Source organism: Lolium rigidum, chromosome 5 (assembly GCF_022539505.1).
Source record: "Lolium rigidum isolate FL_2022 chromosome 5, APGP_CSIRO_Lrig_0.1, whole genome shotgun sequence".
Lineage (NCBI taxonomy): Eukaryota > Viridiplantae > Streptophyta > Magnoliopsida > Poales > Poaceae > Lolium > Lolium rigidum.
In genome coordinates this window covers 21,124,714-21,196,802 of record NC_061512.1, presented here as the reverse complement: position 1 = coordinate 21,196,802, position 72,089 = coordinate 21,124,714, and the positions used below count along the sequence as shown (strand labels likewise).

The 72,089-nt window shown below is 45.2% G+C and overlaps 1 protein-coding gene and 1 pseudogene across 1 annotated transcript; one reads left to right on the top strand and one right to left on the bottom strand.

The window, feature by feature from the left end:
• The first annotated feature begins 25,707 nt into the window (after nucleotides 1-25,707).
• LOC124652416 (homocysteine S-methyltransferase 3) lies at nucleotides 25,708-29,689 on the top strand. The gene is made up of 7 exons (XM_047191426.1): nucleotides 25,708-25,923; nucleotides 27,802-27,858; nucleotides 27,938-28,143; nucleotides 28,216-28,345; nucleotides 28,447-28,650; nucleotides 28,747-28,818; nucleotides 29,221-29,689. Exons 1-7 carry the CDS (start codon nucleotides 25,723-25,725, stop codon nucleotides 29,371-29,373), a joined length of 1,023 nt encoding a protein of 340 aa, XP_047047382.1. The 5' UTR covers nucleotides 25,708-25,722; the 3' UTR covers nucleotides 29,374-29,689.
• A 355-nt stretch (nucleotides 29,690-30,044) lies between these two features.
• On the bottom strand, nucleotides 30,045-31,429 carry LOC124658112 (annotated as a pseudogene).
• Nucleotides 31,430-72,089: the final 40,660 nt, after the last annotated feature.

Genomic DNA, 72,089 nt, shown 5'->3' with positions numbered 1-72,089 from the left:
TATTTGTCATGTTAAGCTCCTTTAATATTTATTTTTGGCCTCATAATATTTATTTTTCTTGTTGAACTGCTGGAAGGCCTCATTGAAAAAGTGCCAATGTTGGTCCCTCGCCAATTTTGCACTGCTGAGTTGGAATAACATGCGGCTTGTTCCAGTTCAGAGCCGTCACGTTGATACATTTAAGTCTGCTCATAGCCTACTCAGCATTTGGCACGAGGTTCATTAATCCTTATTCAGATCATCATGCATTGATATGATACCATTGGACGCCACCTAGGCGGTGCTTGGAATCGAGAAGCCACATTTCTGAAACGGCGACAATGAGGCCACATTGATCTCAGCATCGGTGATCCAATGTTAGCACTACGTAGATCACAGATGTATTAACCAAACCAACTACCTGAGTCACTATCTAGGCATGTGTATACACAATTGCATCCAACAAGTCCACTTCACATGCTACAGTATATATATACAGAATATACAAGAATATACACTACTACATAGATTGTGAACTTCAGCATCACCGCATGCGCCACATGGCCCAGGACTTCCTTGTTAGGAATAAATTAGCTTTAGATTTAGGCTAATCAAGCAGTTAGCAGATTCCTTAGAATATTCTCTATAGCAGTTAGCATATTAGTGATTTTTCCATTCGCTGTGCAAAGCGAACAGTTGTGTCCTTTGCCAAGAGACACCAACATGTAATAACCGACATTGTAAGCGACGGTTCGGGTAGTATATAAACCTGACCAAAGTATCAATAAAGCAGTCATTCACATCCATTCGTTCTCTCTCTATCTCTGTATCTCTTCACGTCATCAGCACTTGCTTTGACCCTAGCGAATAGGCTAAGGAGAAAGTACACAGAGAAATAAATTTTACGGGAAAAAGTAAATCGATGGAAGAAGAATTATGTTTAGTGGATAGTGCTACCACTAACATAATTTTAAGGGAAACTAAATACTTTCAAACTCTCACTAAGAGAAAGGAAGATGTTATGACTATAACTGGGAGTAACAAAGCAATAATTGGTTCAGGAAGAGCCACATTCACACTCCCTATGGGTATTGTAATTCAGAATGCACTCTTGTATCCTGAATCAACACGTACCCTTATAAGTTTCAAAGATATCCGATCAAATGATTTCCATCTTAAAACTGTTAAGATGGATAAGAAAGAATATTTGCTTTCAACAAAAAGCGACGGATATGAGGAACAAACTCTTGAAAAATTCCCTTCATTATCATCTGGATTATACTTTACATACATCAAACCCATACCTTATGTTGCGTACAATTTTTTTTTCAAAATCTTGATAAATTCAAGACTTGGCATGATCGCCTTGGTCATCCTGGAATAGGTATGATGAGAAAAATTATAAGCAATTCTATTGGTCATAATTTACCAATTAAAAGATTTCCAAGTCATCAGATTTTGTATGCACCCCATGTGCTATCCTACCTCAAAGTTAAAAACGAGTCACTTAATTTTCTTGAAATAATTCAATGAGATATATGTGGTCCAATACAACCTTTATCTGGACGTACTTCATGGTGCTAATTGATGCATCTACTAGATGGTCACATGTGTGTTTATTATCAACACGTAATCATGCCTTTGCCAAATTAATAGCTCAAATTATCAAATTAAGAGCAAATCATCCTGAACACATGATTAAACAATAAGAATGGATAATGCGGCTGAATTCAGTTCACGCGCATTCAATGATTATTGTATGGCCTTAGGCATTCATCTAGAACATTCTGTACCTTATGTTCATACTCAAAATGGATTGGCTGAATCTTTAATCAAAAGAGTAAAATTAATTGCTAGACCATTATTGCAGAATTGCAATTTACCAACCTCTTGTTGGGGACATGCGGTTTTACACGCCGCAGATCTGATACAAGTCTGCATATCATAAAACTTCCCCATTTCAAATAGTACGAGGCAATCAGCCAAGTATTTCCCACCTGCGAAAATTCGGTTGCGCTGTATACGTACCGATATCACCACCGCAACATACCTCCATGGGACCCCATAGGAAAATTGGAATCTATGTGGGATATAAATCTCCGTCAATTATAAAATATTTAGAACCCCTAACAGGGAACCTGTTTACAGCCCGGTACGCTGATTCAATTTTTGATGAGGATCATTTCCCGGCATTAGGGGGATAAACAAACCACAAAGAATGCCAGGAAATAGTTTGGAATGTAACAGACATCCAGTCCTTAGATCCACGTACTAAAGAATCTGAATCTGAAGTTCAGAGAATAATAGATTTGCAACACTTTGTAAATAACTTGCCAGACGCATTTACTGATCACAAAGGTGTCACTAAATCATATATCCGTGCGGTCAATGCACCAGAACGAGTAGAGGTACCAAATAAAACTACTCAACTCCCAATTGCAAATAAAAGGGGGAGAAATCTGGTCTCAAGGAAAAAGGCTTCTCCAAAGCCACCGCGGAAACAAAGGAAATCTATGACTTTAAATGCAAATCAACCTGAAGTTGGTAGACACCAAGATGATGTTCAACATCAAGAACCAAGCATAAATATGCACACAAATCCTAATGCTGGGACATCGAAACAACCAGACGCCGTTGTTATGGGAAATCACACGGTGCCTGAAGAAATCAATGAAATTTTCATAAACTATATCGATTCGGGAGAATCATACAATAGAAAGACTACACTTGTCGACACATATTTCTCCTCTAAAATTGCTAAAAACCTTCAACTGGATCCAGAGCCAAAATCTATGAAAGAATGACTGAAGCGCTCGGATTGGCCTAAATCGAAGGAGGAAATTGAGGCAGAACTACACTCGCTTAATAAAAGAGAGGTATTCTCTAAACTAATACCTACTCCTCAAAAAGTCTTCCCTGTGGGAGCTAAATGGGTTTTCGTTCGAAAAAGGAACGAAAATAATGAGGTGGTGAGATATAAAGTGAGACTAGTAGCACAAGGGTTTACACAGAGACCTGGTATCGACTACAACGATACATATTCTCCTGTAATGAGTGGAATTACATTTCGATACTTAATATCATTGACAGTAGAAATGAATTTATCAATGCAGTTAATGGATGTAGTGACTGCATATCTATATGGGTCACTCGATGCGGATATTTATATGAAAGTCCCTGATGGACTTAAAATCCCTAATCCAAACACAAATCGCAACATGTATTGTGTAAAATTATAAAAGTCACTCTATGGCTTAAATCAGTCGGGTAAAATGTGGTATAACCGGCTTAGTGAGTTCCTTCTTCAGAAAGGATACTCAAATAATGATGATTGCCCATGCGTTTTCATAAAGAAATCCTCAAAAGGATTTTGCATCATCTCAGTTTATGTTGATGACCTCAACATCATTGGTAACGTGGTAGATATATCTGTAGCACGCAATCATTTAATGACGGAGTTTGAGATGAAGGATTTGGGAAAAACCAAATTCTGCTTAGGTTTACAACTTGAGCATCTTCCCTCAGGAATACTCGTTTATCAGCCCGCATATATTCAGAAAGTTTTGGAAAAATTCAATATGGATAAATTATATCCATCCAAAACACCCATGGTCGTTAGATCCCTTGATATGGAAAGGATCCTTTTAGACCTAGGGATGATAACGAAGATGTATTGGGACCTGAGTTTCCATACCTTAGTGCGATAGGAGCACTAATGTACCTTGCTAATTGTACTAGGCTAGATATTGCCTTCGCAGTAAATTTACTGGCTAGACACAGCGCAGCTCCAACAAAATGCCATTGGGCTGGAGTGAAGAATATCTTCAGGTATTTACAAGGCACCAAAGATATTGGTTTATTCTATAAGAAGATTCAAGATATGACTTTGACTGGCTATACTGATGCCGGCTATCTTTCTGATCCCCATAATGCTAGATCACAAACTGGATTTGTATTTTTATTCGGTGAACTGCTATCTCATGAAAGTCAACTAAACAGACTCTAGTAGCAACTTTCACTAATCACTCTGAAATAATTGCATTATATGAAGCTTCACGTGAGTGTGTATGGCGTCGCAGAGTGATTAATCACATCCAGACCTCATGCGGCATAGGTTCATTAGAATCACCAACTATTATCTATGAAGATAATGCCGCATGTGTTGCTCAAATGCATATGGGATATATTAAAAGTAATATCACAAAACATATTGCTCCAAAACTGTTCTTTCCTCATGAATTACATAAAAATGGAGAAATTAATATTTTGCAAACAAAATCTTGTGACAATCTTGCAGATTTTTTCACTAAGTCTTTACCAGCAGCTGCATTTCAAAAATGCATTCATGGTATTGGTATGAGACGACTTAGAAATTTGCAAAGTTCAGGGGGAGAAATTTCCCAGGACTGAACTTAGTATTGATCATCTGATAACAATATATTGTACTTTTCCTTATGAGTTCTCCAATGGATTTCTCATATAGGTTTTAAGTGATACAATTATTATACCAACAGTTTATCGGATTCCTATATTTTCTCCTTATAATTTTACAGGTTTCGTTGGAGGATATCAACTCAAGAAGGTCACGAAAAGTCTGTTATTCAAGATTGAAAATTATCAGGATCTTACTAAGATTTTCCATCACTCGGAGATATATAAAGATTATCAAGACAATGAAGATTAGAATACAGCGTTGTCCAAGGGGGAGTGTTAGGAATAAATTAGCTTTAGATTTAGGCTAATCAAGCAGTTAGCATATTCCTTAGAATATTCCCTATAGCAGTTAGCATATTAGTGATTTGTCCAATCGCTGTGCAAAGCGAACAGTTGTGTTCTTTGCCAAGAGACACCAACATGTAATAACCGACATTGTAAGCGACGGTTCGGGTAGTATATAAACCTGACCAAAGTATCAATAAAGCAGTCATTTACATCCATTCGTTCTCTCTCTATCTTTGTATCTCTTCATTCCTGAAGGAGGTCTTGGGCCTCCAGCCGGCAGCCGGGGCACCGTTGTCAGCGAGGAACGGCGGCGCCTCATCTGATTTAGGCTGTACTGGGTCTGTGGAAATGTGGAGTCTCCTCCGTCAGAACAGGTGTAGTCCTTGATCGAGAAGCTTTGCTTCCCACGTTGTCTTGTTTGTTTTCGCGAATTTCATCCACGCTCACTGAGGTGATCCAGTCGGAAACTCTGCACTATGCTTCACATTGGATCACTACTATGAGGCGTCTTGCTTGTTTTCGCGAATTTCATCCCACGTCGCGAATTTCATAGGAATATATATATGAGTGATGTTTTGCCTCTTGGGTGATACTACTTCCTCCATTCTCTATTAATTAACTTCAATTTAATATTTTGTATTTATACTAAATTAGAGTTAATTAATAAAAAACGGAGGAAGTAGTAGCGAATTTTTATTCCCGGTTGCTGGTTGGGAAATGATTTGGAGGGACCAGCTTTGCTGACTACTCTGGCACCGCATTTCGCTTTGAGTGGAAAAAAGACACACGCTTAGCTTAGGAATAATAAGGCCTTGCTTGGTGAATTTTCCTACCCCTTTCAATCCAAATTAGTTGCAATTACTATAGATGTATCTAGATACTAGTGTCAAGTAATATGAATCGAAGGGAGTAGAATTAGTGAGGATAATCTCTAGTAAATTTTAATTTTTTACTTATTTGTGAAAGTATGTTTGGTACTAGAGTATTGAGTTTAATCTCTGCTTATCGATCCTTACTTTTTCTAAACTTCAGTGTATTTTTCTCAACTTCTAATACTTTATTTCTACCTAGTGGATTGAAGATAGATTTTATGGAGGATTGGATGAACATACGGTTCTATCTAGTACTATAGGAGATTATCTGCACTAATTCCTAAAAAAAACTCTAGTCTTAGTTTTTGTTCTCTTCACTCGTTCGATGCGATCTCTTTTCTCTATCATGATGCCTGTAACTGAGAAGAGATGCGTACTGTAACCCATCCATTAAAATGCGGCATCAAGATCGTGGATGCAGGATCACCTGACGATGAGCGCATAAACAAAGCAGAGACCCAATAGGAGCCGCAGGTTGGATTTAAAATTGTTGAGTAAGATGCCAGATGCTGCCTAGGATATGATTAACAGAGACCCTGTAGCTTGCAACGCATTTTCCAGAGGCGACAGACATATGCTTATCTTCGGTGATGAGGTTTTCAATTATCAGGTAAAGCGAGTTAACTGATGCGTGTGGCAAGCTGATAGCGAGCATGCGGAAAATCTATATTTTTCCCCTTTGTGACCAACACATTTTTTCTGATTATTGCTTTCTTAAAGAGGCAAAGAGACCATTTTCACCAATTAAGAATAAAATTGACCGATTAGCTAGAGAAGACCAGGTGAAAACTGAGATGGACGTCAAAGAACAGAGACCATCATGAAAATACCCCCTCTTCCTAAAATATAAGACGACTTCTAGTACAGTAGCAAAAGAGAAACAAAAAGGAAGAAGTACAGGCAGTTTCTTAATTCATACGTAAAACTGCAGAGCATATAAGACGGCACCAAACTAAAATCCGTCGCCATTAATCCCGATAAGTGCTGATGGCAGACAAGATAAGGCTCGATCCCAAGATTACAGAGGAGAAGAGGTTGTTGCCAATCACCCACTCTAACTCGTACGTGCACGTTTAGTACAGACGGCGCGAATCTGATGCTAAGCAAAGCCCGCGCCTGAAAATTCGGCAACTTGTGCAGTAGTACTGCCGTCTCTCCCAAAACAAGCAATCTCCTCTCGCCGGAAATAATCACTTGGGTTTCCGTGCTTCTCAGCTGCGCTTCCAAATTCTTGAAAATTACAGGTTGAGCGAACTCACTGCCTGCTTATATTTTCGGCTAGCAGATAACCTAACCTTTATATCGATCATGTCGAATGCGACCACACCGATCGGACACCACCCACCAACTGACCATGAGCTCGACCTGAAGTTAAGTCAGAGAGATTATCACACACTTCCGTCGTTTTCGTCCTCATCGTCTCTATCCGTGTTCCACTCACGGCGGGCGGGCCAGCGATTTACAGTGCTTTGGAAGGCATTGCATTTGGCACGGCGACACCGACCGAGAGTGATGTTTTATCTACCTCACAACGATACAATATAGGGACGTGTCAGCGTCGTTGAAATTTGTTTGGATCCCTCAGCCCTCCGGGTTTGTGAATCTTTCGTGAATATGATCTTGGGTAGTTTTGGGATAATAGTTCCCAAACCCCGAATAACCCGTAGATGTATCGTAAATTAGGGTTTATGGCATTTAGCTCATACAAACAGAAGTAAAATAGTTTATATTTCGTAAATATTATACAACACAATTATTAGAAAATAATAGTCTCACAATCAAACATGCATAACATAAGAAGTATCAATTTAAAACATGTCCAAAACAAAGCTGTCAACACCCGGATTTTTAAGTCCTGGTGCCTATTATATCATACATCGCAATCCCAGGAAGATTGTTGTTGCGAGATATAACAGTTGAATATCATAGAGTCATCATTTATTACAACACGTAGAGTCTTACATCCATAGATCACATGATCCAAAATTACACAAATAGTTGATCTAATGATCAACGAACATAACAAATAGCGGAAGCGTAGTAGTAGTGGACTATCTGTTCCACAGGCAACGCTTGACGTTAGAAGACGATCCTAGTTATCGTAGACGTCCTGTTGTCCGTCATCCTGATACTGTTGCTCCTCTTCAAAGTCTGGCATTTGAATAGCCAGGGCAAAGCCATGAGTACTTTAAGGTACTCGCAAACTAATGCTAAGGTAAAAGCATGTCTAGTGTAGTAAGGGGTGCTAAGCTCTAGGTTTATTTGCATAAAGCCAAGTTTTAGTTTGATAAACATTTATTAAAGACTCATCCTTTGCTAGAATAGCTCAAGTGGGAACATTAGTGTCATTCCCACAAATCACTTGGGATCCAAGTCAAATTCACCTTTCAATTCATCATTCCTTTTTAACATCAAAAATTCTGATAACGGAACAGTATGGCCTTTCCAATTGTCCATAACCGCGGACACGGCTATTCGAATAGGTTTTAACACTCTGCAGAGGCTGTACTCTTGTGCCACAACTTTTGATTACATCCGTCGAGGATAACCCCAAATCATCGTAACTCAGTACGCGGATCATCAACCTTAACCTTTCACTTATATGTCCTAGTATAGGCACCTCTCCCCATGAGCTTGGCCTCCCGGTGAGAACCAACTCGTTAACCCGGGAACCGCACGGGGCTTGGGTCGTACATTCACCCCATATTCACATCATTTCTCATATACGGAGGCAGCCTCGGCGTAACCCCTATGATGCTTGTTTAGAGGGAACCCATACTAAAATACACAAGTTTCTAGTCAAGCCCTACCCATAATCAGGTATTGTGGGGGTACTTGTATAATTGGAAAGGTATCGCATTCAAACCCATATCAGTTTTATATCAAAAATCACCATCTTCTCTTGGTCATATTCACCTTCAAAACCATTCAATGGAATGAGTCACCATTCCAAGGTTTCAACTTCATTTCAAAGTCACATGTTCCCATCTAGAGTAGTCCCATTTTACTTGATTAGCACTAGCAACTATTTCATGAGGGGTGCTATCTAGCTTTGAGTGTTTCTAAGATAACCTTTGATCTTGTTCTACTCTATACCAAGTGAAATCATAAACCAAAAAGTACTTTGAAGTAAATAAGCAAAAGTAATTGCAAAGTAAAAACATGGGATAGGTAAAACATAAATTTAAAAGGGGTGATGGTGCCTTGCTCTTGTAGAGCTTTGCATCATGATGGTTAGCAAGATTATTAGCTTGCCTTGAGCAGAGTAGTGATCGAAGTTCTCCTCTTCTTCTTGGGAGTAGGCTTCCTCCTCTTGATACTCCTCGTTACTAGTGTCTATATACGAATGCGAGGTATAAATACTAAACCAAGCTCACATACTAAACTAAAAACACCCAAAAGAGTTCACACACTAATTCTATCATCAATCAAACATGGCATGGTGGATTACTTTGATTGATTCTTACTTAAGAGATAAATAATTTCCTCTCATTAAGTATTTATGGGGTTTGCTATTTAATTCCTTGGGGAAAATAATTTCCTCACATTAAATCCTATCAAGATTTAATCTCCACAAATAATAATAAGGTATGAAATATAGGTTGACCAAGGTCAACATTTCATATCTATTATGAGGGAGTAACAATTTAAATGAGGTGCTCTACCTCATGCATTTTAATACCTAGCATGGTAATGATTTAATGTCTCTAAGTATCCAAGCATGAGGCTTATTAGACCAGGGTCATTACCTCCATTTGAACTACTTAGGATCACAATTTAAGTGAGAGAGGAGCTCTCATACTATTTTCTTAAATTTAGGTGTAAGTGTGAAATGGGCTAGAAATGGCTCCATAACCATTATTTGAATCTAGTCCATAATCATGCAAAACAACCATGCTATATTTTTGCATAAACAATTAGATTATGTCAAAAGTGATTTATTATAGTTGGAATTAACTTAAAATCAGTTATAAATAATTTTTAATATTTACTTGAAGTTAGAAAAGGCCCTGCCTTGTTATTTTTATCATTTAAAATTAAATATGAATTTGGGTATGAGGCCAGTGGCATTATTTAGATAATTTTATGAGCTTTCTGAATATATAAAATTTGTTAAATTTGGTGTAGTAGATTTTAAGCTATTCAATTTTAAAGTGGGCAGCAGAATTGAATTTGAACTAAATGAATTTATTCATTTTTGAAATATTGGGCCACGCGGGAAAACCTAACGGGCCGAAACAGACTAAACCCTCACTGCGCGGCCCAGCACGCATCTGGTGAGCGTGGGCTGCCTGACGAGCGGGGGCCACCCGTCAGGGGCTCATAAACCCGCGAAACGTTACGCGCGAGGTGAACCGTTAGATTAGAGAGGAGATCCACGGCTCACAGAGGCCGTCGTCTCCGGCGGGATTCCGACGAGTTCACGGCGGCAGTAGGGGGTCGGAGAGCATACCAGGGTTCCCGCGGTGTTCTACTGGTGGCGAGGCGACGTTGTCGAGGGTGCTGAGGCGGCTGGTAGCAGTGGCGAAGCTCGGGGTGGCGTCTATCGTCGACGGTGAGCTGCGTTCCCCGGCGGCTCCGATCTTGAAATTGAGGCACCTCCGGCAGTAATCGGACGAACTACGGTGGTGAAGAGGATCAGTGGTGAGAGGGGAGTCGAGTGGTGTGAAGAGAGCGTGCTGGGAGTGGCTCTATTTATAGGGTCGAGGTGTGCCGCGAGGTGCTGTGGAGGAGCGGCCATGGGGCGGCGCTTCTGGCGATCGAAGGGGCAAGTGAAGGACGGAATCGTGTAGGCTTTGTCCTGGCGATGCTCTAGGTGTAGCGAGCGCAGCGAGAGGACGACGGAATCGTTCGGGCGCGTGCGGTGATCATGGCAGTACCCGCGGTACTTCGCCGGCGAGGACGACTGTGACAAGGCCGCCGCAGCTCCTCGAGTGTGTCTAGGCGGTAGAGGGTGTGGAGTGGATGCTCGATGCAGTGGTAGGGATGCAGGGGGAGGACGATGTCGCTCGAGCGCACGGCGTCCTGGCGCGTCCGGAGCGTGATCACCACGCCGGCTGGCATGTACTGGCCGGTTTTGGGCGTGCTAGTTCCGGCCAATGTCGTGGCTTGGCGCGCTGGGGCTGTGTACCGTTGGTGTCCTTGAGCTACAGAGATGCTCCAGGACAAGGAGAAGAGTTGAGAGGGAGGCCAGAGAAGGTTTTGGCCAAAGGTGGCCATGCTGTGCTTTGGCATGGGCATTTCTCTCACTTTTCCACTTTCTCCAACCCTAGCAAGTACCAAGCTCGATGCAGGGATCATAGATGTAGCTAATGATCACAAGTTTAAAGTGGTTTAGGCAAGAAACCATTGGATAATAGGGTGTAACACAAATCTGGAACTATGCCTGCCAAGTGTTCGACACAATGCCCGCATGAACATTTTTGTCAAATTTTGGAAATCTTTTTGGTACATCTCAATTATATATTTAAAGTGAAAGATTGGTGGTGGTGGTGTTCATTTTGGAAGTGATTTGCAACATTTCAAATTTTAGGTCATCTTCACATTGATTTAAAGTCCTCTCTTGCCAAATCTCTACTGGTCAACCTGGTCAACTTTAACCATGATGGTCAACATGAAAGTTGTAGACCTTGACATGGTCTTGGATGACATGGCATTGGTTTACTAAGTTTGGTTTAGGAAAGCAATAAACCAGAGGGGTAAAGAGGGGATCATGTTAAAAATCTCCCAAGTGACCATCATCATATGTGAGATGGCTTTGGGTTAAATTTCGATTTAATTTTGGTTTCTTTGATGCATTTGGGTTTGTTTGAGTTATATAAACATTTTAGAATCCAAGGATCAAGCCATGGTGGCCTTTGGTGAAGATTTGCATTTTTGGCCTAAGTGTATGTGAGAGATAAATGGGTTTCTTCTCATTTTCCTTTATGCTTCTCAAATTAGGGTTAGTTGATCTTAGTTTAGGGTTTAACAACAATGGATAATCATACTAACACTCATCATGGCAATTGCACAAAAGTAAATCACTCATATGCATAAAACTATATGTGACACTATATGCATATAAAAAGTTTTTGTTTGTTGCAAAAATTTGAGTAATTGAAACTCTCTCTTTATTTTATTATTGTTGAAACTTGGGATGTTACAAACCCTTCCCCCTTACAAAAGATCTCGTCCCGAGATCTTAAATAAAACTAGGTACTAAAGAGATCTGGGTACTCAGTCTTCATAAAGTCTTCTCTCTCCCAAGTGGCTTCTTCTTCGGTGTGATTACTCCATTGGATTTTCAGAAACTTGATACTCCTGGTGCGAGTGGTTCTGAAGGCTTCTTCCAGGATGCGAATAGGTACTTCGCGATATGTCAAATCTGAGTTGATATCGATAGCTCGATGATCGATGTTCTTGAAAACTTCGGTCTTCTCAGGTACCTCTAAGCATTTCCGGAGCAACGAGATGTGAAACACATTGTGCACCGCTGACATCTCTTCTGGTAACTCCAGTTGATAGGACACCTCTCCTCGGCGACTCAGGACTTTGAATGGTCCGACATATCGAGGTGCAAGCTTTCCTCTAAGCTGGAATCTCTGCATTCCTTTAAGGGGGGACACTTTGAGATACACGAAATCTCCGATCTCGAAGGTCATCTCTCGGCGTCTCTTGTCGGCGTAGCTCTTCTGTCTTGATTGAGCGGTCTTGAGGTACTGGCGGATCTTGTGAACCTTCTCTTCTGCTTCCCGGAGGATATCTGGTCCAAAGACTTGACTCTCTCCAACTTCCGACCAGTTCAGAGGGGTACGGCACTTCCTTCCGTACAGGGCTTCAAAGGGGGCCATTTGCAAACTGGCTTGATAGCTGTTGTTGTACGAGAATTCTGCGTATGTCAAGCAGTCTTCCCACTTGGATCCATACTCTAACACACATGCTCTCAGCATATCTTCCAATATCTGGTTGACTCGTTCAGTCTGTCCATCCGTCTGTGGGTGATAGGCTGTGCTGAAGTTCAGCCGGGTTCCGAGTCCTTCATGTACCTTCTGCCAAAATCTGGAGGTGAATTGGGATCCTCTATTGGATACTATTGACTTCGGGGTTCCGTGCAGGCTGACTATCCGTGAGATATACAACTCTGCCAGTCTTGGTCCTTGATAGGTGGTCTTGACGGGGATGAAGTGGGCGACTTTGGTCAATCTGTCGACCACTACCCAGATAGAATCATTTCCTTTACTAGATTTGGGCAATCCGGTGATGAAGTCCATTCCTACCGAATCCCACTTCCATTCCGGAATCTGCAGGGGCTGTAGCAGTCCTGCAGGTCGTTGATGTTCTGTCTTGACTCTCTGACAGATGTCACACTTGGCGATGTCGCTCCCGATTTCTCGCTTCATTCCATGCCACCAGAACTGTTCCTTCAGGTCCTGGTACATCTTGGTACCTCCGGGATGAATAGAATACAAGGTGTCATGGGCTTCCTTCAGAATAACTTGTTTCAACTCCGAATCTGATGGCACGCACAAGCGTCCGTTGTACCAAAGCACTCCTTCTTCATCTACGATGAATCCTGGTGCCTTTCCCGCAGCGATTTGGCTTTTGATTCCGTCAAGGCTAGCATTTCCCTTCTGGGCTTCTTTGATTTGACTAATCAAGGTGGGTTGGAGTTCAATGCTGGCGAGAAAACCTTCGCTAACTATCTCCATCCTGAACTGTTCAAACTCTTGGTGCAGGCTGGGTTGCTCTTCGGCGATCATGGAGTTCAACTGACACGGCAGTCTACTCAAAGCATCTGCTACCACATTGGCCTTGCCCGGGTGATAGTGAATTTCCATGTCATAATCCTTGATTAACTCTAACCATCTCCTTTGCCTCATATTTAGTTCCTTCTGGGTGAAGATATATTTCAAGCTCTTGTGATCCGAATAGATCTCGCATCGATTACCCATGAGGTAATGACGCCATACTTTCAAGGCTAACACGACGGATGCAAGTTCTAAATCATGGGTAGGATAGTTCTGCTCATGCTGCTTCAGTTGCCTGGACAGATACGAGGTCACTTTGCCTTCTTGCATCAACACACATCCAAGACCAACCTTGGAGGCGTCACAGTATACGTCAAACGGCTTGGTGACGTCAGGCATGATCAAGATTTAGGCTGTGGTCAACTTGGCCTTGAGCATCTGGAAACTCTCTTCACATTTGTCCGTCCATTCGAACTTTTTGTCCTTCTTCAACAGTTGTGTCATGGGTCTGGCTATGCTTGAGAATCCTTCAACAAATCTGCGGTAGTATCCCGCTAACCCGAGAAATGCACGGACTTCAGTCTGAGTGGTTGGGGCTGTCCATTCTGCAACGGTCTTTATTTTGGCGGGGTCAACGGCAATTCCTCCTGCTGACAAGATGTGTCCCGTGAATCCTACTTCCTTCAACCAAAACTCGCACTTGCTAAACTTGGCGTACAGCTGGTGTTCCCGAAGGGTATCTAAGACCACTTCCAGGTGTTGCTCATGTTCTTCTTCGGATTTGGAGTAGATAAGGATGTCGTCGATGAAGACAACGACGAACTTATCCAGGAAGTTCATGAAGATCTTATTCATGAGATTCATGAAATAAGCGGGGGCGTTGGTCAATCCAAATGACATGACATTGTACTCATACAATCCATATCTGGTGGTGAAGGCAGTTTTGGGGATGTCCGTTGCACGGATCTTCAGCTGATGATAACCTGTCCTAAGATCAATTTTAGAGAACACGGTGGCACCGGTCAACTGGTCAAACAGGTCTTCTATCTTGGGCAAAGGATACTTGTTCTTTATGGTGACATCATTAAGCTTGCGGTAATCCGTGCATAAACGGTTCGCACCATCCTTTTTATCCACAAACAAAACTGGTGACCTCCAGGGCGATGCACTTGGTCGAATCAGACCTTTGGCTAACATATCATCCAGTTGTTTCTTCAATTCTACTAACTCGGCTGGGTTCATACTGTAAGCTCTCTGGGCTATAGGTCCTGTTCCAGGGATTAACTCAATGATAAACTCGATATCCCGGTCCGGGGGCATACCGGGTAGGTCATCCGGAAACACATCAGAGTATCTACAGACGACTCTGATTTGGTCCAAGGTGGGTTTGGCTAAACTCTGGTTGCAGGTAAACTTTCTGGGCAGCTTTTCTGAGATGTGCTCTACTAACACTCCGGTGTTACTAGTCATGGTGATGGCCTTCTTGGCACAGTCTATCAGTCCATGATGTTTGGACATCCAGTCCATACCCAGTACTACTTCCAAACCTTTTGTTCCCAGAACAATCAAATTTGCATAAAATTCTATTTCATGAATTCTGATAGGAACATCTTTGCAAATTTTTCTAGCTTTAGTGGTTGATCCGGTATTTGCACTACCATGACATGCTTCAAACCGATGGGTTGAATCTTACTAGTGCATGCAAAATCTTCCGTAACAAATGAATGTGATGCTCCGTAATCAAACAACACTCTTGCAGGTATTGAGTTAACAGAGAACATACCCAGCACGACATCTGGGGCTTCCTGAGCTTCTTCCGCACTCATGTGGAAGAGGCGGCCGCTACGGTTGTTCGGGTTGTTGGGGGTGAACTTCTTGCCGTTGGCGACACGGCGTTGCTGCTGAGCAGGGCCAGAGGTGTTGGCGGCAATCTTGGCGAGTCTCTTGGGACACTCGTTGGAGTAGTGCCCCACCACGCCACACTCATAGCAGTTGATGGTGGACTTGTCCTTGGTGGCGACAGGGACAACATTGCTCCCAGTCCTCGGAGCAGTGTTGGTGTTGGTGTTGACAGGGGCTCTTGTCGGAGCGCGGTTGAAATTGTTGTTGTGGTGGACGAAGTTGTTGCTGTTGTGGTGGTGTCCTCCTGTCCTGGGGTTTCCTCCACTCCGATTCTGATAACCGGGGCGCGACATCTGTGCCGGTGGCCTGTTGTTTCTGGGGGTGAATCCTCCGCTTGAGCTAGGGCGGAACTTGGGGGTATTGCTGGGCCCACTCTGATGCATCATGCGGCGCTTGCGGTTTTCATTGGCCTGGTTCAACTTGCCCTCCATCTGGATGGCGGAGTCAACAAGGGCTTCGAGGTCAGCAAAAGGGATGTTGACCAACACGATCCGCATCTCATCGTGCAGTCCGTTCAGGAACCTCTCCTTCCTCTTCTCGGTGGTATCGGTCCTCATCCGGGCGTACCTTGACAGAGTGAGGAATCCAGTCGCGGTATTCTACCACAGTTAGACGGCCTTGCTTCAGCTTGCGGAACTCATCCCGCATCTTCTTGATGAGACCCGGTGGCACATGATACTTGCTAAACTTGAGCTTGAAATCTGCCCAAGTCATCATTTGCCCCGCATTCAATGCGCGAGCACTTGTCCACCAGGCACGTGCAGGTCCTGTCAGATAGTGGGTGGCAAACAGCACCTTGTCATTATCTTCCACTCCGGCAACCTCAAGATTGTTCTCCATTGTTTGGAGCCAATTATCAGCATCAAGGGGTTCCTCCGTCTTGCTAAACACCGGTGGGTTAGTGTTCTGAAAGTTCTTCAGCTTGGAGCCCGGATGGTCATGGTTCCCGTGGCCTTGGTTGTTCTGTGCCAGCTGCTGCGTGAAGCGATGATATTGGCCTGCCTTTCAGCGCGTTCAGCCTCTCTGTCCTCCATCATGAGCTGCAGCATCTGCATCAGCGCATCCTGATTTGCGTTGCGAGTTGGAGGTGCCATCTGAACAGGGGTATGGATCATGAGATGAGAGGGAAATTTCTATGGCTCATTTTGGGATAAAATCACACAATTTAAAACTTGATTCATAAGATAATAATATTACACACACAAACATAGTCATGAAGGTAGCAAATATTACAAGCCAACAATCCGGAGGGTTTGAAGAACCCTTTCAACAATCTACGATACATGGGGCGGATACAAAGGACCGATACATCTCATACTACGCAAGTGCTCAGAGGGGGATGGAAACTATCCATCGATACGGAGCGGGAAGGTGGTGTCCATCCCGGCGAGCGGGTGCTGGTGGAAGTCCAGGTCTCCCTCTTCCTCCTCCTCGTAGTCATTGTCGTTGCTGACATAGGAGTAGCCATCCCCTTGGATGTCTTCCCCCTCGCCTTCTCCTTCCAGTATCTGGAGCTGCTCCGCCTGAGTGGCGACGGTCTCCTTCAGGACGGCGAGCTTGGCCTTGAGGCGGTGGATGGTGGAGTCCCTCTTCGCGACCAGCTGGCGGAGAGTTCTACGCTCCTTTGCGATGACCTTGATGGTCTCCGCATACTGATTCAGCTGTTGCTGAGTGTGGTTGGCGGCGGCGCGGGAGTTATCCAGCTCAGCACGAGTCTCGAACAACATGAAGTCGAGATGATCCACGTGGTGCCTCAGCACGGGGTGGAATGGCAGGCGGAGGGGCAGCCCAACAGAGGAGTGCCTTGCAAAGTGTGCAAAGCGTTCCCCTTCAATGGCCACCGAGTTTTGCCCGCACAGACGAGCGAGAGCCTCCTGTAGAGCGCGGGCGAGTCCATCCACCCAGTTGTTGTCTCGGAGAGAGAACTGAATCTGGCGGAACATGGGTGACTCCGGCTTCCCGGGGAGGTTAGCCATGATGAGCCATTGGAGTTGGCCATCGGCTTGGTCAGTGATCTGGCCTCCGTAAAACACGGGAGGCGAGCGTCTGAGGAACTCTGAGAGGGCAAACAGATCCCTCTCAAAGATCAGATCCCCACCGTTCGCCAGGTCGTACACTTGGGTTTGGATGAAGGGCTCCATCGGGATGATAGGCTCCATCTGTAGAGGGATTGATAAGCAAGTTAGAAGGTGCAAGTCTTCAAAATTTTAAGTAACTTGTAAATAAGAACATGAGTTGGTTATTTTGAAAAGATCTCAAAGGTAAGGGTATGATTGTATTTTTCATAACTATTTCATTCATTATATTTGAAACTAAGTTTGCCGAACGTCCATTCTAACTAGGGCCTCCTAGGTCAAACAATGGCTCTGATACCAACTTGTCAACACCCAGATTTTTAAGTCCTGGTGCCTATTATATCATACATCGCAATCCCAGGAAGATTGTTGTTGCGAGATATAACAGTTGAATATCATAGAGTCATCATTTATTACAACACGTAGAGTCTTACATCCATAGATCACATGATCCAAAATTACACAAATAGTTGATCTAATGATCAACGAACATAACAAATAGCGGAAGCGTAGTAGTAGTGGACTATCTGTTCCACAGTGCAACGCTTGACGTTAGAAGACGATCCTAGTTATCGTAGACGTCCTGTTGTCCGTCATCCTGATACTGTTGCTCCTCTTCAAAGTCTGGCATTTGAATAGCCAGGGCAAAGCCATGAGTACTTTAAGGTACTCGCAAACTAATGCTAAGGTAAAAGCATGTCTAGTGTAGTAAGGGGTGCTAAGCTCTAGGTTTATTTGCATAAAGCCAAGTTTTAGTTTGATAAACATTTATTAAAGACTCATCCTTTGGTAGACTAGCTCAAGTGGGAACATTAGTGTCATTCCCACAAATCACTTGGGATCCAAGTCAAATTCACCTTTCAATTCATCATTCCTTTTTAACATCAAAAATTCTGATAACGGAACAGTATGGCCTTTCCAATTGTCCATAACCGCGGACACGGCTATTCGAATAGGTTTTAACACTCTGCAGAGGCTGTACTCTTGTGCCACAACTTTTGATTACATCCGTCGAGGATAACTCCAAATCATCGTAACTCAGTACGCGGATCATCAACCTTAACCTTTCACTTATATGTCCTAGTATAGGCACCTCTCCCCATGAGCTTGGCCTCCCGGTGAGAACCAACTGTTAACCCGGGAACTGCACAGGGCTTGGGTCGTACATTCACCCCATATTCACATCATTTCTCATATACGGAGGCAGCCTCGGCGTATGATGCTTGTTTAGAGGGAACCCATACTAAAATACATAAGTTTCTAGTCAAGCCCTACCCATAATCAGGTATTGTGGGGGTACTTGTATAATTGGAAAGGTATCGCATTCAAACCCATATCAGTTTTATATCAAAAATCACCATCTTCTCTTGGTCATATTCACCTTCAAAACCATTCAATGGAATGAGTCACCATTCCAAGGTTTCAACTTCATTTCAAAGTCACATGTTCCCATCTAGAGTAGTCCCATTTTACTTGATTAGCACTAGCAACTATTTCATGAGGGGTGCTATCTAGCTTTGAGTGTTTCTAAGATAACCTTTGATCTTGTTCTACTCTATACCAAGTGAAATCATAAACCAAAAAGTACTTTGAAGTAAATAAGCAAAAGTAATTGCAAAGTAAAAACATGGGATAGGTAAAACATAAATTTAAAAGGGAGATGGTGCCTTGCTCTTGTAGAGCTTTGCATCATGATGGTTAGCAAGATTATTAGCTTGCCTTGAGCAGAGTAGTGATCGAAGTTCTCCTCTTCTTCTTGGGAGTAGGCTTCCTCCTCTTGATACTCCTCGTTACTAGCGTCTATATACGAATACGAGGTATAAATACTAAACCAAGCTCACATACTAAACTAAAAACACCCAAAAGAGTTCACACACTAATTCTATCATCAATCAAACATGGCATGGTGGATTACTTTGATTGATTCTTACTTAAGAGATAAATAATTTCCTCTCATTAAGTATTTGTGGGGTTTGCTATTTAATTCCTTGGGGAAAATAATTTCCTCACATTAAATCCTATCAAGATTTAATCTCCACAAATAATAATAAGGTATGAAATATAGGTTGACCAAGGTCAACATTTCATATCTATTATGAGGGAGTAACAATTTAAATGAGGTGCTCTACCTCATGCATTTTAATACCTAGCATGGTAATGATTTAATGTCTCTAAGTATCCAAGCATGAGGCTTATTAGACCAGGGTCATTACCTCCATTTGAACTACTTAGGATCACAATTTAAGTGAGAGAGGAGCTCTCATACTATTTTCTTAAATTTAGGTGTAAGTGTGAAATGGGCTAGAAATGGCTCCATAACCATTATTTGAATCTAGTCCATAATCATGCAAAACAACCATGCTATATTTTTGCATAAACAATTAGATTATGTCAAAAGTGATTTATTATAGTTGAAATTAACTTAAAATCAGTTATAAATAGTTTTTAATATTTACTTGAAGTTAGAAAAGGCCCTGCCTTGTTATTTTTATCATTTAAAATTAAATATGAATTTGGGTATGAGGCCAGTGGCATTATTTAGATAATTTTATGAGCTTTCTGAATATATAAAATTTGTTAAATTTGGTGTAGTAGATTTTAAGCTATTCAATTTTAAAGTGGGCAGCAGAATTGAATTTGAACTAAATGAATTTATTCATTTTTGAAATATTGGGCCACGCGGGAAAACCTAACGGGCCGAAACAGACTAAACCCTCACTGCGCGGCCCAGCACGCAACTGGTGAGCGTGGGCTGCCTGACGAGCAGGGGCCACCCGTCAGGGGCTCATAAACCCGCGAAACGTTACGCGCGAGGTGAACCGTTAGATTAGAGAGGAGACACACGGCTCACAGAGGCCGTCGTCTCCGGCGGGATTCCGACGAGTTCACGGCGGCAGTAGGGGGTCGGAGAGCATACCAGGGTTCCCGCGGTGTTCTACTGGTGGCGAGGCGACGTTGTCGAGGGTGCTGAGGCGGCTGGTAGCAGTGGCGAAGCTCGGGGTGGCATCTATCGTCGACGGTGAGCTGCGTTCCCCGGCGGCTCCGATCTTGAAATTGAGGCGCCTCCGGCAGTAATCGGACGAACTACGGTGGTGAAGAGGATCAGTGGTGAGAGGGGAGTCGAGTGGTGTGAAGAGAGCGTGCTTGGGAGTGGCTCTATTTATAGGGTCGAGGTGTGCCGCGAGGTGCTGTGGAGGAGCGGCCATGGCGCGGCGCTTCTGGCGATCGAAGGGGCAAGTGAAGGACGGCATCGTGTAGGCTTTGTCCTGGCGATGCTCTAGGTGTAGCGGGCGCAGCGAGAGGACGACGGAATCGTTCGGGCGCGTGCGGTGATCATGGCAGTACCCGCGGTCCTTCGCCGACGAGGACGACTGTGACAAGGCCGCCGCAGCTCCTCGAGTGTGTCTAGGCGGTAGAGGGTGTGGAGTGGATGCTCGACGCAGTGGTAGGGATGCAGGGGGAGGACGACGTCGCTCGAGCGCGCGGCGTACTTGCGCGTCCAGAGCGTGATCACCACGCCGGCTGGCATGCTCTGGCATGTTTTGGACGCGCTGGTTCTGGCCAATGCCAAGCCTTGGCGAGCTGGGGCTGTGTACCGTTGGTGTCCTTGAGCTGCAGGGAGGCTCCAGGACAAGGAGATGCGTCGAGAGGGTGGCCAGAGAAGGTTTTGGCCAAAGGTGGCCGGGTGTGCTTTGGCATGGGCATTTCTCTCACTTTTCCACTTTCTCCAACCCTAGCAAGTACCAAGCTCGATGCAGGGATCATAGATGTAGCTAATGATCACAAGTTTAAAGTGGTTTAGGCAAGAAACCATTGGATAATAGGGTGTAACACAAATCTGGAACTATGCCTGCCAAGTGTTCGACACAATGCCCGCATGAACATTTTTGTCAAATTTTGGAAATATTTTTGGTACATCTCAATTATATATTTAAAGTGAAAGATTGGTGGTGGTGGTGTTCATTTTGGAAGTGATTTGCAACATTTCAAATTTTAGGTCATCTTCACATTGATTTAAAGTCCTCTCTTGCCAAATCTCTACTGGTCAACCTGGTCAACTTTAACCATGATGGTCAACATGAAAGTTGTAGACCTTGACATGGTCTTGGATGACATGGCATTGGTTTACTAAGTTTGGTTTAGGAAAGCAATAAACCAGAGGGGTAAAGAGGGGATCATGTTAAAAATCTCCCAAGTGACCATCATCATATGTGAGATGGCTTTGGGTTAAATTTCGATTTAATTTTGGTTTCTTTGATGCATTTGGGTTTGTTTGAGTTATATAAACATTTTAGAATCCAAGGATCAAGCCATGGTGGCCTTTGGTGAAGATTTACATTTTTGGCCTAAGTGTATGTGAGAGATAAATGGGTTTCTTCTCATTTTCCTTTATGCTTCTCAAATTAGGGTTAGTTGATCTTAGTTTAGGGTTTAACAACAATGGATCATCATATTAACACTCATCATGGCAATTGCACAAAAGTAAATCACTCATATGCATAAAACTAGATGTGACACTATATGCATATAAAAAGTTTTTGTTTGTTGCAAAAATTTGAGTAATTGAAACTCTCTCTTTATTTTATTATTGTTGAAACTTGGGATGTTACAAAAGCGTACTCCAACGGCTATAACTTTTGTTTGATCGCATCATATCAGCCTTGAAGTGATCTCAATGAACAGCTAGAAGGGGTCGGCATATTAGGATGGAACCTGTAAAACAAGATTGTTTGCGAGAGAGAGGCAGAGGGAACAATGCTCGACACCTCAACAGGTGCGGCACACATCTCATATATATTGACGGAATTACAAGATAGGGAAGGCAATAATACCTACAAGGGATTAGGTTGGATCCTAACCAAGTCTAGTTAGACATATACGTGGCATGCACTCGTACTCTATCAGAACATGTCTTCAAGTCTTTGCCAATATTTTTTCGATTTAATCATTGCAGGACACTACAGCGAGTGAAATCTTCTCCCACCATTTAACAACATGAGGTCCTATATTTCCATATATACTTGGCACTTCTTAGTTCTTACTTGCTTTTCCTTTTGACAAGCTTCGAACGCCTCCTATCCAATCTCATCCAACTCTGGCGCCACCTCATCATCCCCCTCGAACCCCCTATCTCACCGTCTTCCACATCAATACCGGTATCGTAATCATCGAGAGGTTCGGCACCAATGTTCACCTTGTTCTCTTCTGACATGTTCATATATGGCTCGAAGCTTCTCAAAAGGTCATGCAGACCATGACGGAGCTCCTGGAGTTGTGTGTGGTGTGCTTCCTTTCGTCGAGGAAGCGAGGTCCTGCTCACACGAGTTCTCGGTTGTGGCTTCTCCGCCGTGTCTTGGCTTTGAGAAGTGGTGTTGTTGATGTGGCAGTCGCTCTCTCGCCCGATTCCGACATGTGGTTTCTATTGGTGATGGGTCCCTAAGTCTGGATTGTTCCGAACGGTGCTCAGAGCTGTCGTCGCCAGAGAGGTTTCCTATTTTCTCGTCACCTTGGCTGTTGCCTACCCTAAATCAGCAGTTGGTTGATGGGTGCCCAACAATGTCGTAGCATGTCCTTTTCGGCTCGGTGTTGGAGTGTCGTGTTCAAGTGTTTGTTACTTGTTAGTGTCGCCGTATTGTAGTGTCTTGGTTGTTGGCGTGTGTGGATGTGTTGTTTGTGTGGGCTTGGCCCGTAGCTGTAGTTTTTCGCCTAAAAACTGGACACTCTCTTCTTAATTAATGAATGAGCCAAAGTTTTTACCTCCGTTAAAAAAAATATACGGGGTAGGAACCGTATGCAAGTCGTGGCTACATAATTAAGTTACCTAGCATATAATAGTTCCCGGATGAAGCTCGGTGATCACATGTATACATGAGCACGTGTTTCCTATCCGACACGTGTCTAACGCCATTTGTTCCATCGATAGCTTGTGATCACATGAATCGAGGTGGGAACGAGCGCGTGGTCCTAAAATAAAGTTGCTCCCTTCTTATCCCTTTTCCTCTTCCACGAGATGCACTGCAGCGGTCCAGCGAGAGAGTCTGGCCCCGGCCTTTGCCGCCCACGCGACCATCCACGCCATCGCTGCCCATCACATTCGCTCAACCTCTATATCCTCGTCTTCAGTCGCCCAACCGCCCCAACCGTGGACGCTGATGTTATCAATTTGATCAACTTCTGCCATCGTTCTGACGCACAGCGAGGATGCGAACAATTGCAGGGTGTCGCGGATTCGGCGCCCACATCTCGGCTTAGACGACGCCGACGTGAGGCACAACGAGGCCATGGAATGAGCGGCGCATCAAATAGTCCCCGTGCTCGAGCAACGCCGCCCCCATGGCCCCGCCGCCTAGGGACCGACCTCGTTGGCGTGGTTGCCTCTCGGTCTTCTGATAAGGTGCGAACTTCGTGTCATCGGAGTAGGCACGGCAACTTGTGCTCCTCTCCCTCTAATCTTGGATCGAGCCTTATCTTGTGTGCCATCTGTACTAATCCAGCTTGATGGCGTACCTAGTAGAAGCTCACTTTATAGTTTGGGCTAGCAGATAAATTATGGTCTAGCTAGACCAATCTACTGGAACGCGACCAGGACCTGACCACACCAACCAAGCCTGAGCTAGACCTGAATTCAAAGCACCGTTGGGGCGTTTGGTCCGTAGCCGCGGCTAGGTACAACGAACGTGCCACGTCACATCCGTCACCCTCCGTTTTTGAATATAAACCGACAGTTTTCGCGTCAGAGAGCTTATCGCACGCTTCCGTCTGTTTCCTGCTTGTCGTCGCTATCTGTGTTCCGCTCACGGGGGCCGGCGATCTATTCTGCGGTGGTGCTCTGGAAGGTAGCTCATTTCTGGGGCGGCGGCACTGACCGAGCGAGCGAGAGCGTGCCGTTCTATCTACCGCACGACGGCCGTGTCACCGTCGGTGAAGTTTGTTGGGATTCACGAGGGTCTGTGAATCCTTCCGAATCTCTTGGGAGCGCTACTGCCACATACAGTATTCGTTTATCATGAGAATCTTTTGAAACCTTCGCAAAAAAAAAGAAGAGAATCTTTTGAAACACACGTACGAGAATAGTATAGATGCTATATTTTGGCTATAGCGCTATAGCACACAGACGGCCGCGAGACATATGTTACAGAGGTGCTGATGACGTACATACGTATCGGACAGAACTAATCTCTCCGTTTTATGAAAAATATTTTAAGTTTGTTTAAATTTAGATGTATTTAAACAATAGATAAATTCAAATTTAGATAAAATAGTATATTTTATCAGATAAAGGGAGCAGCATGAAACATGGGTTGTTGGTGGCTGGAAGTAACACAACGAACATGGTATTCAGACAAACAATTTCCGGCGATGTCCCTGTCCTTTCACCAGATGGGAAGTAGGAGTAGCTATGCCGATTAGGAGAGGGTGGTTTTACTGCCATTGGGAAAGGCACAAAAACTATTTTCCATTTGTAACCATGACTGAATGATCCAACAATTGATAAACCATCAAGTTAAATATTCAGTAAAATCAATTTGTCAATCCTCACATAACGAATGGTATGGTACACACGATAGTAAAGAACATAAAAGAAAATTGCAATAGCTTGTCAAGACGACATGTGTTAATTACACGATGGCATGAGTTCAAATAACAAGCTATGCACCCGGAATGGCTTAATCTCCTTTTGCGCTCGTTAATGATAGAAATATAAGAAATATTTAAGTTCCACATAATAACAAGATCAAGATCACGTGAAAGGACTTGGTTCGCCGTATCGTTTGTTTGCATAGGCCGAGTAGTATGATGGGATGAGTGCGGGCAAAATAATTCTATGGGATCTAGTCCATAATTTTATATGTATGTACCAAGTCTAGCAATTGATATGCCATATGCGTGTTAGTTCATATTTAAAAGTAGAAAACTAAATTTCTTTTGTTTTCCTCCCTGTCTCCTAGCCACGTATTGGTTGTTGAAGTTGGTCCACGCAGGTGTATATGTGGATCAGGTCTCATAAAATTATTTTTCAAAGGGTGAGGTGACACTTCTAATCTCGTCACCGCTAAAGGTCAAGCAAGCACATCTCAAACATGTGGCCTCAACATGCAAGAATTGAGATTTCTATATAAATCAAAACTATAAAACAATTTCAATATCATCTCAATGCTACACGGAAAAAATTACTACTCCGTATGTTTGTGTTTATGATATGAGTCTAAAACAAGAGAGACGATGACAAGCAAAACCACGTGTACATAGATAGGGTTTTAGACCTACAAACCATCCTTGCCGCGTCAGCATCAACTGAATCCACTCATACATAATGCTGGCCAGGTTCTCCTCCCTATAAATCTTGCCAAGCGCCGCACCCAAAACCCAAAATCCCCATCCTCAAATCGCGGACCTTGCACACTGCACTGCAGCAGCATCAGCAGGAGGGGAGCACCGGAGATGGTGGTGAAGAGCGGGGGAGTCGGCGCCGCGGACGAGGGGGCCGCGGGCGCGGCCGTCCGGCGGTGGGTGGAGGCCGGCGGCGGGAGGCTGGTGCTGGACGGCGGGCTGGCCACGGAGCTCGAGGCCCACGGCGCCGACCTCAACGACCCGCTCTGGAGCGCCAAGTGCATCCTCTCCTCCCCGCACCTCATCCGCAAGGCAAGCCCCCACGCCACCACCTTGCCCTTTGCCAGTACGGCGACTCCTTTTTTTTTTTTTACTATTCTACTTGTTTTTTGTCTCTAGCATTATGATGGAAACGGAGGTTTTCTCCTTGATTCTTGGTGTTGCTGGGTTGCTGAAATCTAGCACTAATTTTTTTTGATGGGGAACAATTTACAATCAGCTCACCTAAACTAGTCAACAATATGAAATCATTTGATCACTACTCACTAGCTTACAAGGTGGTTGGGACTAGCATGTATAGATTGGTGTCAAATGACACAAATGGAATTTTGCTATTTCCCTTTGCAAATAAAGCAATACTCATAAAAATTCAAATTGACACCGGTAAAATCAAAGGAATGCCACCAATGAAGTATTTTCCTGGCTTCGCCCCTGGTTGGGAAATGTTTTTTTCCTTTCCAGGGATGCTGGAAAAATACCCCACAACCCGCACAGGGCAATAGCACCTGATGCGATGGTAGCATGGGCTTAGGCAAAGAAGAATTCGTCTATCTTTTCTTGTCATGCTTTTGGCTAGAGAAGAGAGATAGAAAAAAAGAGGAAATTTCATCATGATATGTTTGTTTCTAGATTTTTGATATTTTCTCGTGTTATTAGAAAAGTTTAGAACATTGATACGAGTGCAAATGGCGGTGTCCGCCATTATTATTGGTTAGCGAAAAATTATTGGTTAGCGAAAAGTTTAGAACATTGATAGGTAATCTTCTTTTTCTATCAATGCATCGAAACGCAAGGCTTTTGCGTTTTCGCAAAAAATTATTGGTTAGCAAAATTAAGCATTCTTTTTTAATTTTAGATAGGGATCGATTAACAACCATCTCAGCTGAACAAGTCAAGATTATGAAATACAGAAACAATGAGGTCACTAGCTTTCAAGGAGGTTGGAAAATGTTCCTTTCTTATCCCAGGGATGCTGGAAATAGCACGTGATGTGATGTAGCATGGGCTTAGGCAAAGGGGGATTAGTTTCTTTCTAAGCCATGCTTTTGGCTGGTGAAGAGAGAAAAGCAAAAGGAAATTCTAGTTCTGTGTATATATCCACTTATATGCACTGTGATGCTACAATTTTGATGCGCATATGAAGGACAGGACTGGAGGGAAAGCTACTTACCTGCAAAAGATGGTTTGGTGTTGTAGAATAAAGCGTGTGCCAGCTGTCAAATTTTCCTCGAACCTCATACCATTCAGGAATCAGAAATAAAGCTTATACCCACATGCCAAATTAAAAACTTTAATTAAGTCTTTGTCATCCAGCTAGGCCTGAAATTTCTAGCATGACATCGACTTCTAGGGCCACTCTTTGTCGAGCTTGAGACTATCATGTGACAGTGGTTTGCTAGTTCCTCTTACCTGGCAAATGCACTGGTCTGATCTACACAAATATCACTTCGTTCCACAATATAAGGCATTTTAGCAAGCTAAAATAGTTTGCTAAAATGGCTTATATTGTGGAACGGAGGTAGTAGTTTTTACTTTGCAATCGAGCAAGCACTAGCCGCTAGGATTAATCCTGAACATTTGAGATTCAGGACCCATCTTTTACCTGTCATGTAGATGCTGAATACGGGTGTCCAGGTTATTCAGATTTAACTATATACTGGTCTGTAAATCCATTGGTAATATGCAGTTACTATCAGGACAACCTGCAAACCAAATCGGAACAGTCTGCATTTATAACAGAAATTCACTTTATTGGGTTTGTACTTTCTTGTGTTTAAACTGTTTATTATGTGTTATTCATATTCATTTTTGCTCTACTCATCTAGTAACTGCAGCTCATCGAAAAAATTGTTCTTTCACATGTAAATAGCCATTTACGATGCTTATCTTGGTATGCATATGATGAAACAGGTACATTTGGACTACATAGAAGCAGGTGCGAACATTATAATCACAGCATCATATCAGGTTCCAAGATATGCACTCTTCCTTCTTTATGTTTCTGTGACATTTATGAACATACTGAGAGTTACATTTCATTTTCCAGGCTACAATTCAAGGGTTTGAGTCCAAGGGATTTTCAAAAGAACAAAGTGAAAATTTACTAACCAAGAGTGTTGAGATTGCACATGAAGCACGTGAGATGTTTCTGAAGCAACATTCAGATCAATCCACTCCCATGCACCGTCCTATTCTGGTTGCTGCTTCCATAGGAAGTTATGGGGCTTATCTTGCTGATGGCTCTGAGTACAGGTAATTTACTTCTTAAATTTCAGTTCCCCACTTTACTTTTGGAAACTACTAATTGTTTCCGGCTATCACCAGTGGGGATTATGGTGAAGCTGGGACACTTGAATTCCTTAAAGATTTCCATCGGCGAAGACTTCAGGTTCTTGCAGAGGCACGTCCTGATTTGATCGCTTTTGAAACAATCCCTAACAAACTGGAAGCTCAGGTATGCTGAACTTTACTGCTGTTGGGGATATGCTACGTCAAATTTTGCAGTAGATTCTTGTGAAATAATATCTGATAGTTTTCTCGTGATGGATCTTTTAGGCATATGTTGAACTTCTTGAGGAATGCAATATAAGTATCCCTTCATGGTTTTCCTTCAACTCGAAAGATGGAGTTCATGTTGTGAGTGGAGATTCACTAATTGAATGTGCTACCGTTGCTAACTCATGTGCAAAGGTTGGAGCTGTTGGAATAAACTGCACGCCTCCAAGATTTATTCATAGCCTGATACTCACGATGCGGAAGGTATAAGGATATTCCCTTCTTTTTAGTTGTAAACAAATGCAAGTTAAGCTGCAGTTCTGTTTGTTTGACTGAGTGTGTTTTGCTCCATAACCGCAGGTGACAGACAAACCAATTTTGATATATCCCAACAGTGGAGAAAGATATGATGCCGAGAAAAAAGAGTGGGTGGTAAGTATATCTCAATGCACTTATGCACATTTTCGGTCTTATTCTTTTGAACAAAAAAAAGTCTTCAATCAAATACCTAAGTCTAGCTTATTTTCTGTTTACTTCTATTTTTTCATTTTTGCACTCCACTTTAGATGGAAAAGTAATGTAAATAAGATGGATGAATGTGTCCACAATGATTTTGGATCTGTGCAAAAAAAGAACTTCAGTTTTTCTGTCCAAGACTTAATAGCAAAAAATAACCTTATTTGTTTTCTTCGAGTGCATTTTAAAGGGGCCATTTTCATTTTCCCTTGATCAACATCTAGAACTATACACAGAATCCATCCTCTAGCCTGTCCAACTTAGTACCCCTGAGCTAGAACTCCAGAACACTGAAGATATACCTCATTTGGTGTGCAGGAATCTACGGGTGTTTCGGATGGTGATTTTGTTTCTTATGTAAGTGAGTGGTGCAAAGATGGGGCTGCGCTTATTGGGGGCTGCTGCAGGACAACTCCAAACACCATCAGGGCCATAACTAGAACCCTTAACCAGTTCTGCCCCGCACCATAATTATTCGTGGCATATAGTTGTGCCCTCCTTGAGGGGTGGTTTTCCTGTTGTTGTCCTATGGAGATGTTCTGGAGATTTAGTAAACAGTGCTGTGATGTTCTCCTGGAAATGAGACAGTTTCTTCTTCCTTGGAGATGCGACCGATCAACGATTAACAAGAAGTAATAGCAAAGTAAGTTCTACTGAGGAGTGAGCGAAACGATCTGCGGCGATGTTCATGACCCCTTATTAGCTATTAAGACAGTCCAAGACTATGTATGTTATACACAGAGTTCTGGAGATGTTAACCTGGAATAAGCTCTTATGTTGTGTACTAGTACTGCCTTGTGTACTATGTATGGTGTATGTTAGCATGAATTTCTCGCTGAAGTGAATACTTCCTCTGGGGTTACCACTAGCTGTGCTACCAATTTACTACTACTCATTTGGTCTTGGTAGATGTTCTTTTCTTCTTCCCCTATATATCTTTACATGACAAATATTTGTCGTAAATCTGTACAATATCCGTAAGGCCTACAGGTGTACTTGTAAACTGGTTGACAAAATTGGTGTTTCTTTCCACCAGACGAATCGCCACAGTGAAATGGCTCTGGCTTCAAAATGTAAACCACACTTCAGCTGTTCTTCAGGGTTTTCAAAATACGGGAACGGACAAGCTGCTACAATCGCTGTCATCTGCCACCTGTTAGCTGAGATGAAGAAATGAAAGAATCAGACGCCGGTTCGAATGTTGCGACTGTCATCTTTGCAGGGAGACCTGGCAGCGGCGCCTAAAAAAAATGCGACTTGGGGGGTAAGAAGCCCTCCAAGCAATTCAATAGATGGTAATTTGGTGTGTACGGCGAGAGAGCGGGTGCTAGCACTCGAACTCATGATCTCGCGGGTAGCATAGGTCTCAGCACCGGCGACCATCCGGGCTATGCCTCGGTTCACCTGGCAGCGGCGCCTCAAACCGCAACATACTGACTGCATGCTTGATACATGGCCTCAGGCTACGACGGTCAGGGTGCGCACACCATAGCCCGGCGATCATCACACACTCCATCTCCCGGTCATCGAACTCCATATTGAGCCGCAGATCAGCCACATCGGTGATCCTTCCATTTCCTAATGCATTCTGGACCCATTGCACAAGATGGATCACGTCATTCATCTTCTTCTCGAGCCACTGCGGGCCGCCTACCACATGCGATCTCCAGAAGAACCACGCCAAAGCTGTAAACATCGGATTCGGTACATGTCCTCCCAGTGAGCACACACTCAGGGTCCATGTAGCCCATAGTTCCTGCAAGACCTGTCGTGTACGGTCCTCGTCCATGGTTGACGAGCCTCGCAAGACCAAAGTCACCAAGCTTGGCGCTAAAGGACATGTCTAGCATTATATTGCTTGGTTTGATGTCCCGGTGCAGAACACATTGTTCTCAATCTTGATGTAGGTAAAGAAGTGCAGAGCCTAGTCCGAGGATTACATCGTACCTACATGAAAGCGGTGTCACGGATGCAGTTGAAACAACTAATGTTGGCAAGCACAAAGTATTATTTAATTCAGATGGAGGGGAGATGAATATTACCTGATTTTCCATGGCAGAATGTTGTTCGCGTCATATAGATGGGTGTCAAGACTTCCATTAGGCATCAGCTCATAGATGAGGAGCAACTCGTCACCACCATGGCACGAACCGATAAGCTGTACAAGGTTTCGATGTCGAAGCCGGCTTATGATCCTCACCTCGGAGACATACTCCTTCGTCCCTTGCTTGGAGTCCTTGGACACTCTCTTGGTTGCCACCTGAAGGTTTGTTTCCGTGAGGAACCCTCTGTACACACAGAGCCAAAGCCTCCTTCCCCGAGCTTTCTCTCATCGGAGAAGCTGTTTGTTGCAATGGACAACTCCTTATATGGGAATCACTTTGGCCCAGTCCCTTTCTCGAAGTCGTCTTTTATGACCAGATCATCATCCGACAGTTTACTATCCTCAACCATTTTGACTTGGCCTTTCCATCGCCGAATAAGGAGCAAAATCAAGAAAACCAGAAGAATGATGAAGAAGGACGCAGAACCGGCAGACAGGCCGATCAAAAGACCTGGTTTAAGATGAACATCGATCAAGCAATCTAACTTTGGATTACGTGCAAGATCAAGAGTGCAACGAGGGCGAGACTAGCATGTAAGACTTATTTTTGGAAGAGAGCCCCCACTGCACCTACATGCCTCTATGTAGATCTTTTTCCGGACTTTTTGGAGCAGCATATAAATATCTAAAATAGTAGAGTTTCGAATTTGTTGTTGGTCTGCAATGTTCAGGTTTATATGATTAGAGTGTGATTATTACCTGTTTGGGAGAAATAAAAAAAAGAGAAATTTCTTGAAGTGCTGCTACCGAGTTTTGCATCAAACATTCGCCTTCATTCGAGGAAAGCAACCGCGAAAGCGGGATCATTAAGCGGAAGCAAGAATGTGGTTTATCCTCATTATTACCTCCTGGTCCTGGCACGTCGATGGAGGCAGTCCTGTTCCATCAGGTGGCAGGGTGATGTCGAACGCACCTATCTGGTACCTCAGGTAGCAGCTGCACCCCTTCATGGCGCCTCCGCTTCTGTTGGTGAATAACCGCGGCACCACTGCCGTGTAGGTTGAGATGCACCTCTTGCACTCACCCGGCCCCAGGTCCCTTGTGCACTGCCCCAGCCGAGTTAGAGCATCTCCACTCGCGTCCCCGTAGCAGATTCGATAGCGATTTTAGGGCCAGAAACGAAAATAGTCTTACACCAGCGCGTTCCAAACGACGCCGGCGATTTTTCGAACCCAATAGAAGCGCCGGTAACTCCGTGCCGGCCACTTGGCCAAGGACGCGAATCGGGCGCGCCGGCGCCTCGCGAGGATGAAAATTTTGGGAGTGGAAGCCGCCTGTCAGCCACACATCCCCAAATTATACATCTTCTCCCCCAAAACCCCGTCCCCTCCACCGCTCATTTATCCCGCCCGCCGCTCCATCTCCCATCCAGCCTCCAACCCAAAAAACCCTCGCCACCGCGCCATGCTACCGAAGAGAAAGGCTCCGGCGTAGGAAACGAAGCCGCCAACGAAGGTGTCGCCGAAGCCGCGCACCGTCGCGCCGAAGGAGAAGCCAACGACCATGTCACATGAGGAATGTGACAAGGAGATAGAACGCCGATCCTTCATAACGGCCGACCGCAGAAGGCGCCGCTATCGACGCAGCGAAAGCGGTGGCCACTGCGGAAGCGTGCCTCAGCTTGGGCGGCGGCCTCAGCAACATAGCGAGCTCACCGTTGTCGCCGGGTTACTACGTGGGGTACAACACAGACGGGCCGTCGATCTCGCAGATGCGGCTGTCGCAGATGGATGGCCGCGCCCGCTACTCCCCCGAGTACGGGGACAGCGGCATGACCGTCGACCACAACGCGTCGTTCTCCCCAGATTCAGTGGCGAGGGGCAGCGGCGCCTTTCGCTTCCCCGACCTGAACTCGTCGCTTGACCTGCGCTGCACCAAGGGCAACGTGACAGACGGCACCGGCCTTCGCCGCCACCTCTTTCCAGACGATGGCAGGCACACCCACCAGGTGTTCGGCAGTGCGTCCGGCGTGTCCATTGGCGAGGAGGAGGTACGTTTCCTTACTTTTTATGTGTTATGTGCATCGTAGACACCGGCGGCGACTGAAAGTAGGTAACTTGATGCGTAGATTGCCGCCGGGGAGGAGATCCTCAACGGGATGATACGCGGCCATGCCTACGAACCCCCCGTCGACGAGTATGAAGAAGAGGCCGAGGAGGACGAAGGTGAGGAGGAGGTCCAGGAGGAGCTGATCGACGCCGACACCGGCGTGACCACGAAGATGACGCGCAGGCGTTCCAGCGGCACTCGTGGTCCGAGTTGGAGGTCTTTGGAGGATGAATGTCTCATCGAGGCGTGGAAGCAAGTGAGCTTTTTCCCCATCACCGGCTGACAAAGGATTAATTTGTCAATGCCTACAGATTGTAGACTAGGGTTTTGCTAGAAGTAGAGGGCAAGTAGATCTCGAAGGTTTCAGCCGAAAAGTACTCGCTGATTGTAAAAACTAGGGTTCTCTTGACAATAGACTCGATCCTTTCTTCGTCCCTAGACTCCCCCTTATATAGGAGGTGGAGCCGAGGGTTTCGTAGTATACAAGTTACAGAGTTCGGGAGGGTTTCATACCCGTCCCGTAAGATTACAAGTCTATATTTCCTAATACAATCTATCTTTCCTTAACACTAAATGGGCTTCCGAATCTTCTTATTCTTCGAGTCCTGGGCCTTTAGTAAACCCCGGGTACTATCTTCGGCAGGCCCATTGGGGATGCCTATGTCAGTAGCCCCCGAGATTTTTCTTGAATCGAAGAATCAGGAAAAATCTCCAACTTTAATCATTCAATAATCTTGTAGAATTTATCGCATATCTTTTGGATACGCAAATACTATATTGTACAGGGATAATGGTAGTTGGGGCTAGTTCATCTGACGGATCAGGTACTAGTTAACTGCTCTAGTGGCAATCCGCAAAAACCTACTTCAAGATCACGTCCCTGGACATGATCTCGGGATACTGGTGTAAACTTCGACGGGTGCCGCTTAAGGTCTTACCATTCCGTCGAGTCCCGAGTCATATTTTATCGGGTACCTAACACGTCCGTTAGGATTTTTCTTCGTATCCGTTGATACGGAAAAAAGTAGCAAACCGCCGCCGGAGACGGTGCCACGCCGCTCGAACGGATCTGGGGTCTTACCTTCGCAAAGTTTTGCGGCATTCAGAGATTATTCGCGACTTTTAGCGCTCTGAGAATATATTGTCGAGTGCTTTTCGACTGTTGGAATAGCACATTTTATTGAGTCATATTTGATGACTTACTTTTCCTTCCCGATGGGAGTATATGTAGAGTTATTTTGTATAACTCGAAATATACTCACTTTTTTTTTCTTTCTCTATATTTTTGTGTAATTTCATCGGGCACGCGAACAGCGTTCCCGATGGGAGTAGCCCCTGAGGCTACAATCAAGGACTTGTGCTTGGTTGTAGGCTCAACAAATTAATATCTTCTGTCGCTATATTGTTATTCCTTCTCGAGCTTTTCACATCTATCGGGTGCGCGACCAGCGCTCCCGATGGGAGTAGCCCCCGAGGCTATGAACAAATGCTTGCATTTGGTCATAGGCTCTCGCCATTTCTATTTTGTCATACTCGAATTTTTCTTTTTTCCAAAATAGCCCCCGAGCATTTGGGCAAAAACTTGTATTTGATCAAAAGCTCTCGAAATAACCAGTAATCTTCTGCTGTCGATTATTTTTATCAAGAGTCGTAGTCGAGTTTTTTACTGCACTATGGTGACATCATTGCTGATGATAGCCACGATTACTGTATCGGGAACGTGCGAGAACTGGTTCTCTCTCTGCCTTGTGGGTCCTTTTTCCTTATCCAGTTGACACGTCGCGCAAGTGGGGGACACACGTCCTCCACTTTTTCCGGCGCACGCACTGTGTCGCCTGTCTCTTCTTTTCTCAGTAAAAATCCGTTTTTACCCTTCGTCCACGTGTTCTTCATCTGCGCCGTAACATTTCCATCCAACGGTTGCGTCGATTCACCACACCTCTATTTAAGTCAATCGTCTTCTTCCTCTGGCACTTTCGCTTGCGCCGCCCATCTGCTTTTCCTCTGCAAAAACTCCCCACTGCGCCCAGAGTTCCTTGTGCTCCATTGCTTGTGCGCTCTTCTCCTCCATTCCCGTTCATGCCACCGCGCAAACTCACCAGGCACAGTACCCCTGAATCAAAGATGGCAGCTGAAATCTGGGGAGCTTGGAGTGGGAGAGATCCAAGATCTCCCAACAAGATGTCAACATGCTGAAAAAACTTGGCATCAGCGGGAAGCAAGACGCGCTGCGCTTCCCCAAGGAAGAAAGCTACCCAGCCCCGCCGATGCAATATCGGGTTAGTTTCGTCGACCACCTCATCCGTGGTCTTTCCACTCCCATCCATGATTTCCTTCGTGGGTTGCTTTTCATGTATGGACTGCAACTTCACCTCTCACTCCAAATTCCATTCTCCACATCTCTATTTTGATCACATTGTGCGAGTCTTTCCTTGGGGTCCAGCCTAACTGGTCCCTATGGAAACGTATCTTTCTTTGTCACCGTAATGGCTCTTCCAGTGTCGCCTATAACATATGCGGCGTTGTGATCTGCGTCCGCCCCGACGTCGAATACTTCGACGTCAAATTCCCTGATTCAGTTCAAGGGTGGCGCAAAAAATGGTTATACATCCGCGAGGAGAACCATGGCTCCGTTGAAGACAACATCCCTCCTTTCGACGGTGCCGAGAAAATCTGTCGCCGCCGATCTTGGGATGCAGAGGCTACCGACGCAGAAAAAGCGGCGACAGAGGCCCTGATGACACGCATCCACGAGCTCCAGAATACTCGAGGACAAGAATTGTCGGGTATCCAAATCACGGCGTATTTCCTTAGGATTAGGGTGCAGCCTCTTCAAGCTCGCAAAAACCCCCTTTGGATGTACGCTGGCAATAAAGATGTGGATTGTCGGCTGATTTATCCGTCAATGACTTGGCAAAACTTGTCCGGAAGATCTCGTCGCTGAACAAGAAAGACAGTGTCCCGACATCTTGCGGTGTGACGCCATATAGCGCCACCAACGCACTTCCACAGGTAATATGTTGTTTTAACATTAGCTTTATTCACGTCTTTATCTTCCTTCTGTCTTCTTCATACTGCTTTTTCCTTCAATCGTTTCATGCCGATGTTTTTCCTGTCTTTGAATAGGACCACGCAACTGTGTCACCTCTTCCTCCCCTTCCTGAAGGTGGGGAAGTCGAAGAAAGGGTTGTTGTTACCGACGACAACCAGGGTATGTCTCGCCCTGAGAGTGAAGCCGCGGGTTCTCGAAAATCTGCGACATCCTCTGAAAAGGACGCTGAGGCCGAGGCAACATCGTCGACACGCTCTCCTCCTTCAGCTGCTTCTCCTAGGAGCAAACGGAAGAGGGACGAGGCTGTTGACACCGGCACCTCCAAAGCCGGTGCTGCCCGTGCCGAAGAAACTGTGCCTGATGCTAGGAAGAAGGCTTTGGATCTTTATGAAGCTGCTCTTATCAGCTCGTAAGTTTGTAATGCACTATATTTGTGTCTTGTCGATACTTTTTGAAGTTGCTTTTTTTACCATGTCGCTTTATTTGTTGTAGTGGCGATGAAGAGGGGGATGCACCTATTGACGAGACTGCTCGAACCAGCTGTTACCCTCCAAAACCCCCCGACGGGCTTTGGTTAAGTAACACGAAGAGCCGGGAGGCTCCTAGGGCCGCTTAGTGGATCCCTGGCACCTCGCGTCGTCCCGCAAATCTTCTGGCGCGCGTCCTGGCGGTTGCTCAGGCGTGCCACCTGACCTAGACCTGGTCAGGAAGGTGTTAGTGCTTTGATTGTTCCTGCATGGTAGACACGTGCACATTAAATACGAGCCTTATCGGCTCTCGAGGTTTCCTTGTGGATCGGCTCAAAGAGCCGATCGCCCCATGGTCCTTGATGGATTAGCAATGGCATGGGGATCCCGCTTGATCAGGACAAAGCTAAAGCGATCCACGACGGTTTAGGGTTTTCACCGCATAATCGGAACGTCCTACGTGTGATCGGGCCTAGCAGCTACGAGAGACGGTGCAAACTACCCCTACGAGAGGCCTAAAAACCAACATAACGTTGATCCCCGGAACATCCCTCGCATGGACGGTAAACAGCATCTAACGCACCACCGGATCCTCCGACCCCAGCATAAGGCCTAACTATGCAGATATTAAACTAATCCCTGCAGATGCAGGGAGCAACCGTAACGGATCGGATCTACTAAGCATGATCAAGCAAGATGCTGCCCTTACGTCTGGATAGACGTAAGGGCAGCTAGATATGCAAGGGTTGCACTACGATAGCATATTACGTGAAGAACAATGCTAACCCTAACACATCTAATGATAACTACGTTGCTCGCCATCAAAAAGGCTTCGATGACGAGCAACGCATGAACAATACTAAGCTTTACGCTGCCTAGATCACGAGATGCGATCTAGGCAGCATGATGCTTACCGGTAAGAACCCTCGTAGGAAAGGGGTGGCGATGCGCCGAGATTGGTTTGTTTTGGTTGAACGGTGATTGTCCTCCTCTTTCGATAACCCTAGATACATATTTATAGTCCAAGGGACTTTCTAATTGAGGCGTGCACCTAACCGTGCACGGGCCGGACTCTATCTCTTTAATCTAGATTACAACACGATCTAATATGTTACAGATACACGGGCAATTAAGCCCAAACTCTTAGCGCGAGGCCGCTTCGAAGATGCTCCACGTGTACGTCCTTCCAGCCCATCTTCACGTACGGCCCAACTCTTGATTTGGCCAGAATCGGGTGGTAACACCAGCACGTCTCGTACTTTAGTTGTCTCAGAAGCTCGTCCTGATGGCGACGAAACATCACCTCCTCAACAAAACCCGGAACATCCAACGCCAGCTGTGAGCCCCCAGGCTCCTTCCCCGAAGAGAGCCAGGATGGAATCATCCAAGGAACCAACCATACTAGCTGGTTGTTCCTCGACTCCTTTGATGGAAGAGGTAAATTGTTTTCTTTTGTCCTGTATTGATTTTACTGCTTTGAATTTCCTTCTTTTTCTTCTTGATGTCGAGTTTTTCCTCCTCCTACATTGATCCTTCTTGCATGGTGATTTCTTCAGCCTTTCATGAAAGAGCTCATCCGCTTCGGTACCCAATTTATCGGGTACCGCGATTATGCCGCCAAACTTGAAGGTACCCTCTTTTTTCCTTGTCTGTCTTTCTTTGTCGAGTATATGCTGTCACTTTTTTGTGCTACAGTACTTTAGTTGTTTGTCTTATGATGGCAGAAAAACATGCGGAAGCCAACAAACGCGCTGACGCTCTTGCTGCTGAATTAGAGCAAAGCGAAACAGCTCGCATGAAAGCTGAAGCAGATGCTGCTGCCGTTGAAGATCTTCAGAAAAGACTCGACGATGCAAAAAATGCTCTGAGCGAAAATGTAGCTCAGCATTCTGCTCGTGAGGAAGAAATCCTTAGTCGACTGGAATCACAAAGTCGACGTTTTTTTAGTAAGTGCCTAGACTCTCGTTGCTTTTTTGAGTCGTCTTTGTTCCCTTTTTGCTTAACCAATTCTCTCTTATTTTATTCAGGGAGGACAAATCAAGAGTATGAGCTGGAAAGCCCTGAGGGTGACCAGCTCCTTGATGCCCTTTCCCTTCTTGAAATCCATGGTACTGAAGCCCGTGACGGCCTTGCTAAAGCTAGGATTGGCCTGTCGCGGCTTTTTCCATATTTTTTCAAGAAGAAGGAAGAGCCCGCAATTTTTATTGATCTTGCCAAGTGCTTTTCTTCCCAAGAGGACCTTGGGCTCCAACTTCGCCAAGAAGGGTTGAAAGTTGGTGTCGAAGGTACAATCACCTTGGTCGCTGAAAGCCAACAAAACGTCGACTGGGCAAGGGTTGGCGACGCAGAGGAGATCGAGACAAAGAAGTGGCAGTCGCTCATTAAAGCGGTGAAGCCCAATTCGAAAAAAATCCTCGCCACCCTTGGATACAAGCCAGCTCCTGCTCCCAGTTCTTCGAAGTCGGAGGTCAAGTAGACCACCTTGCTTTTTTTCTTTTAGTTTTTTTCTCTCTTTTGGCACTGTCGCCTTAGTGTCCTTGGCGGTGGTTGCTTCAGTAGTTGCCTAGAGGTCCTTCTTTTGTAATAGCCATGTACATACTTTGAGAATGAATGGAAATCTATCTTTTCTTAATGATTGATGTCGAAATTTTTGTTTTTCAGTTGATTTTTGACAACTATACTGCAACTCCTGGTCCTTCCGAAGTTTTTCCTTCTTCCCGTTTAAAGAAAACGCCTGTTGCTGTCGAATTTACGGAGGATTCCTTGAGTAAAAACTCAGCACAAGATTTGGAAGAACTTCGCCAGCAGCTCCAATCCACGAAGAGGCAATCACTTATGCTCATGGAACAATCTCGAAAATCTTCTGAGAGGGAAAAGGTTGCACTCCAATAGGCTCAAGATGCTATAGCTGAAAAGGAGGCCGCGGTTGCTGAGGCTGCTGCAGCTTCTTCTCGAGAGAATTTCATGCTTCAGCTGTTGACAAATGCTAGCTTGGATATGGCTGGTATGCTTCATTAACTTTGTCGTGCTTTCTTTTTCTTTGTTGCTTGTCTCCTCTTTTCCTCATGACTTTCAAAAATAGGTTCCTTCTTGGACACCGCTACCGAAGATGAGCGTGTTGAGGCTCGATCCAATGCGCTTCCCAGACTTGCGCGTGCTGATACGTCTCCAACGTATCTATAATTTCTGATGTTCCATGTTTGTTTTATGACAATCCTTACATGTTTTGATCACACTTTATGATGTTTTGATGCATTTTCCGGAACTAACCTATTAACGAGATGCCGAAGTGCCAGTTCCTGTTTTCTGTTGTTTTTGGTTCCGGAAAGGCGAGTTCGGTCAATATTCTCGGAATTCGACGAAACGAAGACCAAGCATCGTAATTCACCGAGACGGACCAGGACACCGAAGGGGGACCGGAGAGGTGCCAGGGGGGCCCCACACCACCTGGCGGCGCGGCTAAGGGGGGGGGCGCCCAGGGGTGGTGAGCCCACCTCTGGCACCCCCTCGCGCCGCCTCTTCGCCTATTTAGTCCCTCGTGACCTAAAAACAAGAGACAGATTGACGAAACTCCAGAAAACATCCAGGGGCGCCGCCGCCATCGCGAAACTCCAATGCAGGGGACAGAAGTCTCTGTTCCGGCACCCTGCCGGGACGGGGAATTGCCCCCGGAAGGCTTCTCCATCGACACCACCGCCATCTTCACCGCCATCTCCATCAACGCTGCTGCTCCCATGATGAGGAGGGAGTAGTTCTCCCTCGAGGCTAAGGGCTGTACCGGTAGCTATGTGGTTAATCTCTCTCTCTGTACTCCAATACAATGATCTCATGAATTGCTTTGCATAATTGAGATCCATGTGATGAGCTTTGTATCGCTACTAGTTTATGTGCTACTCATGTGATGTTATTAAAGTAGTCTATTCCTCCTGCATGGTGTAAAGGTGCTAGTGTGTGCACCGTGTGGTTCTTGTCGTAGGCTATGATCATGATCTCTTGTAGGTTGTGGAGTTAATTATCATTATGATAGTATTGATGTGATCTATTCCTCCTTTCATAGTGTAATGTGGACAGTGTGTATGCTATGTTAGTTCTTGGTTTATTTTGCAACGATCTATTATGCTCTAAGGTTACTTAAATATGAATGCTGAATGTTGTGGCGCTTGTTAACTCCGGCTTGAGGGAGCTCTTGTAGCCCTACACAACGAATAGTGTTTGTCATCCAACAAAAGAGTGTATGTAGCACAAATGAGAGAAGTTATTATTTATTATGCGATCAATGTTGAGAGTGTTCACTAGTGAAAGTATGATCCCTAGGCCTTGTTTCCAAACATCGAATCTCCGTTTATTTACTGTTCTACTGCATGTTTACTCGCTGCCATATTTTATTCAGATTACTATTACCACTCATATACATCCATACTACTTGTATTTCACTATCTCTTCACCGAACTAGTGCACCTATACATCTGACAAGTGTATTAGGTGTGTTGGGGACACAAGAGACTTCTTGTATCGTGATTGCAGGGTTGCTTGAGAGGGATATCTTTGACCTCTTCCTCCCTGAGTTCGATAAACCTTGGGTGATTCACTTAAGGGAAACTTGCTGCTGTTCTACAAACCTCTGCTCTTGGAGGCCCAACACTGTCTACAGGAAAAGAAGCGTGAGTAGACATCAAGCTATTTTCTGGCGCCGTTGCCGGGGAGGTAAGGTAAAAGGTATTCACATCCTCCGACTACTAAGTTATTTCTTAGCATTGTTGCCGGTGTGTGAGTGCTTGAAGCTATTTCCTTTAGATCCTGCAATTGCATCTTTTTGTTTCTTGTTTTTATTTTCACTAGTTAGGCATAATGAAAAACAACAAAAAAATTAGTGAACTTTTTAATCTTTTTCCTGATTTAGAATTGTTTGATGCGAAAATTTAAAAACCTATGGAACCTTATTTGCATGCTAGTAGCAATGTTATTAGTATGAATGCAATTACTGCTAATGCTATGGAGAAGTCTAAGCTTGGGGAAGCTAGTTTATGTGATCTTTTTAGCTTCCCATCTTTAGGGGAGAAAATTTGCTCTGATAATACTTTATCTCACATATGCGATAACTCTAATGATGCTTGTGATATTTTAAATCCACCTACTGAAAGTATTCCGTATAAAATACCCATGAAAATTATTGAACGTGTTGTGGATAACCGCTATGAAGGGGATGGAACTGTTCATCCTCGAGATCATTTACTCTCTTTGCATGAATTATGTGGGTTATTCAAGTGTGTAGGTATCTCTATGGATGAAGTTAGGAAGAAATTATTTGTTATGTCGCTGTCTGGTAAAGCGGCGCATTGGTATAAACTACTGAAGGATGGGCGATCTCTTGATTGGAAGGATATTGTGCCTCTATTTTATTCTAAATTCTATCCTCCAAGTGAAATTCACAAAGACCGAAACCTTATATATAATTTCTGGCCTCATGATGGAGAGAGTATTGCCCAAGCATGGGAGAGATTGAAGTCCTTAATGCTGAAATGCCCCAATCATGAGCTTCCTGGTAATGTTATCATTGATAATTTCTATGCAAGACTTTTTTTTCAGGATAAAACCTTGCTGGATACTGCTTGTTCTGGATCATTCACACGCAACAAAGAAGAGTTTAAATGGGACCTTCTTAATCGGATTCAGGAGAACGCTGAAGATTGGGAGAATGACAAAGGTAGAGAGTCAGGTATAAATTATGATTATGAATGCATTGAAACTTTTATGGATACTGATAAATTTCGAAATATGAGTGCTACTTATGGTCTTGACTCTCAAGTTGTTGCAAATTTTTATAAAGCTTTTGCTTCTCACATTGAATTGCCTAGGAAGAATTTTGATAAGTATCATGAACCTTTTAAAGACGCTTGCATGAAGGATGAAACTGTTATTAAAGATTGCAATGAACATGTTGAAACTTCTGAAAATGCTATTTCCTATAATCATGTTAATTTTTTGTGGAATACATAGAATTTGTGAAATTAACCAAATCGAAGATGAATATTGTATCCATCATAGGAATGAAAAAACTAGAAAGTGGTCTAGGGCTCTAGATGATCTTGGAGAAAAAGTGTGCGCCCTCTATCCTTTTATTTGTGAATGTTGCCATAGAGTTGGTCATTTTAATTTTCAATGCTCCTCCAATGATAATTCGAACCCCATGAGTGCTGCAAATTTGTATTGTGATGATGAAATTATTCCTAATCAGCATGATGAACTTACCTTATTTTTGAAGTGTGAAGAGTTATCAAGAAAAATTTCTTTGTTAAATATTAACGATCTTGATATTGATGATGTCCTGCATGGGTGTCTTTCTTATTGCATTAATAATTGCCATACAAATACTTACATACAGAATATTTTAGAAGATGGCACTTTGCCAAAATATGATAGGACCGCTGTGTGTTTCAAACTTATTAATGAAAAGGGGGAATCCTCCCAAGTTTCTTCTATTGTTTCTGGAAATAAATCAGGTTCTGTGGAGAAGCCTCCCTTCAAGCCTCTTCCTCCTAAAGAAGGAAACGAGGAGAAGGAAAAGAAGAAGAAGAGAAAGAAGAAGAAGAAGAAGAAGAAGAAGAAGAAGAAGAAGAAGAGGGGGAATAAGAAGAAAGAGGTAACGACATATCCACGCGTGTATGAGGTAATAATAGGTAACCGTAAGTATGTTGCTCCAAATGATTATTATGATAATGAATCTGAGTACGATGATCTTCCTATGCCCTTCACTCATATTAGTGATCATGATTTGGATGAGCACACTACCTTTGATATTGGAAATCTCTTTGGTACTGATTATGAAATTAATGATGATAGCATTATTCATGTCCCCTCAAACGATGATATTGAAAGCTCTAAGCTTGGGGATGTTGTGCTTGAAGATCCTATATTTGAGACCTCTACTTATAGTGAAAATGATGATATTACATATTCTGGTTTAGATAATCGCTATAGAGATGGATATGACACATGTTACAATTATCCTTATGAAACTTGTCATAGTTATGATGGGCTTGCCAAAAACCATTCCCTTAGTATGCAACTTGTTTACCATGTTCAAATTCTTGATAATGATCCTGCTCCAATTACTATTAATGAGAAGAGTTTTTTCTTATGTCAAAAATGATACCTTTATGCATATGAACCATGATAAGAATGTTTTAAGTGATGGTTATATTGTGGATTTCATCAATGATGCTACTGAAAGTTATTATGAGAGAGGGAAACACGGTTGTGTGCATCTTAATAATATTAAGTTTCCCCTCTTTATGTTGAGAATCTTGAAGTTACTCGTGTCTTATCTTCTTATGCTTATCACTTTGTTCTTCATGAATTTATTTGTGTACAAGATTCCTTTTCATAGGAAGAGGGTTAGGCTTAAATTTGTTTCATACTTGCTTTTTCGATGATCTTTTTGCTTCAACTCTCATCCTTATGAGAGCATCATCATTAAAATTGCTGAGCCCATCTTAATGGCTATAAAGAAAGAACTTCTTGGGAGATAACCCATGTGTTTATTTTGCTACTGTTTTGTTGAGTCTTGGAAGTTGTTTACTACTGTATCAACCTCTCCTTATCATTTTTTTGTGCCAAGTAAAGTCTCTATGTTAAAGTTGATGCTAGATTTGGATTGCTGCGCAGAAACAACATTGCTGTCTGTCACGAATTCGTGCAGATCTCTCTGTAGAAGAGTCAAAAAAATCTGAAAATTTACGTGAGTGATCCTCAGATATGTACGCAATTTTCATTAGTTTTGAGTTTTTCCATTTGAGCAAGTTAAGTGCCCCTGCAAAATTCGACTTTACGGACTGTTCTGTTTTTGACAGATTCTGCCTTTTATTTCGCATTGCCGCTTTTGCTATGTTGAATGAGTTTCTTTGTTCCATTAACTTTCAGAAGCTTTGTGCAATGTCCAGAAGTGTTAAGAATGATTGTGTCACCTCTGAATATGTGAATTTTTGATTATGCACTAACCCTCTAATGAGTTTGCTTGAAGTTTGGTGTGGAGGAAGTTTTCAAGTGTCAAGAGAAGAGGATGATATACTATGATCAAGAAGAGTGAAAGGTCTAAGCTTGGGGATGCCCTGGTGGTTCATCCCTGCATATTTTAAGAAGACTCAAGCATCTAAGCTTGGGGATGCCCAAGGCATCCCCTTCTTCATCGACAACATTATCAGGTCACTTCTAGTGAAACTATATTTTTATTCCATCACATCTTATGTTCTTTACTTGGAGCGTCGGTTTGCGTTTATTTTCGTTTTGGTTTGAATAAAGTTGGATCCCATCATCCTTATATTGGAGATATTACGCTCCGCTTTTTCATATGGAACACTTGTGTTCTTAATTGTGCTTTAATGTTCATGGCGAAGGCTGAAATTGCTTCGTTAAATTGCTATTTGGTTGGAATCGAGAAAATGCTGCATATGGTTTGGAATAACTTGGCAATTGTTTGAGCTCTCATAGATCATGTTTAAGCTCTTGCATAATGTAGTTTAATCTATTAATGAAGAACTACCGTAGAGCTTGTTTAATTTGGTTTGCATGATGGGTCTCTCTAAGTTTAGATATTTTCTGGTATAGTGTTTGAACAACAAGGAAGACAATGTAGAGTCTTATAATGCTTGCAATATGTTCTTGTGTAAGTTTTTCTGTACATGTTCATACCTGTGTTTGCTTCAAACAACCTTGCTAGCCCAAACCTTGTACTGAGAGGAAATGCTTCTCGTGCATCCAAACACTTTGAGCCAAAACCCATGCCATTTGTGTCCACCATATCTACCTACTATGTGGTATTTTTCTGCCATTCCAAAGTAAATTACTTGAGTGCTACCTTTAAAATTTCATTCCTTTATCTTTGCAATATATAGCTCATGGGACAAATAGCTTAAAAACTATTGTGGTGATGAATATGTAGTTATGTGTCTTAATTCTTATAAGTTGCTTGTTGAGCGGTAACCATGTTTCTGGGGACGCCATCAACTTTTTACCTTTGTTGGATATCATGTGCGATGCTATGCATGTTCGTCTTGTCTGAAGTAAGTGCGATTTCATGATCAAATGGTTTGAGTATGCATATGTTAGAGAAGAACATTGGGCAGCCAACTAAAGCCATGTATCATGGTGGAAGTTTCATTGTAGACATACAACCTCAATCTCTTATGAGAATATTATTTGTTGTTGAATGCTTAAGCATTAAAAAGAGGAGTCCATTATCTGTTGTCTATGTTGTCCCGGTATGGATGTCTAAGTTGAGAATAATCAAAAGCGAGAAATCCAATGCGTGCTTTCTCCTTAGACCTTTGTACATGCGGCATAGAGGTACCCCTTTGTGACACTTGGTTGAAACATATGTCATGTGATGATAATCCGTGTTATCCGAGCTGATTAGGACAAGGTGCGAGCACTATTAGTACTCTATGCATGAGACTTGCAACTTGTAGGAAGTATTATGCATAGCACATATGAATTATTACTACCGTTGACAAAATTGTTTCTATGTTTTCAAAACAAAAGCTCTAGCACAAAAATAGTAATCCATGCTTCCCTCTGCGAAGGGCCATTCTTTTACTTTATTGTTGAGTCAGTTTACCTACTTCTTTCTATCTTAGAAGCAAACACTTGTGTAAAGCTGTGTGCATTGATTCTTACATGTTTACCTATTGCACTTGTTATATTACTTTGTGTTGACAATTATCCATGAGATATACATATTGAAGTTGAAAGCAACCGCTGAAACTTATATCTTCCTTTGTGTTGGTTCAAAGCTTTTTACTAAGAATTTATTGCTTTATGAGTTAACTCTTATGCAAGTCTTATTGATGCTTGTCTCGAAAGTACTATTCGTGAAAAGTCTTTGCTATATGATTCAGTTGCTTACTCATTGTCTTCATCATTGCTTCGAATCGCTGCATTCATCTCATATGCTTTACAATAATGTTGATCAAGATTATGTTGGTAGCATGTCACTTCAGAAATTATTTGTTGTTATCGTTTACCTACTCGAGGGCGAGTAGGAACTAAGCTTGGGGATGCTGATACATCTCCAACGTATCTATAATTTCTGATGTTCCATGTTTGTTTTATGACAATACTTACATGTTTTGATCACACTTTATGATGTTTTGATGCATTTTCCGGAACTAGCCTATTAACGAGATGCCGAAGTGCCAGTTCCTGTTTTCTGTTGTTTTTGGTTCCAGAAAGGCAGTTCGGTCAATATTCTCGGAATTCGACGAATCGAAGACCAAGCATCGTAATTCACCGAGACGGACCAGGACACCGAAGGGGGACCGGAGAGGTGCCAGGGGGGCCCCACACCACCTGGCGGCGCGGCCAAGGGGGGGGGGCGCCCAGGGGTGGTGAGCCCACCTCTGGCACCCCCTCGCGCCGCCTCTTCGCCTATTTAGTCCCTCGTGACCTAAAAACAAGAGACAGATTGACGAAACTCCAGAAAACATCCAGGGGCGCCGCTGCCATCGCGAAACTCCAATTCGGGGGACAGAAGTCTCTGTTCCGGCACCCTGCCGGGACGGGGAATTGCCCCCGGAAGGCTTCTCCATCGACACCACCGCCATCTTCACCGCCATCTCCATCAACGCTGCTGCTCCCATGATGAGGAGGGAGTAGTTCTCCCTCGAGGCTAAGGGCTGTACCGGTAGCTATGTGGTTAATCTCTCTCTCTCTGTACTCCAATACAATGATCTCATGAATTGCTTTGCATAATTGAGATCCATATGATGAGCTTTGTATCGCTACTAGTTTATGTGCTACTCATGTGATGTTATTAAAGTAGTCTATTCCTCCTGCATGGTGTAAAGGTGCTAGTGTGTGCACCGTGTGGTTCTTGTCGTAGGCTATGATCATGATCTCTTGTAGGTTGTGGAGTTAATTATTATTATGATAGTATTGATGTGATCTATTCCTCCTTTCATAGTGTAATGTGGACAGTGTGTATGCTATGTTAGTTCTTGGTTTATTTTGCAATGATCTATTATGCTCTAAGGTTACTTAAATATGAATGCTGAATGTTGTGGCGCTTGTTAACTCCGGCTTGAGGGAGCTCTTGTAGCCCTACACAACGAATAGTGTTTGTCATCCAACAAAAGAGTGTATGTAGCACAAATGAGAGAAGTTATTATTTATTATGCGATCAATGTTGAGAGTGTTCACTAGTGAAAGTATGATCCCTAGGCCTTGTTTCCAAACATCGAATCTCCGTTTATTTACTTGTTCTCTATCGCATGTTTACTCGCTGCCATATTTTATTCAGATTACTATTACCACTCATATACATCCATACTACTTGTATTTCACTATCTCTTCACCGAACTAGTGCACCTATACATCCGACAAGTGTATTAGGTGTGTTGGGGACACAAGAGACTTCTTGTATCGTGATTGCAGGGTTGCTTGAGAGGGATATCTTTGACCTCTTCCTCCCTGAGTTCGATAAACCTTGGGTGATTCACTTAAGGGAAACTTGCTGCTGTTCTACAAACCTCTGCTCTTGGAGGCCCAACACTTTTTACAGGAAAAGAAGGAGTGCGTCTGAAAACTCGCGGGCGTTTCAGTACATTGTATGTTTACAAAGGAGACTATATTTCGGCTTCTAAGCATAAAAACGCCTGAGCTGCGCCACGTTCCAAGGATTTGGCTCAGCAATCCCCGTCTTCTTGTCCTTGACTCTATATGCTCCTCCTTCAATTACCTCTGTGACGATGTAAGGTCCAAGCCATGGTGACTCGAGTTTTTCATGGATTTTTTGATTGAGTCGTAACACCAAGTCTCCAACTTGAAAAGATCTTGGTCGCAGTCGTCGACTGTCGTAGTTTTTCAGGTCCTGCTGATATTTGGCGACTCGTGACAGTACTTCATCTCAAGCCTCATCAAGTGCGTCGACATCATCCTCCAAAGCTCTTCTGGAAGTTTCTTCATCATGTTCTGTAACTCTTGGGGAATCATGCTCTATTTCTATCGGCAGTACTGCTTCAGCTCCATGGACCAGGAAGAACGGCGTCTCCTGTGTCGCCGTATTTGGTGTTGTTCGGATACTCCATAACACACTTGGCAGCTCCTCCGGCCAAGTATGTCGAGCTTTTTCCAATGGACCTAACAAGCGTTTCTTGATACCGTTGCAGATGATACCATTGGCTTTCTCGACTTGACCATTGGTCTGTGGATGTGCGACAGACGCAAAACTCGATTTAATGCCCACTTCCGCGCACTACGCTTTGAACTCCTTGGATGTGAAATTACTGCCATTGTCTGTGATGATGCTGTGAGGGACCCCAAATCGAAAAACAATGCTCTTCACGAACTTGATTGCCGACGCGCCGTCCTGTGAATTTATCGGCTTTGCTTCTATCCACTTGGTAAATTTGTCGACAGCAACGAGCATATACTCATATCCTCCTGGCGAAGCTTTGTGTAATTTTCCCACCATATCGAGACCCCATTGAGCAAAGGGCCAAGACAATGAGATTGACATCAATTCTGCTGCTGGAGAGTGAGGTTTTGCGGCGAATCTCTGGCACGCGTCACAAGTTCGCACTATTTCCTTTGCGTCCTCAATTGCTGTTAACCAATAAAATCCTGCTCTAAAAACCTTGGCCGCAATAGCTCGACTGCTTGCATGATTCCCGCATATTCCTTCGTGTACATCTTTCAGGATTATCCTTCCTTCTTCGGGTGTGACGCACCTCTGGAGCACACCTGAAATACTTCGCTTGTACAACTCCCCTTTGACCACAGTAAAGGCTTTAGAACGTCTAATTATTCGCCTTGCTTCATCTGGATCGTCGGGTATTGTTTTCCTTAAGATGTAAGATATATATGCCTGCATCCATGGAGTTTGCACCATCATGACTAGCTCATGGTCCTCGTCTTCTTCCAGTGATTCTTTTGTAACACCCGAAGGTTTTTCATCCTTCTCCTTCTTCTTGGGTTTCATTGGCTTTGTTGATCTCTCGCTTATTTCTTCCCAAAACATGCCTGGAGGAATCGCGAGACATTGCGACATGATATTTGCAAGAACATCGGCTTCATCATTGCTCAATCTGCTGATGTGATTTACCTCGCATCCATCAAACAGCTTTTCTAGCTCATTATACATCTCCTTGTATGCCATCATACTCTCGTTGATTGCATCACATTGATTCATTACCTGCTGTGCCACCAATTGTGAGTCACCGAAGATTTTCAATCGGGTTACACCGCAAGCTTTCGCCATCTTCATACCGTGTATGAGGGCTTCATATTCTGCTTCATTGTTAGACGCGTTTGGGAACGTCATCCGTAGGACATACTTCAGTTTGTCGCCTTCAGGTGATACCAGTATCACGCCTGCTCCAGCGCCTTCTAACCTTTTGGACCCATCAAAGTTCATAGTCCAGGTTCTCGATAAATCCGGAGGCCTCGTATTTTGTTGCTCCATCCACTCTGCGATGAAATGCGGTAAAATTTGCGACTTTATTGCCTTTCTTTTTTCATACGTGATGTCCCGAGGGGAAAGCTCTATTCCCCAAAGGGAGACACGACCCGTAGCTTCTGGGTTGTTTAATATATTTGACAGAGGAGCCTCATTGACCACTATTATCGGGTGCGCCGAAAAATATTGTCACAATTTTCTTGCCGTTGTAAACACTCCATATGCCAGTTTCTGGTACTGCGGGTACCGCTGTTTTGAAGGCGATAGTACTTCGCTGATGAAATATACTGGCCTCTGTACTCCATGGAGCTTTCCTTCTTCCTCTCTTTCGACTACCAGAGCCGTGCTGACCACCTGAGGTGTGGCTGCGATGTATAGCAGGAGGGGTTCCTTCTCTTTAAGCGCCACCAAGATTGGTGGTGTCGAAATTGTGCGCTTGAGATTTTCGAAAGCTCTATCTGCTTCCTCGTTCCACTGAAATTTCTCTCCTTGTTTGATCAATGCATAGAACGGCAGTGCTTTTTCTCCCAGCCTGGCGACGAATCTGCTTAAAGCTGCGACTCGCCCCGTCAGCTGTTGTATTTCTTTCAACTTCGTCGGCTTCCTCATCGTTACGATGGCCTGGATTTTCTCTGGATTGGCCTCGATCCCTCTTGCTGATACCAAGAATCCGAGAAGTTCACCAAAGGAGCACTTCGTCGGGTTTAACTTAAGGCAGAACTTATCGAGGTTGTCGAAGGTTTCTTTCAAATCTTCGATCAGCGTTGTCCCCTTTTTTGATGTTATGACGACATCGTCAATATATACTTGTACATTTTTACCAATCTGTGTTGCAAGGCACTTCTGCATCATCCGCTGATATGTTGCTCCCGCGTTTTTCAGACCAAAGGGCATTGTTCTATAGCAGAATACGCCATAAGGTGTTATGAACGCTGTCTTGGCTTCATCCTCCCCTTTTAATCTGATTTGGTTGTAACCAGAGTACGCGTCCAAGAAGGAAAGACGTTCACATCCTGCCGTGGAGTCGATGATTTGATCGATCCTTGGGAGGGGCAAGTAATCCTTGGGAGAGTGTTTATTGAGACACGTAAAGTCGACACACATGCGAAGGACTTTCGTGTTTTTCTTCGGCACCATCACTGGGTTAGCTACCCACGTGGCTTCTGTAGAAATTTCTTTGATAAAACCAGCATCTTTGAGTCGATCTATTTCTGATAGCATAGCTTTGCGGTTTGGTTCTGAAAAACGCCGCAGAGGTTGTTTGATTGGTCTCGCAATAGGATCCAAGTTTAGGTGGTGCTCGGAAAGTTCCCTGGGTACTCCTGGCATGTCAGCTGGACACCATGCGAAGATTTTCCAGTGCTCACGGAGGAACTCGACGAGCGCGCTTTCCTATGCGAGGTCCATATTTGTTGCGATGGACGTCGTTTTCTTCGGGTCCGTCGGGTGGATTTGCACCTCTTTTGAATCCTTAGCAGCATTAAAAGTTGGTTCCCTGAGTGGCCTCCCTGTGTCTGGCAACACGTCATAATCAGTGAGCCTTGGCGCCATATATTCTGCTTGCATCCCGAAAGTTTCTGACAGTCGATAAAAATCTTTGTCGCACTTATCAGCTAGCGGGAAACTTCCCTTGATTGTGATTGGTCCTTTAGGTCCAGGCAACCTCCCAATAAGTACGTGTAATGAGGTACCGCCATAAACCTGGCATATGCTGGTCGTCCCAACAGAGCATGATATTGCGACGGGAAATCCACGACTTCAAACTCTAGGTTCTCTATCCTGTAGTTTTCTCGGGTCCCAAACTGAACGTCGAGATTGATCTTGCCCAACGGATAACTTGGCTTCTCTGGCGTGATCCCATGGAAACGTGTATCAGTTGGTTTTAGATTTGCCAGGGATATGTTCATCTTCCTCAATGTATCTGCATACATAAGGTTTAAGCTGCTGCCACCATCTATAAAAACTCTCGACACATCAAAACCAGCGATTACTGCGGGTAAGATAAGTGCAGATTGCCCTGGTCGAGGAACTTGCTGCGGATGATCCGCAATTGTGAAGCCAATGTCTTGTCCCGACCAATTTAGGTACTCGACTGTTGGTGGAGGCATCTTTTCTGCCATGAACACTTGCCGCGAGATTACTTTCTGCGCCCTATTAGATGGCCTAGCTTTCTGAATCATCGAGACCGCACCATTGGAGTTGGGATCAACATATGGAGGTGGATGTGGTGCTGCCGCTATTCTGAGCTGGTGCCGATTTTCGTCCGTAATTGCGGGAGGAGGTGGGAGGTGGATCTCACTCCTTGGCCCCTGAGGGTTTCTGTTCATTGCTTGGGCATTTGCAATTCCTGCGGCTCGCGTCATTGCTTGAAAATTGCGGCAGTCTTTTTGGAAATGACCTGACTGCCTCTTTCCATTATTGTCGAGATAGAAGTGCATCTGACATGGCCCGTTCATCATTTCTTCGGGAGACACATAAGGGCTCTGAAACCTTGGTCCACTATTTTGCCTGTTACCACGGAAATCACCTCTATTGTCGCCTTGTTGCTCATTACTCCTTTGGTAGTCATCTCGACTATTCCCTCTAGAGTTTCCTCGGAAACCAGCCGATATGTGGCCAGGAGCATCATTATTGTAAAACTGGCGAGAAAATCGCCTTCTATTTTGAAAATTTCGACCGCGGTCTTCTTCTGGCGACCTATGTCGCTTGTTGTATATCGCATATTCTCCATCTGCCCACTTATTTGCTATCTCCATCAATGCTGATATTGTCTTAGGGTTGGTTCTTCCTAAGTCCTCGACGAAATCTCCCCGTCGAATTCCTGCCACGAACGCATCTATTGCTCTCTCGTCAGATATATCCTCTGCCGAGTTTTTAATAATGTTCCACCTCTGTATATATTTTCTCATCGATTCGTCGTGTTTCGCTCGCACGCCCTCAGTTCTTCCAATGACGCGGGTTTCTTGCAGGTGGATCGGAAGTTCCTCACGAAGATATCCTCGAAACTATCCCAGCTGTCGATGGAACCTGGGGGAAGTTTCTTTATCCAAGATCGCGCGGCACCGCTCAAGTGTACTTGGATGCTTTGCATGGCTGTTGCTCTGGTTCCGCCTATCAACTTCACCATCTCGAGGTAATCAACGAGCCAATCCTCGGGATCCTGTAGGCCGTCGAATTTCTTGAAATTTTCGGGTAACTTAAACCCTTTCGGGACTCGAGTTTTTCGAACTCGTCTCGTAAAGCACGGTAACCTGCACATATCTTCATCGGCGACTTCTGGTGACTGCCGATGTTCTCTTCTTTCTTGTCGCGCTCTATCCACCCTTGCCTGTGCCGTCGTATCCCTTGCTCCGCTTGTCCTTGGTGGATCTTCCACTGCTGTCGTGGGTCGTGGACTATTTTGCCTTGGAGTTCCTTCGGGAGGTGTAGCTGCGAATGCTGTTCCCATGACTCCAACTCCAGCCATTGCCATATTAAACAATGCTTCTCTCGGGTCCCCAGGGGGTGGTCTGGACGCGAGGATATAAGCTTGCGTTGCCATGTATCCAGCTTCTGGTGTTTTCGGGATGATATTTCCCCTTGTATCAATCGTCATGAAAGACATGTGGAGATTTTGAATTATGTTTCCTCTCTCTGCTTCAGGTATATTTTGCAGCCGAGATCTTGCCCTCCTCCGAGCTTCTCTGTGACTATCTCCCGAAGTTCCTGATTGTCGACTGAGCTCTGCTCGACGCCTGCTTGACGCGGAGGCTGCCTCTTTTCTTCTATTCAGGGATGCTGTCTGTTTTTCCAGCTCCCTACTCACACGAGCAAGTCTATATTGATAGGCTTGTAATTCTTCTGCAGTAGCAGTGGTGGTCATTGGTTCTGAACCATCCATGGCTCTTGCGGCCCTATCCCACGCTGCTTGCGGGAGTTGAACTCTTTCGCGAGGTGAAGAACCGACATATTTAGTGCCTAGGCCTCTTCTGAGATCAGCGGGATCGACGTATGGGTTTTCCAAATCATCGAAAGCCTCTGACGTCTCTGGTTCTGTTCGGCTTGCCTCCTCGATTGCATAGACTTGATGATATTTTGAGTATTGGTTTTTGTCGGGATTGGTGACACCATCATAGAGATTGGTGAAGACCTTTCCGATGGCAGCAAATTTGTCGATGAAGTTGAAGATGTCGACGCTGTCGGAGTCGCTGCTTATAACGGAGTCCGCAGACGACTCGAAGGATGTGTCGCTGAAGATCTTGGCGAGCTTTCCGCTTGCCTTGGTGTCGACGAAGCGTGACGATGAAAGCTCTTCATCACTCGATGAAAAGTCAGAATCGATCGCTGAAAATTCCGACGAGATCGGAACTTCGAGACGATAGGATCCTTCCTTGTTGACGCCAAATCGGAATTCTCCGAACGTCATAACGATGGGCTCTTCCAGATAGGCACATGCATCCAAATGGGAGGGCGGGTGAGGAATAAAATCGACTAGATCAGTTTTTTCCCGTTTACCTCGATCTATCGCATTGCTTGCCACCGACGAAGTCGACGATTCTGGACGTGCCATCGAGATCAGCTCCTTGCAACCTCTAATTCCCAAAGACGGCGCCAATTGACAAAGGATTAATTTGTCAATGCCTACAGATTGTAGACTAGGGTTTTGCTAGAAGTAGAGGGCAAGTAGATCTCGAAGGTTTCAGCCGAAAAGTACTCGCTGATTGTAAAAACTAGGGTTCTCTTGACAATAGACTCGATCCTTTCTTCGTCCCTCGACTCCCCCTTATATAGGAGGTGGAGCCGAGGGTTTCGTAGTATACAAGTTACAGAGTTCGGGAGGGTTTCATACCCGTCCCGTAAGATTACAAGTCTATATTTCCTAATACAATCTATCTTTCCTTAACACTAAATGGGCTTCCGAATCTTCTTATTCTTCGAGTCCTGGGCCTTTAGTAAACCCCGGGTACTATCTTCGGCAGGCCCATTGGGGATGCCTATGTCACCGGCGCCAACCAAACCGGAGGTAAGTACTACAAGCGCATCCTCGATTGCTTCAACGAGAAGAAGAACTATGGTGACTACGCCAACATGGAGATGAACTGGAACGAGGGCGCCCTCTCCCACCGTTGGAACATGATCAAGGCGGCGTGTAGCAAGTTCCATGGCTACTATGAGAAGATTAAGAACCGGAAGGAGAGCGGCAAGACGATGCTGGATTGGGTATGATCTACGCCCATCTTATTCATAATGCATTATAGTGTATCTATTTGATGATCCATCTTGTTCCATATCTTGTTTTCAAGAAATGAGACGACCTCCTCCACACTCTAATGAAGGACGGGTAAGATGGGCCGGTCGATCCAGCCGGCGCCTCCACCGGCTGCCCCATTGGCAACAAGAAGGCCAAGGCCGAGAGGTATGCGGCGCCGGTATTGGCAGCCATGGACGCCTCCATCGAGAAGATGATCACCTCATTCTCGGTGGAGAATAAGGAAGCGGCAGATAGGGCCGCCATCATGTGGAAGGCAATCCTCGACAAGCAAGTCATGAAGATCGAGTTGGAGAGCGAAAAGGTGGAGGCGGCGAAGATGGAAGCTCACGCCGCTGCCATGAAGGCCACCAACGAAGCGACACAACTATCATTGGCCAAGATGTCTTAAGAATCCAAGATCTTGATGGCCCACATGGAGAAGATGGACCTGTTGTCGCGGGCGTGGCACGAGATGTACCGCGAGCGCATTGGCCAAGAGGTGATGGCGGCGCGAGCTGCGTTGGCGTCTCGGCCGGCACCCTCCACGTTCATGACTCCGCCGGCACCCTCCACGTTGATCTCTCCGCCGGCACCGTTGACGTTCATGCCTCTCCCGGCGACCGTGGATCCTATTGCAGCGATGGAGCTGCCGCCGTGGCTCGCCGCCGATGAGGAAGTCGTCGAGGTTGAGCTGCCCGTGACCTCGTTCATCTGATCAGCTGGCTTGGAAGCTATTTTTTTGCGCTAGAGACGGCGATTTGGTGGCCGTATGTTGGCCCAAACTTCATATTCAAAAACCTATTCGAATTTGGTGGCCATGTGTTGGCTCAAACTTTAAATTCGTAAACTTATTCGAATTTCTATTTTTTTGTTTGAGTTTTCAAATTCAAATAATCTATTGGGGCTGTCGTATGGGGCGCACCGGTGTGAGAGAAGCTCCCGTAAATGGAGAATGCTGTGCCGACGTTTCTCATATGACAGTGCCGGCGCTCCTACCGGCTACTATTCGGGAGCGTCGGTGGATATGCTCTTATCGCGTCCGTGGCCAGTCCCGTAGTTGTTTATGTTCAGGGTCATCTCGCCGGCCGGCGAGCTCTTCCATCAGATGCGACCGGGCATCGTCGAGGCCTTCGGGGCCGTGGGACAACACCGGCCGGAAGTCGGCATCGGAGGTGTAGCTGACGTCGGCGACCTGGAAGAAGTGCTTGTAGGAGTAGCGGAGCAGACAGTCGTCGTAGATGGCGCTGACGTTCCGGCTGCCACGGCACTCCTGCGTGATCCCGGCGGGCGCCCGCGCGAGGCAGTCGAGGCACTGGGCCTCGTCGCGGTCGGCGTAGCACATGATGAGGCCAAACACCCTGTCGGCGCCCGTCCCGACCGTGCTGGTGTTGAACCAGCGATCGCTGGCGGCGGCGTTGGAGAGGGTGGAGAGGAGCTCGTCGAGGTTCTTCTCGTACTGGCTGCCGTCCGTGTAGTTGCGGGTGCTGGAGCACAGAGTCTGGTAGGGGTGAAAAAGACTGGTACGAGCGGGTTCCAGACCAACTGCGGGTGAGGCAATGGCAGCCATGTAGAAGGGTTTTGGGGGAAGCCTCACACGTATAATGACGTGGGGTTCCGGTGTTTATATAATAGGCCAGAGGCCTAGGGTTTGGTTACAATTACAATACAGTCCTACTGTATACACAATATGTGCAATCTAACACCCCCCCGCAGTCCCAGCGGGAGGTTCTCGGACGTTGAGACTGGACCGAAAGTCGAGGAAGAGCTGACTCGGTAATCCCTTCGTCATGACATCCGCGAACTGGTGGGAGGACGGAACATGTAGAACACGGACCTCTCCCAAGGACACCTTCTCGCGGACGAAGTGGATGTCTATCTCGATGTGCTTGGTACGTTTATGTTGCACCGGATTCGAGGACATGTAGATGGCGGATACGTTGTCGCAATAGACAACCGTGGCAGAGCTCAGGGGGCGATGAAGTTCCTGGAGCAACTGGCGGAGCTAATAGCACTCGGCGACGAAGTGGGCGACGACGCGGTACTCAGCCTCTGCAGAGGAACGGGACACGGTGGTCTATCGCTTGGAGGACCAAGAGATGAGACTATCACCGAAGTAGACGCAGTAACCGGAGGTGGAGCGACGTGAGTCCGGACAGGCGGCCCAGTCGGCGTCGGAGTAGGCCACAAGGGCGGTCGACGAGGAGGCATGGAGCTGGAGGCCAAACTCCAGTGTACCCCGTACATACCGCAGAACACACTTCACGAGGGCCAAGTGAGACGTGCGCGGAGCATGCATGTGAAGACATGCCTGCTGAACAGCGTAGGAGAGATCGGGGCGCGTCAGTGTGAGGTACTGAAGACCGCCTACGATGCTCCTGTAGTCGGTGGCATCAGGAAGTAGCTCGCCGTCGGAAGCGGAGATCTTCGAGGACGTGTCGACCGGTGTAGGCGAGGGGTGACAGTCAGACATGCCAGCCCGCTGTAGAATGTCCAGAGCATACTATCGCTGTGACAGAAAGAGACCAGCCGAGGACCGGCTGACCTTCATACCCAGGAAGTAGTGGAGGTCCCCGAGATCAGTCATGGCGAACTCGCTATGAAGACGCGCAAGGAGCCCCTCAAGAAAGCTCGGCGACGAGGCGGTGACGATGATGTCGTCCACATAGAGCAGTAAGTACGCCGTATCTGCCGCAGAGTGGAGGACAAACAGAGACGTGTTCGTGGCGGAAGCAACAAATCCCAGAGTGGCGATGTAGGAGGCAAACCGGTGGTACCAGGCGCGAGGGGCCTACTTCAAGCCATACAGGGACTTGTGGAGGCAACAGACGTGGTCAGGGCGAGAGGCATCAACAAACCCAGGGGGCTGCTGACAGTAGACTACCTCATCCAGGGAGCCATGCAGGAACGCATTCTTCACATCAAGCTGCCGTATGGACCAAGAGCTGGAGACAGCAATGTGCAGAACGAGACAGATCGTAGCAGGCTTGACAACAGGGCTGAAAGTCTCCTCGTAGTCGATGCCAGGGCGCTGGGAGTACCCACGAACGACCCATCATGCCTTGTTGCGTGCACGGGTGCCATCCGAGTGGAATTTCTGGCGAAAGATCCACTTGGCAGTGACGACGTTGGCACGTGGTGGGCCAGGAACGAGGGACCAAGTGTTGTTGTTGACGAGAGCCTGGTACTCATCGGACATGGCAGCACGCCACTGAGGATCCTGCATTGCCTGGCGAAAGGTGGTGGGGACGACGTCGGTGACGGAGTCCACGATGGAGAGGTTGAGCCTGTCCACGGGACGCACTTGGCGTCCAGAACGCATGCGGCGAGGGTTAGAGACACCACTCGAGGAAGCCGCCGGGGCAGCGTCGGCAGCAGCCGTGGCAGGGACGCCGAGCTCAGGGCTCGGTTGTGCTGGCTGGGAGACCGGTCGCTCCGGTGTGGGGTCCGGCAGGACCGGCTGGAGCGCCGGTGTGACCGACTCAGGGCCCGGTCTGACCGGCGTGGCAACCGGCCGCTCGGCTGGCCGGGGCGGCGACGAGGCAGGGGCGCTCGGGTCCGGGGCGGTCGCACGCGGTGCCGGCGCTGAGGTGCGCGGGGCCGGTGCAGGAGCACACGGTGGTGGCACGGTCGGCGTGCCGAAGAGATCGGCGAGTCCACGCGGCGCAGGAGGCGCATGCGCGGATGACGAAGCTGCATGCTGAAAAGGAAAAACCGTCTCGTCGAATACAACATGTCGTGAGACAAGAATTCTTCCAGTGACAGGGTTAAGGCAGCGGTAACCACGATGGTTGGAGGGATACCCAAGAAAAACACATGCCATGGAACGTGCACTGAGCTTGTGTGGAGCGGTGGACGCGATGTTAGGATAACAAAGGCAGCCGAAGACTCGAAGATCAGTGTAGGAGGGAGGACGACCATGGAGGCGTGTGTAGGGAACTTGGGATTTTATGGCTGTACTAGGACGGCGATTAAGCAGGTATGTGGTAGTAGCGAGAGCCTCGGCCCAGAAAGGAGCTGGGATGTGAGCCTGGAACATAAGGGTGCACATAGTATCATTGATGGTACGAATGGCACGCTCGGCTTTACCGTTCTGCTGAGAGGTGTATGGGCATGACAGCCGTAAGACGGTGCCGTGGGTGGTGAGGAGAGTATCAACAGTCTTGTTGAGGAACTCGGTACCGTTATCTGTCGGGAGAGAGCGAATTTTGACACCAAACTGCGTGCGCGCGTAAGCGAAAAAGGTTTCGAGAATGCGGGCAGTACAAGACTTTTTGCGAAGTGGAAAAGACCAATAAAAGTGAGAGTAGTCGTGGACAATGACAAGGTAATATCGAAAGCCAGAGGTGCTTATAATTGGAGACGTCCACAAATCACAATGTATCAAATCAAAGACGGCACTAGACGCTATAGTAGACTGATGAAACGGTAAACGGACGTGCTTGCCAAGCTGACATGCATGACACACTCGAGTACGACTAAATTTATTATACTTGATAAAATCTAGACGCTGAAGAGCCGACATGGCATCATGCCCAGGATGGCCAAGACGCTGGTGCCATAGCTCGGCAGTGGCGGTGACGACCAAAGCGGTGGAGGAAGGACGGCAAAAGCTGCTCCTCCCGGGAAAGGTGTAGAGATCTCCGTCACTATTGCAACGAAGAATCACACGACGGGTCTTCAGGTCCTTCACAGAGAAACCAAAGGCGTCAAACTCAATGGAGCACATATTATCGCGTGTAAACTTGCGAAACGAAAGCAAATTGCGAATAATGTGCGGTACAAGAAGTACATAGTTGAGTCGAAAGACGTGACCAGAAGGTGTGCGAAAGGAGGTGAAACCAGAAGAGGCAATGGGGATGGTGGTGCCATCCCCGATGGTGACAAAGTGAGGAGTGCGAAGGGGGGGAGGAACGAGTGAGGTTACCATCATCGTTGGTCATGTGTGAGGACGCGCCTGAGTCCATGACCCAACCACCTTGCTGAAGCGCGAGGTTGTTGAGGGCGGCGATGAGAGCCGAGCTGTCCCACGCGGTCGTCGAGGTGGACGGCGCGGTGGCGGTGTAAGCCTGGGGCCGAGGGCCCAGGATGCCCTGTCCAGAGGAGGGGGCGTGCCACTGGCCAGCGCCCGGGGAGAAGCAGACCCACGGGCCGGTCGGGGCCGACGTGCGGGCGGGCTGGGTGCCCTAGGTGGCGCCTCCACCCTGGCGTCCATCGGTGCGGCCCTTCTTCTTGGCCGGCTGCTTGCCCTTCCCGGCGCCCGCGCCAGGAGCGGGACCGTCACCGCGGCAGCCGGGGCCGGGGCATGGAGAGGTGGGACCGCGGGCCTGGGCGACGAGGGCCGTGGTGGCGTAGGTGGCCGCCGCGTTGGCATGCTGCATCTCCTCCATCAGGAGCATCGCCCTGGTGCGGAGGAAAGTTGGGAGCGGGTCGGTCATGGAGATGACCATGGCGGCGGAGGCGAAGCGAGGGCCGAGGCCGCGCAGGGTGTTGAGGACGAGGGCGCGGTCGCTCACGGGAGAGTCGTTGTCGGAGAGCGCATCGGCGAGGTGCTTACGGCGGCGACGAGTACTCGTGGATGGAGAGAGATCCCTGCACAAGCCGGCGAAAGTCATTGTCAAGGTAGATGGCTTTGTTCGCCTTGTTCGCGGTGAAGAGGTCGCGTGCCGCGAGCCACAGCTGACGCGCGGTCTGATTCCCCGCAAGGATCATGTCCGCGACGTCTTCGTCGATGGCGACGTGGAGGTGGTTGAGGACGGTGTAGTCGGCGGTGGCCCACTCGGCGTTGGTGGGTGCGGCGGCGACGGTGCCGTCGACATGGCCGAGGTAGCCGGAGCGGCCCAGGGAGGCGCGCATGTAGATGCACCACTTGGAGTAGTTCCCGGCGGCGAAGGAGAGGATCACGGGGCCGGCGTGACGCGGAGCGCCGGCGGGCACGAGGGCGGTGGCCGAGGCGGCCGCGGGGGAAGAGGAGGTCCCGTCGGTGATGGCGGTGAGGTCCATGGCAGCGGAAGGTGGGGTGGGGCTAGGGTTTGGCGGCGGCGGCCTGAGAGGCGGCGGCGGCTAGGGTTTGGGTAGGGGCGGCGGCTGGGTAGGACCGAGATTAGTCTGATACCATGTAGAAGGGTTTTGGGGGAAGCCTCACACGTATAATGACGTGGGGTTCCGGTGTTTGTATAATAGGCCAGAGGCCTAGGGTTTAGTTACAATTACAATACAGTCCTACTGTAAATACAATATGTGCAATCTAACAGGCCAGAAGGAGGAGGAGGACAGGGTGGGGAGCCATGGTCGACGACAGGACGCCGGTTGGCACGATACTAGCTAGAAAAGGGCAAGTTCAGTCACTTCTAGCTCCTTGTTACCTTTTCTCTCATGACTGATTCTGTGACTTCGCTCCATTTTCTCCTGCCGTGCGCCGTGTCCTCAACTCCTCATTGAGATGTTCACTACTTGAAGATGATGAGCAGGTCTAAATAAACAAACAGCTCCTAGTGAATGCACATCTCTTCAGAATTCGAACTTCTCTCTTAAATCAAGTAAAATCGGCGGTAATACTACATACTTTTAAGGTTGGAGGCTTCAGTATTTGTCTGCTACAGTTTGTCTAGTTTGGACTGGCCATATATATGCCATTCGTTGGACGACGTATATTTGCCGGCCGTCCGGAAAAGTCCGGTTTGAACCTGGGTGCACGTGAACCCAGGTTGGAAATACATTTCCTAAATATTAAAAAATTCTGAAATAAAAATAACTGGGTACGTACGCATGTTCCATGTGTGCGTAGAAAGTTTTCACGGAGAAACCACTTTTTTATTTTAGAATTAAAAAAAGACAAAATACGTCACATATATACTGCTATATAGTCCTGCAAAATTTCATTTTTTTGCCGAGGCAAAATAAAAGGTTTTTTCGTCACGAAACTCATGTCCAGGGCATATATTTGAGACCATCTGGAAAATCATTTTGTGTTTCGATTTTTAAAACATGTTTTGATATCATAAACAGAACTTTTCAAAAAGTGGGTTCACATGCACCCATGTTCTATCTATTCACTCTCGGGCCGTCCGGCCTATTTTCATCCTGGACCAAGTCTTACTACGGAGTGTTCTTTTTGTATCCGGCAGTTGCGGGCAGACGTGTTGGGTACACTTTTATGAGTAGTAGCCATATAATCTCCAGGCTCTGCCCGTTTATTGTAAATTTCCTTACGTCACACTTCTACTTTTGTTTACTTATGAGTTAGGATATGAGAATGTGATTATTATATTTTGCTAATTGTTATGTATTCAGCTAGCTGTTATTGAGTTGAGATAATTTATTTTTTTAATAAAAATTTTTATCGATAAATTTAAAATTGTGAGTGACTTGTGTACAATTTAACGTACTCACCAGAAATCCAATGGGTACGGGTACCGCCAGGTCTGGGCATGGGTAAATTTTTATACCTAGAAGTTTGTACCGGTTGACTATATAGGTATGGATATGGTATTGACCCTGCCCATACCCTACCCATTGCCATCCTTAACTAGGCGATAATAAATCCAATCTCGGTGAATATCTGTTTTGGAGGGTGACCACTTGGGATAAAATGACCAATTCTTCTACTGTTAAAGTATTATATTTACATTTTTTCGCCTGTGAAGGTCGCAGTTCATGCTACTGCAGATGAAATGTATGAGAGTTATCTATAAGTATTTGTCAGTTTCTAGAATCTGCATATATGTCGCTTGGAAAGCAATGAAGTGAAGACGATTGTGTACGATACAAATTAAGTTAAAGAGGTGAAAAGATCATCATATAATTATTTAAGTTGTTGTTTCGAATTTGCTAAGGATCTATGCTCTACAAGATTGCAGAAAGAGCAACAATGCTGAGGTACCACAATCGTCGTATTTGTTTTGTATCTTCCAAGTCAAATTATCGACCACCAAACTATACATTTTTAAATGTGCAGATGTCACAAGTTTCACCAAGATTAAGCCAATAGATTCAAGATTAGCACGACTAACCCATTAATTTTAGTCTTTAGATATCCGCAAGATCAAACTCTACTAGCAAGTAAGTGTACAACAGAGCTCAATTTCTACTTCGGGAGTATCATTATATATTTGTTCTGGAAGCCAGAGATCAAATATGTCATGAAGAAAAATTGCTTATCATTTAGGTGAATATTTAATGATTAATCACAGCCTATAGTGTTACCTCAACAATTAATAATGCAGAATTCAACGGCGGGTTCGGTAATACGATAGGCTTTCTACTATTCCAAGTAGAACTAATATTCATCATCGATTTAATAGGCTACCGCTGAAGTCAATGTGCGTCCAAAGTACGGTCGAGGTCAGTCCATTGTAGCCACGGCCAGCGAAGCCGCATAGCACATCCCGATCTCTCAATATCCGGCATCCCAAGTCCACCAAGATTCTTGGGTCTACAAACAGTCTTCCAATTCACCAACGCTTTTCTTGAGCGGCGTGCTCATTTTCGTCCCCAGCCCATATGAAAGTCCTTGCAATCTTGTTGATCTTGTCTCTTGCCTACTTAGACAAAGGGATGGTGGTGGCGTGGTAGATCCCCGTTGCCATGAGGACCGTCTTTCTGAGGGTAACCTGGCCCGGACGCGCATGGTTTTTCCCAATCCACCCCGACAGCTTGCCAACGATCTTGTCGATGAGCGGTTGCAGATCCACCTTGCGAAGACCTCGAAAGTGAAGAGGGAGTCCAAGGTACTTTCCGAGGAAGGTGGCAATCTTTTCGGGAAGTCGAGCAAGGATATCAACAAGATCGATCTTGCCACGGGGACCGGGAAAACCTCTGTCTTGGTCATGTTGGTGACCAGGGCACCGAGCCACTCGCTTTTCCGAAGCGGTCGAGGATGCAGGAGATGGCACGAAGTTCCTCCTTAAGGGGATTCACAAAAATGCCCGCATCGTCAGCGTATAGCGAGATACGATAATGGGTCGTCCTAGATCGAATGGGGCTCAAAATACCATGCTGAGTGGCCATGGAATTGACTTTAATAATAATAATGTAGGTGTGCAATTATTTGGTCATCCATACACGTTGATCAAAATTTATCTCCAATTCTGATTCTCATGGAATCGAATATTAACTGAAGGGCAGTTTCGTATTTATTTCTTTTTTTGAGAACACAGTACAATATAGACGCTCACAAACACGCACGTACAAACACCCCTATGAACGCACGCACGCACACCCTACCCCTATGAGCACCTCCGAGGGACTGAGCCGGCATATCTTGAGGTTGACGAAGTCACCACCGGCGCCTCGCCGTTGACGGGCACGTCACCTACCACCGAAAGCATAGCGCCGGTTAAATCCTGGAATAAATCCAGGTAAATGCAAACACCCATGTCAAGTCTAGGACTTGAACCCGGGTGGGCTGGTTCCACCACAAGGGACCTAACCACCGAGCCAAGCTCCGTTTGCGCTTCGTATTTATTTCTGCAATCCAAACGGGCCCTATCTTTTTTTTTCCCAACATCAAATTTAATATCAAGCTCAGTTAGGTTGGGGATACCACATAGTTACATTTGGGTAGCTTAACAGAAAGTGAATTTCGTTCCTTCATGCAGTAGTAGAAAAAGAGGCTTCCGTCCACCCCCATTAGTCCCGGAAATATTCGAACCGCGACTAAAGGGGGCTTTAGTCGCGGTTCGGGAGGCAACCCGCGACTAATGCTCCATCCGCGACGAAAGGGTACCCCTTTAGTCGCGGTTGGTAACACCAACCGCGACTAAAGGGCTATGGAAGGATGCGGCCGGCGGAAAAGTCTTTAGTCGCGGTTGGGGACACCAACCGCGACTAAAGGTACCTTTAGTCGCGGTTGGTGTCCCCAACCGCGACTAAAGGTTTTTCCGAGTTTTTGTACTCCCACGCACCCTGCACCCCCCCCCCGTGGATCGCCTTTTTTTGGTTTGTAAAATACAAAAGAAAATGATAGAAAATTCAAAAAAAAAATTGTTTTCAGATTCTTGTATGTTATGCAACCTACTATTCGGAGAAATTAAGAAATTCGAATTTCCACTTTTTTGCAAAAAAAGTTTAAAAAATGGTAAAACCGCAATAACTTTTGCATACGACGTCGAAAAAAAACGTATAATATATCAAAAAATCCTGGGAAAAAGTTACATCCGTATAATATATCAAATAACTGGGTACGTACGCATGTTCCATGTGTGCGTAGAAAGTTTTCACGGAGAAACCACTTTTTTATTTTAGAATTAAAAAAAGACAAAATACGTCACATATATACTGCTATATAGTCCTGCAAAATTTCATTTTTTTGCCGAGGCAAAATAAAAGGTTTTTTCGTCACGAAACTCATGTCCAGGGCATATATTTGAGACCATCCGGAAAATCATTTTGTGTTTCGATTTTTAAAACATGTTTTGATATCATAAACAGAACTTTTCAAAAGTGGGTTCACATGCACCCATGTTCTATCTATTCACTCTCGGGCCGTCCGGCCTATTTTCATCCTGGACCAAGTCTTACTACGGAGTGTTCTTTTTGTATCCGGCAGTTGCGGGCAGACGTGTTGGGTACACTTTTATGAGTAGTAGCCATATAATCTCCAGTGCTCGCCCGTTTATTGTAAATTTCCTTACGTCACACTTCTACTTTTGTTTACTTATGAGTTAGGATATGAGAATGTGATTATTATATTTTGCTAATTGTTATGTATTCAGCTAGCTGTTATTGAGTTGAGATAATTTATTTTTTTAATAAAATTTTTTATCGATAAATTTAAAATTGTGAGTGACTTGTGTACAATTTAACGTACTCACCAGAAATCCAATGGGTACGGGTACCGCCGAGTCCGGGCATGGGTAAATTTTTATACCTAGAAGTTTGTACCGGTTGACTATATAGGTATGGATATGGTATTGACCCTGCCCATACCCTACCCATTGCCATCCTTAACTAGGCGATAATAAATCCAATCTCGGTGAATATCTGTTTTGGAGGGTGACCACTTGGGATAAAATGACCAATTCTTCTACTCGTTAAAGTATTATATTTACATTTTTTCGCTCGTGAAGGTCGCAGTTCATGCTACTCGCAGATGAAATGTATGAGAGTTATCTATAAGTATTTGTCAGTTTCTAGAATCTGCATATATGTCGCTTGGAAAGCAATGAAGTGAAGACGATTGTGTACGATACAAATTAAGTTAAAGAGGTGAAAAGATCATCATATAATTATTTAAGTTGTTGTTTCGAATTTGCTAAGGATCTATGCTCTACAAGATTGCGTAAAGAGCAACAATGCTGAGGTACCACAATCGTCGTATTTGTTTTGTATCTTCCAAGTCAAATTATCGACCACCAAACTATACATTTTTAAATGTGCAGATGTCACAAGTTTCACCAAGATTAAGCCAATAGATTCAAGATTAGCACGACTAACCCATTAATTTTAGTCTTTAGATATCCGCAAGATCAAACTCTACTAGCAAGTAAGTGTACAACAGAGCTCAATTTCTACTTCGGGAGTATCATTATATATTTGTTCGGGAAGCCAGAGATCAAATATGTCATGAAGAAAAATTGCTTATCATTTAGGTGAATATTTAATGATTAATCACAGCCTATAGTGTTACCTCAACAATTAATAATGCAGAATTCAACGGCGGGTTCGGTAATACGATAGGCTTTCTACTATTCCAAGTAGAACTAATATTCATCATCGATTTAATAGGCTACCGCTGAAGTCAATGTGCGTCCAAAGTACGGTCGAGGTCAGTCCATTGTAGCCACGGCCAGCGAAGCCGCATAGCACATCCCGATCTCTCAATATCCGGCATCCCAAGTCCACCAAGATTCTTGGGTCTACAAACAGTCTTCCAATTCACCAACGCTTTTTCTTGAGCGGCGTGCTCATTTTCGTCCCCAGCCCATATGAAAGTCCTTGCAATCTTGTTGATCTTGTCTCTTGCCTACTTAGACAAAGGGATGGTGGTGGCGTGGTAGATCCCCGTTGCCATGAGGACCGTCTTTCTGAGGGTAACCTGGCCCGGACGCGCATGGTTTTTCCCAATCCACCCCGACAGCTTGCCAACGATCTTGTCGATGAGCGGTTGCAGATCCACCTTGCGAAGACCTCGAAAGTGAAGAGGGAGTCCAAGGTACTTTCCAGTGGAAGGTGGCAATCTTTTCGTGGAAGTCAGCAAGGATATCAACAAGATCGATCTTGCCACAGGGACCGGGAAAACCTCTGTCTTGGTCATGTTGGTGACCAGGGCACCAGGCCACTCGCTTTTCCGAAGCAGTCGAGGATGCAGGAGATGGCACGAAGTTCCTCCTTAAGGGGATTCACAAAAATGCCCGCATCGTCAGCGTATAGCGAGATACGATAATGGGTCGTCCTAGATCGAATGGGGCTCAAAATACCATGCTGAGTGGCCATGGAATTGACTTTAATAATAATAATGTAGGTGTGCAATTATTTGGTCATCCATACACGTTGATCAAAATTTATCTCCAATTCCGATTCTCATGGAATCGAATATTAACTGAAGGGCAGTTTCGTATTTATTTCTTTTTTTGAGAACACAGTACAATATAGACGCTCACAAACACGCACGTACAAACACCCCTATGAACGCACGCACGCACACCCTACCCCTATGAGCACCTCCGAGGGACTGAGCCGGCATATCTTGAGGTTGACGAAGTCACCACTGGCGCCTCGCTGTTGACGGGCACGTCACCTACCACTGAAAGCATAGCGCCGGTTAAATCCTGGAATAAATCCAGGTAAATGCAAACACCCATGTCAAGTCTAGGACTTGAACCTGGGTGGGCTGGTTCCACCACAAGGGACCTAACCACCAGAGCCAAGCTCTGTTTGCAGTTTCGTATTTATTTCTGCAATCCAAACGGGCCCTATCTTTTTTTTTCCCAACATCAAATTTAATATCAAGCTCAGTTAGGTTGGGGATACCACATAGTTACATTTGGGTAGCTTAACAGAAAGTGAATTTCGTTCCTTCATGCAGTAGTAGAAAAAGAGGCTTCCGTCCACCCCCATTAGTCCCGGAAATATTCGAACCGCGACTAAAGGGGGCTTTAGTCGCGGTTCGGGAGGCAACCCGCGACTAATGCTCCATCCGCGACGAAAGGGTACCCTTTAGTCGCGGTTGGTAACACCAACCGCGACTAAAGGGCTATGGAAGGATGCGGCCGGCGGAAAAATCTTTAGTCGCGGTTGGGGACACCAACCGCGACTAAGAGTGCCTTTAGTCGCGGTTGGTGTCCCCAACCGCGACTAAAGGTTTTTCCGAGTTTTTGTACTCCCACGCACCCTCGCACCCCCCCCGTGGATCGCCTTTTTTTGGTTTGTAAAATACAAAAGAAAATGATAGAAAATTCAAAAAAAAAATTGTTTTCAGATTCTTGTATGTTATGCAACCTACTATTCGGAGAAATTAAGAAATTCAATTTCCACTTTTTTTGCAAAAAAAGTTTAAAAAATGGTAAAACCGCAATAACTTTTGCATACGACGTCGAAAAAAACGTATAATATATCAAAAAAAATCCTGGGAAAAAGTTACATCCGTATAATATATCAAATAACTGGGTACGTACGCATGTTCCATGTGTGCGTAGAAAGTTTTCACGGAGAAACCACTTTTTTATTTTAGAATTAAAAAAAGACAAAATACGTCACATATATATCGCTATATAGTCCTGCAAAATTTCATTTTTTTGCCGAGGCAAAATAAAAGGTTTTTTCGTCACGAAACTCATGTCCAGGGCATATATTTGAGACCATCCGGAAAATCATTTTGTGTTTCGATTTTTAAAACATGTTTTGATATCATAAACAGAACTTTTCAAAAAGTGGGTTCACATGCACCCATGTTCTATCTATTCACTCTCGGGCCGTCCGGCCTATTTTCATCCTGGACCAAGTCTTACTACGGAGTGTTCTTTTTGTATCCGGCAGCTTGCGGGCAGACGTGTTGGGTACACTTTTATGAGTAGTAGCCATATAATCTCCAGGCTCTGCCCGTTTATTGTAAATTTCCTTACGTCACACTTCTACTTTTGTTTACTTATGAGTTAGGATATGAGAATGTGATTATTATATTTTGCTAATTGTTATGTATTCAGCTAGCTGTTATTGAGTTGAGATAATTTATTTTTTTAATAAAAATTTTTATCGATAAATTTAAAATTGTGAGTGACTTGTGTACAATTTAACGTACTCACCGGAAATCCAATGGGTACGGGTACCGCCAGTGTCCGGGCATGGGTAAATTTTTATACCTAGAAGTTTGTACCGGTTGACTATATAGGTATGGATATGGTATTGACCCTGCCCATACCCTACCCATTGCCATCCTTAACTAGGCGATAATAAATCCAATCTCGGTGAATATCTGTTTTGGAGGGTGACCACTTGGGATAAAATGACCAATTCTTCTACTGTTAAAGTATTATATTTACATTTTTTCGCCTGTGAAGGTCGCAGTTCATGCTACTGCAGATGAAATGTATGAGAGTTATCTATAAGTATTTGTCAGTTTCTAGAATCTGCATATATGTCGCTTGGAAAGCAATGAAGTGAAGACGATTGTGTACGATACAAATTAAGTTAAAGAGGTGAAAAGATCATCATATAATTATTTAAGTTGTTGTTTCGAATTTGCTAAGGATCTATGCTCTACAAGATTGCGTAAAGAGCAACAATGCTGAGGTACCACAATCGTCGTATTTGTTTTGTATCTTCCAAGTCAAATTATCGACCACCAAACTATACATTTTTAAATGTGCAGATGTCACAAGTTTCACCAAGATTAAGCCAATAGATTCAAGATTAGCACGACTAACCCATTAATTTTAGTCTTTAGATATCCGCAAGATCAAACTCTACTAGCAAGTAAGTGTACAACAGAGCTCAATTTCTACTTCGGGAGTATCATTATATATTTGTTCCGGAAGCCAGAGATCAAATATGTCATGAAGAAAAATTGCTTATCATTTAGGTGAATATTTAATGATTAATCACAGCCTATAGTGTTACCTCAACAATTAATAATGCAGAATTCAACGGCGGGTTCGGTAATACGATAGGCTTTCTACTATTCCAGTAGAACTAATATTCATCATCGATTTAATAGGCTACCGCTGAAGTCAATGTGCGTCCAAAGTACGGTCGAGGTCAGTCCATTGTAGCCACGGCCAGCGAAGCCGCATAGCACATCCTGATCTCTCAATATCCGGCATCCCAAGTCCACCAAGATTCTTGGGTCTACAAACAGTCTTCCAATTCACCAACGCTTTTTCTTGAGCGGCGTGCTCATTTTCGTCCCCAGCCCATATGAAAGTCCTTGCAATCTTGTTGATCTTGTCTCTTGCCTACTTAGACAAAGGGATGGTGGTGGCGTGGTAGATCCCCGTTGCCATGAGGACCGTCTTTCTGAGGGTAACCTGGCCCGGACGCGCATGGTTTTTCCCAATCCACCCCGACAGCTTGCCAACGATCTTGTCGATGAGCGGTTGCAGATCCACCTTGCGAAGACCTCGAAAGTGAAGAGGGAGTCCAAGGTACTTTCCGAGGAAGGTGGCAATCTTTTCGTGGAAGTCGGCAAGGATATCAACAAGATCGATCTTGCCACGGGGACCGGGAAAACCTCTCGTCTTGGTCATGTTGGTGACCAGGGCACCGTGCCACTCGCTTTTCCGAAGCGATCGAGGATGCAGGAGATGGCACGAAGTTCCTCCTTAAGGGGATTCACAAAAATGCCCGCATCGTCAGCGTATAGCGAGATACGATAATGGGTCGTCCTAGATCGAATGGGGCTCAAAATACCATGCTGAGTGGCCATGGAATTGACTTTAATAATAATAATGTAGGTGTGCAATTATTTGGTCATCCATACACGTTGATCAAAATTTATCTCCAATTCCGATTCTCATGGAATCGAATATTAACTGAAGGGCAGTTTCGTATTTATTTCTTTTTTTGAGAACACAGTACAATATAGACGCTCACAAACACGCACGTACAAACACCCCTATGAACGCACGCACGCACACCCTACCCCTATGAGCACCTCCGAGGGACTGAGCCGGCATATCTTGAGGTTGACGAAGTCACCACCGGCGCCTCGCCGTTGACGGGCACGTCACCTACCACCGAAAGCATAGCGCCGGTTAAATCCTGGAATAAATCCAGGTAAATGCAAACACCCATGTCAAGTCTAGGACTTGAACCCGGGTGGGCTGGTTCCACCACAAGGGACCTAACCACCGAGCCAAGCTCCGTTTGCGTTTCGTATTTATTTCGCAATCCAAACGGGCCCTATCTTTTTTTTCCCAACATCAAATTTAATATCAAGCTCAGTTAGGTTGGGGATACCACATAGTTACATTTGGGTAGCTTAACAGAAAGTGAATTTCGTTCCTTCATGCAGTAGTAGAAAAAGAGGCTTCCGTCCACCCCCATTAGTCCCGGAAATATTCGAACCGCGACTAAAGGGGGCTTTAGTCGCGGTTCGGGAGGCAACCCGCGACTAATGCTCCATCCGCGACGAAAGGGTACCTCTTTAGTCGCGGTTGGTAACACCAACCGCGACTAAAGGGCTATGGAAGGATGCGGCCGGCGGAAAAATCTTTAGTCGCGGTTGGGGACACCAACCGCGACTAAAGGGTACCCCTTTAGTCGCGGTTGGTGTCCCCAACCGCGACTAAAGGTTTTTCCGAGTTTTTGTACTCCCACGCACCCTGCACCCCCCCCCCCCCGTGGATCGCCTTTTTTTGGTTTGTAAAATACAAAAGAAAATGATAGAAAATTCAAAAAAA

Bases quoted from the DNA above. Each gene is read 5' to 3' on its own strand.
- LOC124652416 (XM_047191426.1), top strand. From the start codon at position 25,723: ATGGTGGTGAAGAGCGGGGGAGTCGGCGCCGCGGACGAGGGGGCCGCG. The intron at 25,924-27,801 runs GCAAGCCCCCAC...ATGATGAAACAG, and splicing joins CCCCGCACCTCATCCGCAAG to GTACATTTGGACTACATAGA. The intron at 28,819-29,220 runs GTAAGTATATCT...TTTGGTGTGCAG, and splicing joins CCGAGAAAAAAGAGTGGGTG to GAATCTACGGGTGTTTCGGA.